The sequence below is a fragment of the Dipodomys ordii genome, unplaced genomic scaffold (assembly GCF_000151885.1).
Source record: "Dipodomys ordii isolate 6190 unplaced genomic scaffold, Dord_2.0 Scaffold49, whole genome shotgun sequence".
Classification (NCBI taxonomy): Eukaryota; Metazoa; Chordata; class Mammalia; order Rodentia; family Heteromyidae; genus Dipodomys; species Dipodomys ordii.
In genome coordinates, this window is record NW_012267265.1 from 5,753,894 (window position 1) to 5,825,982 (window position 72,089).

The window sequence follows — 72,089 nt, forward strand, 5'->3', positions numbered from 1 at the left end:
ACAAACTCTTATTCTTATTGAGATGATATTCAGATCTTTAAAAGTGCTTTGAAAGATGCAGTTAGATGGTCAAGACAGTCAAGGTAAAGACAGAACCTTCATGTGCCATCTTTGCCACGCTACTTCTGACTGTCTCAACAATAGGGTCATTCAAAGTAGGACCAGCTTCTGCTAACTCATGGATTGATCACTGGTCAACCATGTCTTAGGGATCATAATTTTCCCTTTAGAGAAAGAAAGTGTACTTTCTTCTCCTAGGGAATCTGCTCCTCTATCTTCATTTTGGGATCTGTCATGAGCTAGTCACAAAGAAAGCAGTGGCTTCTAATCTCTGGATGAAAACATTCATTTTTATATCTTGATAAAGAAGCAAAACTATCATCCAGGCTATAAAATTCTAGGAATATGACATAGTCATAGTTTATAAAACTATAACTCTCCCAAAGGCTTTCTGGGGTGCCTAAATCTACTCTAATACACATCTGGAGAAATGAAGAGCACCATCCTTTTCCAGGCACCCCTGGACTTGCATCAGACAATCCTGGGAAACTCAAAGATCTTTCTCTCTCTATTCTCATGAGTTCCTTGAAGTTTGAGTGCTCAAACACACTCTACAGGTGCTCCAAGAAACTCCTCCCCATGGAAGAAACTCCAGATACTCAGTTTGTGAACCATCAAGGTTAGCAAAAGTACACAGCAGAACTCCAGGGGAACTTCTGGCATTTGGTTTGTGCTATTAGGTCAATCCTTAGATACTTGCCCTTGTCCTTTATATGATATATAGACATTCACCATGGTGCCTTGAGTAAAAATTTTCCTGATGGTATCCCAATAAATTGCCATCATTATAGACTTTCACAACCAAGAAGTAGATTACTTATTTCTTATGCTATCAAATCCAATTCTTTAAAATGGTTCCTGGTAATCCTTTTTAATATCTGAGCATGTTTTGTGAGCATCATTCCCAAATGGGCAGATCATGTGACTGATGTCCCTGGGGGCATGGGACTCCAAGGTGGAGGTGGAGAGGAGGAAAGCATGTGGATTGGGAGCATCATCCATGCGGGGGGAGGGGGAGGGAAGCAGAGCCAGGCCCTGAGATGCTCTGTCTCCCTTTTTTCATGGGAAGCTTTATCTTTTCAATTGAGATTCTAAAATTTCAAGATGGTTATTTTTTTTAAGTGCCATGAGAGATGTGTGTATGTGTGTGTATATATAGTGTATGCACATATATCATATATGTATATATGTATACATATACACATACCACATACACACACATCCATCCATATATATATATCAATATATATATATATATGGATGGATGTGTGTGTATGTGGTATATGCTGGTACTGGGGCTTAACTAAAAGCCTGATGCTCATGTCTGGCATTTTATCACTAGAGCCATGCCTTCATCTCGAGTTTTTTGCTGGTTAATTGGAGACAGAGTCTTGAGGATTTGTCTGCTTCAGAGTACAATCCTTAGATCTCAGGCTCCTGAGCAGCTAGGTCTATAGGCATGAGCCAACAGTGCTTAACACATGTGATACATATTTGAAGACAGTTATTTAAAAATGTTTGGCAGGGGTTGGGAATGTGGCTTAGTGGTAGAATGCCACATTGATGAAGCCCTGGGTTCAATTCCTCAGTATTACATAAACAGAAAAAGCCAGAAGTGGTGCTATCGCTCAAGTGGTAGAGTGCTAGCCTTGAGCTTGGGGACAGTGCCCAGGCTCGGAGTTCAAGCCCCAGGACTGGTAAAACCAAAAACAAAATACCAAAAAATTGGCAGGCTTCACAACCCAGAGTTATACCTGTTTAATAAATGCCCCCAACCATTAGGAACCCAAGAAAAAAGAGAAAACAAGTTAATTTTATTTACAAATAATTATTTAATGGACATTCTGTGTGCTCACTTTCACATTGCATACAGCTAGGGACTCAGAAGTGGACTTTTATTTCAGCTCTGAAACTATATCAGTCATTTAAAACTTCTATTCCTAAGGTGCCTAGCTGCCCCATTTGCCTATAATTCCCCAGAATTATAGGCAAATATATATATATATATATATATATATATTTGAATGACTTCCTTAATATATAAATACAAATATATATGCACATATAAATATATAAATAATATATATCCTTGAATTTATGTGTGTGTGTGTGTGTGTGTGTGTGTGTGTGTGTGTGTGTAGTGCCAGTACTGGGGCCTGAGTTTAGGGTCTCGCTCTCTCGGTTGGCTTTTTCACTCAATGCTGGTACTTTACTACTCAAGTCACACCTCTACTTCTAGATTTTTTGCTGATGAATTAGAGATAAGTATCTCATAGGCTTTTCTACCTGTCTGGCTTCAAACCTCAATTCTTAGATCTCAGTTTCCTGTGTAGGTAGGATTACACAGGATGATGACCAATCTGCTCTGAGAAGTTGTGGGAATGACTTCAGTGGCAATTTCTCTATGGCTTGCACTGGGGAAACACCCTCGGCTCTAAGGCCTAGGGATTAGGAATGAAAGCCCAGGTCTCCAGCCTGGAGTCTAGGAGAGTGCCATGAATGGGAGGAACTACCTCTCCTAACTGCTGTTCCCTCCCAGTTCAGGAGGTCAGGTCTGGAGCATGGAATGCCTCCCAGGCTCTGCAATGAGTGGCATCTGGTTGGCTCAGGAGAACTAGTACCGTCACCCACCCACACCAGGGTTGGAGGCGAAATGGAATGACTAAGCCAGACATTCAGAAGGTCTGTGGGGGAGCTCAGCTCTGCCAAGCCTTTTAGGAGTCACAGACAGACAGAGCCTTGCGTCTCTGCCTCTGTGTGTGTGTGTGTGTGTGTGTGTGTGTGTGTGTGTGTGTGTGTGTGTAAACGTGTACTGAGGATTGAAGTCAAAGCTACATGTTCTTGCTTAGCTTTTTTATATCTTTTTCTTTTCTTTTTCTTTACTTTTCTTTCTGGGGTTTTTTTTTTTTTTTTGGTCATTCTTGGGGCTTGAACTCAGGTTCTGGATGCTGTCCCTGACCTCTTTTTGCTCAAGGTTAACACTACCACTTTGAGGCCAGCTCTACTTCTAGTTTTCTGTTGTTTAACTGAAGAGTTTCATAGGCTTTCCTGCCTGAGCTGGCTCTGAACCACGGTCCTAGATCTCAGCCACCTGAATAGCTAGGATTACAGGGATAAAGCCAGCTACTAGCACCAGGCTTGCTTAACTTTTTCACTCAAGGTTGGGTGTCTTCCACTTGAGCCGTAGCTCAACATCTAGTTTTTTGCTGGTTAATTGGAGATAAGAGTCTCACAGACTTTTTTGCCCAGGCTGGCTTTGAACCAGGATCCTCAGATCTCATCCTTCTAAGTAGCTAGGATTATAAGCATGAGCTACCAGTGCCCAGCTGGATCTTTGCTTTTGTCCAGCCCAAGTTTTTATATAGTAATATATATATATATATAAATATGTTTACTGTATATAAAAATATATATTTAAAAACCAAGCATGCATTGTCTGATATTGTGTATAAATATTTTATGAGATGTTAGATGCCTAGATGATGGATTGATTAGATGTTAGTTATTTTCCATACATGGACTTCCTTTTTACTCAGGGCATAAGTGTTAAAACAAATGAAAAGTGCTTTTAATCATAGTCTTCTTTCAAAATTCTCTAGTTAGGGCTGGGGATGTAGCTCAGTGGTAGAGTACATGCTTAGCACATGTGAAATCCTGGGTTCAATCACCAGCACTACAAAAGACAAACAGCAATAAGAACCTAGTAAAAGGTAATTTTTTTTTCTTTTTTTTGGTTGTGGGGCTTGAACTCTGGGCTTGGGTGCTATCCCTCAGCTCTTCAGCTCAAGACGAACACTCTACCTCTTGAGCCACAGCGCCACTTCAAAAAAATAATTTTTTATAGCATGTGATGGAACCAGGCCAAGTGAATAACATTTTTCATCCATAAAGACCACACCTCCTCATTTTCTCCCAATGTGTCCACAAAGCAAAGTTCAAGAATAAGGTGATACAAGCCAGGCACTGGTGGCTCACACCTGTAATCCTAGCTACTCAGGAGGCTGAGATCTGAGGATCACAGTTCAAACCAGCCCAAGCAGGTAAGACTCATGTCCAATTAACCACTAGAAAATCAGAAGTGGCAGTGTGGCTCAACTGGTAGAGTGTTTGCCTTGAGCTGAAGAGTTGAGGGAACACGCCCAGACCCAGAATTCAAGCCCCACCACCGACCAAAAAAGAATAAGGTGATACAGCTAACTTTGAAAAGCTAAATTCAACAGCAAAAGAGAGGCTAGATGTCAGTGGGTCACACCTGTCATCCCAGCTATGGGAAAGGCTAAGATCTGGAGGGGCCCAAGGGACAAAAGTTTGAGAGATTTTATCAGCAGATAAAAGTTGAGCATGAAGTTTTAGGCCTGTCATCCCAACTATGGCAGGAAGTGTAACTAGAAGAATTGCGGTCCAGTCCAGCCTGTGAAAAATGAAGATCCTATCTGAAAAATAAGAGAAACAAAACAAAACAAAACTTGGACCTATAGCTCAAGCTGTAGAGTGCCTGCCTAGCAAGCATAAGGGCTAAATTCAAACCCTAAATACTGCTTTTAAAAAAAGGAATGAGCTAGAAATGTGGAAATGAACCTATTTCTTCTAATCTAACCTAATCCACTTCCCCCTAGAGTTCGATCCCAGGGGATGAGCTCTCTGTGAATCAGATTGGGAAATGGGGTTTGTCACTGCTTCTGAAGACCCTAAAGCTTTTGCCAGCCCTAAAAGTGACCTCTCTTTTTGAAGTTGGGGGAGGAACATTTGTTCAGGGGCCTGTAAACTCTCCCCTGTGTAAGTACTGAAGGGGCTTTATAGAAGAGAGCATCCTCATCTTCCATCATATTTGAAAAGCAGTCCCCTTGGGCAGCCAGGCCATGAAGGGGTGCCAGAAGCTACTGTAACTGCTCCTACCTTTGGCTGGCACCCTTAAACAGGCAGCTGGCTCTATTTACAGAACAGGCTAAACAACCCCCAACAGAACTGGCCGTAGCCCTTTTCCTAAGTACCTCATAAATCCATGTCCAACTGACTCCCTGGTACCTCCTCTACAAGGAACAGACCTGTATCACAAAGCCCACCTCTAATGACTTTCTCGGAGTTGTACTGAGGGGTCTCCTGCCTGTGGTCTTTCTGTCAACCATTTCCTATGCCCCAGCCCTCTTCCCTTTCATGCCCACAGCTGAACTGCTGGCTGCAAATTGGTGATGAGCAAGGTGGCTGGGAGGTGTGTCTCCCCAGGGGAGTTGTGTTGTTTTTGTAAGCAGTGCCAGCTCTGAGTGGATGGTGAGTAAGCACCTCTTCCTCTTCCCTCTGGGCGGCTGGCCTCTCCACACTGATCTTGCTGCTGACCTCTTTCAGACATGGTTGTGAGCAAAGGTGGTTGCCTGGGTCTGATGCTGCCCAGGCTTGGGACTCAAAACTCAAGAAAGCGACAAAGTTTGTAAGTACTAAGGGGCCTGTAATCCTGCCTGAGGCTTGGTGGGGAGGAGTAGCTGGCCTTCATTCTCCTTCCTTCTCCACGAGGTGGATGGAAAGTGCTGGATGGCACACAAGAAGAAAATTGAGTGACTTTCTCATCACCTTTGGGCTGCTTCTGGGTTAGGTGGTCTTTTCTCTAGAGGAATTGTATTTCTAGAAGTTTCTCTTTTCAATTAAGTAACATCTGTTTGCTCCTTCTTATGTTTGAAAATTACAATATCAGAGTGATTATGAATATCTGTACTTGATTGGATTGATTTTACTATTTTTCATTCTGCATATAGAAAGAAGTGTTGTTTTGGGTTTTCTTGTGTTACATTGCTTATATTTTCTGTGAGCAAACAGATTATGATAAGCATACAGAAAAGGGATTTTCTTTTAGAGAGCCCCTCCTAGTTGTTACTCAAAGAATTCGTTTTGTATATACTGTAGGGCGAAAATTTTACAGATGTCTTTGGTTTTATACATGTGTGATTTTTCTTGTAGGTATAATCTGAAAAGATTTCTGCATTGTCAAACACGAAAATCGGTTTCTCATTTTGTAACGTGATTCTTCTCAAACTTGTAGTTTAATTGAATCCACTTTGAGTGACATTTTGAGGAACTTGTCCTGCATCAAAAGTGCTTCTCTAAAGCAGGTGTGCCATGTTGACCTGCCGGCAGTGTTTGATGAGTAGCCAGCCACTACCCGGTGTTCCTTATGAGCCAACTCCATTCTAAATCTGGGACCGTGTTCTTGAGAAGACTAGTCAGGCTTATTATTAAAACCTCCCACTTGAAGTTCTGTGCCAAAATCACAGAAGCAAGAAAAGCCAGACACTGTAAGGCTTGGCATTAAGGGACCATAAAATCTGATTTTCACCTTATAATATTGCTTCATTCCTGAGGACATTGCCTTTTCTAGCCAGGGGCTCACCAGCCTTTGCCGCATCTCTGTGCCAATTAGCATCATTGAAGGTATGAAGGGGAGCTGTCTGTGTGTGTGTGTGTGTGTGTGTGTGTGTGTGTGGTATACACGTGCGTGCATGCGTGTACACCAATATTGAGGCTTGAAACTCAGGGCACAGGTACTGTCCCTTCACTTTTTTTTTTTTTTGGTCCAGTTGTGGGGCCTGAACTCTGGGCCTGGGTGCTGTCCCTCAGCTCTTCAGCTCAAGACTAGTGCTCTACCACTTGAGCCACAGTACCACTTCCGGCTTTTTTCTTTTTGCTTATGTGGTGCTGAGGAATTGAACCCAGGGCCTCAGGCATGCAAGGCAAGCGCTCTACCACTGAGCCACCTTCCCAGCCCCTGTCCCTTCACTTTTGCACTTATGTCTGGCACTCTGCACATGTGAGTACCACCTCTTATTTCCAGATTTTGCTGGCTAATTGGAGATAAGACCTCACAGACTTTCTTGCCCAGGCTGGCTTTGGACCATGCTCCTTCCTCAGATCTCAGCATCTTACGTAGCTAGGCTTACAGGCATATGCCACTGGTACCCAGCTCGAGACTTTTCTTCTACAGATGGAGAGCAGGCAGTGTAGCTAGGCAGGCCCAATTTCCACAAAGCTAGTGATCCAGGTGGAACTGGAGTCAACTCCCTTGACTTTTCTCCAGTTCTATGTTGCTTAAGAAAACTCAGCATAGAAGAGGAAAGCTAGAAGCTTTACCCCTACCCACTGTTGCCTGAGAATTATGTTTTCAAATCATCCTTCAGAGGCCGAGAGAAATCAGTAGTTCAGAGCAGAAGGGCCACTCAAATTGAGTGGAGACAGGAAAGAAGGTTAAAGAAGAGGAAATTGGAGGTCTGTGTCTAGGAATGTTGGGAATATTCTGGAATATCTTTTAAATTCGGGCCATGATGTCTCTTTCAATTATGGGCTGGAAGATGCCAGAGAATATCTGATCTATAGAAAGTACAGTCTCCTCCAGTAGGGAAGGGGAATCAGAGAAAATCCAAAGCATAAAAGTAAATCATTGACTCAGGAAGTATTTATGAGTGTTTCCCATGAGCCAGGTCCCGTAATATTTATCTTGGTATCCCACTGCCTACCATATTGTAGACAAGACAGAATGGATGAAATGATTTTCAAATGAACATGCAGTACCTGTGGAATTTCTTTTGAAGCTCTCCCATCTTCTCCCTGCTCATCCTCCTTTGGAACATCTGTACAACCCAGAAGACACCTGTCTCTCCCCTCTCCCAACCACCCACTCACAGGAAGGAGCACTTCCTTAATGAAGGCAAGTGAACCACAGCCCGAGTGCCCATAGGGAGGAAGCCTTTATGTACTTTTACCCAGATTGAATCAGAGAAAACTATGTCAGGAAGAGGGACACACCCTAACCGACTCATGGGAGAGACATTTGCATGTCACAGGCAAGTCAACACACAGGTGTATAATCTCTGGGCTGGATAATGAGAGCAAATTTGCCTCCATAGGCTTGAGCATTCCAGTCTTCTTCATTTGCTATCTCTTAAGTTTCCCTCCTAGGATCCTGGCAGACATAAGCAGCCAGAATCTAAGAAAGGCACACCAAACACTATTATTTATTGAATGCCCTCAATGCATTGGCCTCACACCAAATGCAGAATTAGATTACTGTTCCTGACCAGTTGGTTCACATTTTAAACTAATAGGCAGATAGAAGTGAATTAAATAGAAGGGAAGGTGGAAATATACTCCAGGGAGAGGCCAGTGCTGAGGAAGGGAACCGGTCAGAGCTGGTCATGTTGAGACCTAAGTAGGACAGGATCTTAAAATATTCTAGACTTATTTGTATGTTTTGAAGCAGCCAGAGGAAAAGATGAAATGGGTAAGGAAAAGATGAGCTACAGACTTCATGCCTTTAATATTGATTTCTTCTTTTGTAATTGCTTCCATGTTGGGGCCCTCACATCTTTTAGATGTTTTGCCTCTAACAATGCACATAGCTCAGTAATTAACAATGCATGCACCAAAGTGTGAGAATCTGAGGGAAAGAATTTCAGGGTTCTGATTTATTTGGCTGGGTGCAGAGGTTTGTGTCCAGAGTTTTCTTGCTACATGAGCATTACAATGATCATCGGGAAACATTTCACTGAGTGTCTTATTACATGCCAGTCATCATCATTCTAGGCATTTTTTACAATTTAGTATCTACATTCATCATCCCAACATCCCTTTGAAGTACAATTATTAGTTCCATTTGACAGATAAATCAACTGAGGCATAGAGGGATTTAGTAAATTGCCTAAGATCAGACAGTTAGTAAGGTGTACAGCCAGGACTCAAACAGGATGTAAGTCTGAGCAGATCCAAGTGTTAACCACAAATACCTACTTCTACAGGTTTGTGGGAGGACTTATGGCATGATGAAAGAGATGTTCAAAACGTGATGTGTGTTATCATCATTTTGGAAGGAGATCAGAGAGGTGTTTCCCACATTAGCTTATCTATCATCATTATTAATTGCCCACTCTGATCTAAGATCAGTACCCAGCAACATTAAAATCTGGAAGAAATTAATATGTTAAGATCTAGGACAAAATTACATGTTTTTCCTTTGCCCTTTAAACATTATTCTTTTTATATCAAAAGGAAGAATTTCAGTATAAAAATTCAAACTTTACAAATGTAGAGAACCCTGGTCATCCTAGTGGCCCCTGAAGTCATTATTCATAGTTGGGTAGAAATTCTCTTTTCTCTTGTATAATCATTGCTGGTATATTATCATTGTTTAGGTTTACAATTGTCCTTTTTTTCCTACAAGTTTCTACACTGTTTTGAAGCATGTATTTTTATTTAACTTATACGACCTTCAGCATTGGGTGGGACACCCAGTTGTATTTCCTTTAAAAGTTGAATAGGAGGAGGGAAAAACGGGAAGAGAGCAAGGGAAGGGGTGTCATTGTCCAAAAAGAAATATACTCATTACCTATGTAATGAGTTACATTATGTAACTGTAATGGCTCTGTATATCACCTTTAATAATAATGATTTTTTTAAAAGATAATGGAAGGAAAGGTTTTCTAAAAAGTTGCATAGAATTCAATTTCTCTGTGACCACCACCTATCTGGATTTGTCTTCTTTTCCAATCAGCTGAGCAACTGAGCTGATGTGACCTAGATTCTTACCTCAATGTCACTCTTGTCCCTTTTGTGTCTTAGGACTCAAGGAGAAGCAAGCGCAAATGGAACTCAGTTTTCTGTTTCTGTGGGAATAATACAAGCTAGTATTGATCTGGTACTTACTATAAGTCAGCAGCTATTCCTGGCCCCATTTTAGAGGTGACAAAACTGAGGCCTAGAGAGATGAAGTAACTTCCTTGTTTCTTTCTAGAAGTCAGAAAGTCTGAACTTGTACCCTGGCTTGTTGACTTTAGAGCTTGTACATTTAACAGCACACTGTTGTTACTGCTTTTATGAGTCTTTTACTTGAACTGATTAAAATGCAGCGGTCTCCATAGCAACGTGTGGAGGTCAATTGGAGAGTAAAAGTTAATAAAGATGAGCTCTACTATTTCTCTGTATAGCACACTTCACACTAGCCTCTGAAAGAGGAGGGGGTTGTCTGAAGGAGCCCCTTTCCTTTCTATTGCTGCATTTTGCAGCCCCTTCTCTCAGGTCACAAGTTATCCTAGAGTTTGAACTGCTGCCCCTCAGTGTCCCCAGAAGTTGCCTCTAGGACTTGAAGACTTATTTAGTATCTGTGTTGCTGACAGAGGCAATGGACAGTGTTGCCTGGTTGTTATAATGTTCTCTGTATCCCAGCTGGGCCACATGATAGTTTCAGAAATGCCCTGTCTTTCCACCCAGCAAAACCCACACAGAACTTTCCATGGAGCCGATCTAAGTAGATGAGCTTAGATTAAACAGTCCTGTTTATGTTTTTGTTGTTGTTTTTGTATGTGAATTCAACTGATTTGCTATTCAATCTCTTCTATTGAATAACCTAGCTCTCTTTAGCTAAGCTAGAACAGCCTACACAGATGTATGAGATCAACCTCACCTATTCCATCCCTGAAACTACTACTATTTGGTTGTATCAAGCTTTGTTACATCAGATATTTGTCCTTAAACAGAAAATATCTTTTCTATATTCTCAGCTCTTCTGATACCAAGTGGTTAATTGTATAGTATATAACTAAGGAATAGCCAAATAGAAGAGATGCATAGGGCAAGATAATAACCAGGGCTCAGGGTAGGCAGAGCTCAATGGCTTTTTTAGGAAGACCAGCACTCTGTGTCTTCAACATTCCAGAAATCCAGCTCTCGATTCCATTATATTGGAGTTTTTGTTTGTTTGTTTTGTGGTATTATTGAGGCTTGAACTCAGGGCCTTTTGCTCTCTCACTTGGCTATTTTGCTCATGGCTGGCACTCTACCACTTGAGCTACATCTCTACATTTGGCTTTTTTCTGAGAAAAGGATTAAGTGGAGATAAGACTCCTACAGATTTGTCTGCCTGGACAGATCTCAGCTTCTTGAGTAGCTAGGAGTACAGATGTGAGCCACAGGTGCCCTAACTTCATGTAGAGTTTTATGGAGATTCCATCACACGGCCAGAATTGATTATTATTAGCCATTAGTGATTGAGTTCAAGCTGCTGATCGTCTCCTTTCCCCAGAGCTCTGTGTGGAGCCAAAAAAATGTCCAACTGTGTGTAAACACATGATTGATTGTTTTGATAACAAGTCCTAATTCTCCAAGAGTCATCCATCTTGTTAGCACTAAGCTGAATATGGTTGGAGGAGGCTTGCTTTTGAATAGCAAAAGATGCTTTTCTTACCCAGTCACTCAAGTCAGAAGTTTTAGAAACTCAAGGCTGTGAATCTGGGGATGAAGACCAAAAAACGATTGCTTATTTATATCATGGAAGCATACTCCCGAAGGAAGGCATTTTCGTAGAACTTCAGGGTTCTCTCATGGTCAGATCCATTGTACAACAGGTGGGCACACTGAGTTCAAAAGCAGAACACTGTATTTTCAGAAAATGTCAAATTTCAACCTTCTTCTTTATAGCAACCCTGTTATCTGCTGTCCTCCGATCTTCGTCTTTTTGTCTTTGAATCACAGAAAACATTTTCCACTTGATCATCTTCCAACCTGTGGGAGCAGTCATTTTTCTATGCCAACCTTTTTCTTTTTCAGGTTAAGACTACTCATCCCTTTAGCTGTTGTCACTACACATTGATTTATAGTCCTGGGCTTTTAAGATCCTTCCACCTGGATTGTGTTCTCAATTGTCTTGGGGCATTTGTCAAGGTACAGATAAAGACAATCTCCTTTGTTCTGGTGGCTTCTTTCCATTCATTAGGTATGCTCAACTTTGGATTTTACCCAGTGGAAAGCAAGGGTTTCATTTTCCTTCAGTCAGTACTACAGTTGTGGGGCCTGAACTCTGGGCCTGGGCGCTGTCCCGCAGCTCTTCAGCTCAAGGCTAGCGCTCGACCACTTGAGCCACAGCGCCACTTCCAGCTTTTTCTGCTTATGTGGTGCTAAGGAATTGAACCTAGGACCTCATGCATGCCAGGCAAGCACTCTACCACTGAGCCACCTTTCCAGCCCCATACTATCTTTCTTATATGCTTTCTTAAAAGGTTGTTGTTGTTGTTGTTTGCAGTAATGGAAATGAAATCAGGGTCTCCTATTTGCTAGGCAGGTTCTCTACAGCTCCATTCTATATTGGGTATTTTTGAGGTAGAGCCTTGCTCTTTATGCCAGGGCTGTCCTGTCTGTACCTCTCTGTGCGGACACAGTTGGGATAACAGGCTTGCACCACTGTGCCTAACCACTGGTTGAGATGGAGTTTTGCAAAGTTCTTTTAGCCCAAGTTGGCCTTGAACCACAATGTCCCAATCTCTACATCTAAAGGAAGTAGGATTATGGGCCACCAAACCCAGCCAAGACTGGGGTAGACTTGGATACCCACTCCAGATCCAGATTAGTTTTGTCACACTGGAAGATATGAAAGTAAAGTGACAAGCTTACCACATAGAGCTTTTGTTTGATTACAAACTGTGACCATATACATGTCCGATGGGATGATACCCTTAGAAATGACTTTTTCTGGAGAAATTACTGGTAGATGTACACAGAAGCATGTGTTGGCAGGATGCATAAAGGTGGCAAACACACAAAGGCTTTGTATCATTTTCCAAGACTTAGATGATCAGGGAGGAGGGCCTATGTAGGGGAGTGTTACAGGAAAGTATAACACATAAAGAAATGCCTGTTCAAATTCACAGTGCCATTCAGCCATTGGCTAAATAAAACAAGGACGACAAACTCTTTAAGACAGATGAATCTGAAATAAAACCAACTAATTATAGCAGGGAATGTGTTGGATGAGAGTCAGGATTTGTAATTACAGAGTAATTATGATGAAAATGTAATCACATGCCACTAGCTATCTACTTCAGCATTTTGCTAGGGTATAAATCCACCCCCAGCCCTCCCAGCAACCATTCCTTTTCATCTCAAGATATGTGATATGATTTCTTCTTCTTAGAAGAGGTGACCTGTCCTGGCCAATTAAAAGGTGTTGCTTTGAGGATATTGGAACCCATGCTCAAAGGGATAAAAGGAAATTGAAACTTCTATTCAAAGGAGCTAATGATGCCCAGAGCAGCTGGGATTAAAAAAGAACAAAGTCAGTTTTTAAAAGACTTCCCAAATCAAAGAGCTACTTCTCTTATCCAATACCAGGAAAAAGCAAAATAACTTTTAATGAAAAAAAATAGGGCAATGGAATTCGCCTTTTCCTACACCTTGAGACTTCAGTCAAAATTCACAACGAATTTTGAGCAAAATCCTTTGAACTTTCTTGGGAGAAATATGTTACACAAATTTAATCTAGTATCCTAAGAGATAAACTACTTTTTCTTCCCAATTATATCAAACATTCCAAAACAAATTTCAAGAGTAACAATGTTTTAAATATACGCTTAGGACGTGGTGTGTGTGTGTGTGTGTGTGTCTGTGTGTGTGTGTGTCTGTGTGTGTGTCAGTGTGTGTGATTCTACACCAATGCAAAATAATTTCTGCATTAAAGTCTAGCATGGATGACCTGTAAGGAGGTTGTTTTGGGACTACTGTGACTGTAGTTAATATAACGTTGGTAATTTGTTCATTCCTCATTATTATAACCATCTGCATAGTCTACCGGAGTAGCCATACAAAATATCACAGACCGTATGGCTTAAATACCAGAAATTTATTTTCCCATAATGCTAGAGGCAATAAGAGCCAAGTTCAAGGTACTTGAAGGATTTAGTTTCTGGTGGGGACTCTCATTTGTGTAAATGGGTGCTTCTTGTTGTATCTTTACAAAGCTTAATCTAGGTGGATGAAGTTGGATAGAGACAGATAATGAGTTCTCTAGTGTTTTTGTTTTTGTCTTTTTGTGGTACTTGTGACCTTATATATATCTCATATATGCTAGGCAAGTCTTCTACTACTAAGCTACATCTCCATCTCTAGTCTCTCTTATAAAGACACTGATTCTTCTGATCAGGAGCCCACCCTTATGACCTCATATAATCTCAAGAATTTCTTAAACATCCCATCTCCAAATTTAGCCACAGTTTGAATTAAGACTTCAACAGATATGTTTCGGGGACATATAACATTTATTTCCTAATACCACCCAACAATAAAGAATAGTGTATGGTCTGCCCTCCTCTCTCCTCTTGGTGAAGTCTCCATCCAGTACCCGTGTCACCTAGGTAACTGGCACACTTGCAGGCAGTCACCTCTCCCCCTCCCTGAGGTCATTTCCGCATCCACTGTAGCCACATCTTCTTCCTCCCCTGGCCTTCATAATTCCAGGCCCAGCTATGGTTCGACCCTTTTTCCCCACTGTATGGGATTCCAACTTGACCAGAGGCAGCCTGCAGCTCAAAAGTAAACCTTTCCCCTTCCTGAATACCACATGCTGCTCTCTCTTTCCTCAGCTGCCGATTTACTTTACCTAACATATAGATCAAGAAATAAGATCTTAGCTTGACAGGGGTAAATCTTCCTGCCACACTCCTGTATCAGTGGGGAATGTTTTTGCCACTTAAAGGATAATTAAGATGGGTGGCTGACAGGTAGCCAGGAATCTAAAAGCCAGTTTGTGCTATATTTATTTAAATCATAAGTGAATTAATTGTCCTAGCCAAAGAGCATAATCAGCAGAAGCCTCTTCATTACAAATTTGCTTGAATTCCCTGAAGATACATTTAACAGCAACATGGCCAATGGGATTCCCCATTATAGCCCATTGCTTTTGAACACTGGTTAATTACCCAGCAAGTCAGACATTGGGAAAGCAAGTTTCACCACGTCCAACTTTACAACTGAACTTCTATCTGGTTGTGGGGTTAGTGGCGGCTAATCCTATTATTTTAGAGTTGTAAAAGTTTTCTCACTTAATGGGGTCATTCCTGTTTATACTAGGACTCTAAGCTACCTTATAGATTCCAGGATGCCTTATCTCAACTTGGAAATAGGATAAATTACGTGTCCTAGGACAAGTTAAAGTGTTAAATTCAATTTCTACCAGAAAAAGAGAAAAGAAAAGAAAAAGATACACAGTCACGTTTGTGTCTGTGTGGATTAAGCAAAGTTCATCAGTGTTGGCAGTCAGTTTTGGCAGTTCAATAATTTGAGCTAAATAAACAAAAAAGGGGGAGTTCTGAGATGAGAAAGATGACTCTTTCAAAAGTTAAAGACATCTGGACTGATAAGAAGGCCCCTGAGTGAGGAGGTAAAGATAACCAGGACACTGATCATAAATTTGCCTCAGGGTTCAGACAGGAGGTCATGCAGCTGAGTTATAGGCAAGGGTCACTGTGGTGGTGGTAGAGCTTTTGTCCTGATTTTGACACCTCTAGACAAAAATCCTTCATCATGCACTCCGTTTCCAAACCTCATCAGGTAAAAGAGGCATAGATGAAAAGAATGGCTTACGGTAAATACGTTATGGGTCATGCATAGTTGCAAGTATGAGATTCTCAAGAAGTGATTTAGACAGGAAATGGTAACAAAAGGGTTTTTTTTCTTCATTGCTGTTTTAGTTTTCTTTTCGCCTTGTTTGTTCATTGATCTGTCTTTGAGAGGATAATGAGGGGCATAGAAGTAGAGGGACAAGGGGTGAGCAAATGCAGCAGTGATAGTAGACACTATGTTAAAAATGAAGTTTGCAACTTAAGGGTGGGAATGGGAGGGAAAAACTGGGAGAGAACGAGGGAAGGGGTGACATTGTGCACAAAGAAATTGTACTCATTACCTGACTTATGTAACTGTAACCCCTCTGTACATCACCTTTATAATAACAATAATTTTTTTAAAGCAGTGATTCAGGCTCATGCCACTGCTGCTGCCTTACTTATATCTGATAGCCAATTAAACTTTCCCAACAGCTTAACAGTTTTCATCTTGGCATTTCCCTATAATTCTAGGAAAGCCATAATACATGTTATGAAATATATCTTCCTCTGTATATTTTAAATGACTCAAAATATCAGTTGGTAAGCTAATTCTTTAGCCAGACATTCTGGCTGACTCTGCAGGGGTGCACACTGGTTCTGTTTTATTTGTAGTCTGACTTTCAAATTAAGACTGAACATCCTTAGTGACTCCTAAAGTACAAACTTTCACCACAGCACACAGGTTGTCCTATACCTCCCCATGCTTTTAACATTCCCAAGTAATAATCACCACACTCTAGGCTTTTTCCTCCCCTGCCTCTTCGGCTTCAATGAGGTCTCTGTAACCCTCAATTATGCCTCTGCTTCAGTGTTCTTACTTCCTCCATTTCCTGAGTCTTTTAAGACTCAGCTCAAACTAGACAATTCCAGAAAGCATTCTTCATAGACTCCAGCATCTACCCCAAGTGGGGTCAAAAGCTCTCTGCCCTGGACCAGACTCCTGTGTGCTTTTACTTCAATGTACTAAGCACATTGGTAACTTACTTCTTTACCAGACTTAATAAACACTTCTTATTCATTTTTGTGTCCCCCTCATGGCAAATAGCAAAGGTTCAATAAAACAAAGACATAGCCAGTTGCTGGTACCTCATGCCTGTAATCCTAGCTATTCAAAAGACTGAGATCTGGGGACCACAGTTCAAAGCCATCCTGAGCAGGAAAGTCCATAGGACTCTTATCTCCAATTAGTGTTTAACAAAAAAAAAAAAAAGACTGGACGTAGAGGTTTAACTCAAATGCCCCAGCCTTAAGTATAAAAACTAAAGGAAAGTGCCCTGTCCCTGAGTTCAAGCCCCAGAACTGGAACTTAAAAAAAAAAAAAAGACATAGACAAGAATGTTACTGTCTGACTCGGACTTTCTGCATATCCAACACCCCATCTCAAGAATATCACGTGTATAGAGCGGTGCTTTACCGTCAGATGCAATGTTGCTCTCCCAGGGGACATTCTGCAAATGTCTGACAACAAACACTGGGTGTCCAATTGGAGCAAGTTGATGCTTTTAACATCTGCTGGGGAAAAGGCAAAGATGTGCCTGAGCATCCTACAATGCCCAGGAGAACCCCTCTGCAATGAATAAATAGATTAAAAAAATAAACAAACAGACCAAAATGTTAATGGTAGCAACAACAACAACAAAAAAGAGCAAGCTAGCCGGGCGCTGGTGGCTCACGCCTGTAATCCTAGCTACTCAGGAGGCTGAGATCTGAGGATCGAGGTTCAAAGCCAGCCCGGGCAGGAAAGACCATGAGACTCCTATCTCCAATAAACCACCAGAAAACCGGAAGTGGCGTTGTAGCTCAAGTGGTAGAGCGCTCGCCTTGAGCTGAAGAGCTGAGGGACAGCGCCCAGGCCCAGAGTTCAAGCCCCATGACCGACAAAAAAAAAAAAAAAAAGAGCAAGCTCTAGAAGAGGATTCTGAACTCTGGCAACTAATTGGTACTAGAAGTAAAGTCACTATCAGATATAAGTCACAGAATTGTATGATATACTGTTTGTTTATTGAGCAAGTCTGCATATTAGCTTAGTTTGTAGAATTGGTAAATTACCAATGTGTTTAGTACATTGAAGTAAAAGTACACAGGAGTCTGGTCCAGGGCAGAGAGCTTTTGACCCCACTTGGGGTAGATGCTGGAGTCTATGAAGAATGCTTTCTGGAATTGTCTATTTGAGCTGAGGCTTAAAAGACTCAGGAAATGGAGGAAGTAAGAACACTGAAGCAGAAGCATAATTGAGGGTTACAGAGACCTCATTGAAGCAGAAGAGCCAGGGGAGGAGAGTGTGTTGAGTATTGCTTGGGGAATGTTAAAAGCATGGGGAGGTATAGGACGGCCTGTGTGCTGTGTTGAAAGTTTGTACTTCAGGAGTCGGGAGCCACTGAAAGGTCTCAAGTGAGAGAGTGACATGTTTTTGTCCAAACTGATGGCTTGGATTGGAATGCAGGGAGTGGGTGTCGGGGTTGCAAGAGGGAAAGCCGGGAGACCAGTAGGCTAAAAGGTAATGAAGGCCTGAACAAGGACAAGGCGGGTAGGAAAGAGGTTCAAGAAAGTTTGGAGTGAAAACAGCATGGGTTTAGTGACTGTTTCTTTGTTTGCTTGGGTGGTACTGGGGTATGAACACAGCGCTTCTTGCTTGTGAGGCAGCCCTTTTACTAGTGGAGCCACACTTATTCTCTGGTTAGTTTTTTGTTGTTGTTGTTGTTGTTTTGGTTGGTCATGGAGCTTGAACTCTGGGCCTGAGTACTACCCCTGAGCTCTTCAGCCAAGGCTAGCTCTTTACCACTTGTGCCATAGCACCACTTCCAGTTTTCTGGTGGTTTATTGGAGATAAGAGTCTCACGGACTTTCCTGCCCGGGCTGGCTTTGAACTCTGATCCTCAGATCTCAGCCTCCAGAGTAGCTAGGATTACAGGTGTGAGCCACCAATACCCGGCTCTGGTTAGCTTTTGAGACAGGGTTGTGCTCTTTTTTTCCTACCTTTTTTTCTACCTTTGATTGTCCTATTTATGCTTCCCACTGTAGCAAGGATAGCAGGTGTATGCCATCATATCCATCAACGTCTTCTGTTGAGATGGGGAAGGTCTCACAATTTTTTTTTTATTTTTTGCCTGGGCTGACCTTAAATGACAATCCTCCCAATCTCCACTTCCCAAGCAGTTAGAAGTGCAAGAATGAGCCACCATACCTGACCGGCTTAGAGACTGTTGATGAAGGAAATGAAGAGTGAAGGTGAAGCAATGACTGGGTTGTCATCAGGGAGCATTCTCATTGTCTAGCCTGTGAAAAATGCCCAGTGAGCAGCCACTGCAGTATGCGATCATATTAATTTCACATCCCTTTCCAGTGAGAAAATTGAAGCTCAGAGGACAAGGTGGATACCCAAATTAGCAAATAGCAGTGAGTAGAGAAGCCAGGGTTTGAGAACTTCCAGCCTATCGTTCATACATACACACACACACACACACACACACACACATACATACACATACATACATGCATACATACACACATACATACACACATACATACACACATACATACATGGCTTTCACTATATGAAGATTCAGCTAGTAAAAATGAGTTTATTCAGGAAGTAGATCCGATTACTGAGCACCTGCTTGCAGATGTTTGCAGGTGCGCAGTGGCTCCTAAGGGGAGGAATGATTTCAATGAAAATCTTTGACATATTTACATATCGTTTCCATGCATTCTACATGAGAAGGAAAATAGCTTGCCAAATGTTACCTGCAAATTATCACCTCCCCCACTTAGGCGCTGCATATACATGTAAAGTCAGCAGGCCCCATAGGGCATTGTGCTGCTTTGAATATTTACTATGTCTCTTTAGATATAATGGCAAGGAAATAGAGCAAACAGTAAGATCTCAGCCTCTTCAGTAGCTAGGTTTACAGGCATGAGCCACCAGCGCCCAGCTTACTATATTCTTTTATAAGCCCCAATGTTATATTCTGGGACAATAAGAAGATGTATTTTCATTTCTGTCCAGAAATATTAAATGGGGGCTGGGAAGGTGGCTCATTGGTAGAGCGCTTGCCTTGCATGCAGAAATATTAAATGTAACCGAGACTAAAACTGACTATTAGGCAAGAGAATGGGTAAGAAAATCACTGGAGCAAGGGTAGAAACTGATATGATGTTGGTAAGATAAACACAAAGACATTCCTGTGTTAGTTCATCTATGGTTGCTCCCTTAATCTTTCCTTCCTTAAATCTAAACTTCAAAGCTCCTAGTAAAACCCAGATACAGCAGTTTAGGATTAGATACCTAATTTACTCATACTTCAACCGAGTGTCCCAGGTATCCAGTTAAGCTTGCCTGACAGCAGTGACAGGTCTCTTCGTCAGAAAATTCAAGAATGATTATAGTCTGTGACCTATGACAGCTCTAAAAGCCTGGAAAAATTGCCAGGGAATGTCACTGGTATTTATGTCTCGGGTTCATCTTCCCTGCTACTGCCAGGGAGAGAAAGTTCTCAACCTGAATGGAAAAAGACTCAAAGCAGTCTGGTGGCTTAGAGCTGCTTCTTTCTCCTATCTGTGTATTGTGAGGATGTTGAATTAAAACTGAAAACATACATAGACACAGGTCTGTATTTGAAATTACACTGGCTTAGGCCATTCTGCTGTGGCCTGCTTTCCCCGCAAAAGCAGATATTCCTTGATCTGAGTCAGGACCTTAGGCAGGTAAGTGTAGCAGGAGAACCAACAGAAGTTCTTCATTCCTCATTCCTCATTCCCCTGCGCCTGGCTTCCAATGACAAAGGAACCATGAGGCCATTCTCCTACATCTGGCCCCGCTGTTCCTAAGGAGGGGCTTGACGCTCCAGCTCAAGCACAAAAGCTCAGGGGTAGTACCCAAGCCCTGAGTTCAAGCTCCAGAATGCTCTCTCTTTCTCTCTCTCTCTCTCTCTCTCTCTCTCTCTCTCTCTCTCTCTCACACACACACACACACACACACACACAGACAATTGAAGCCAGATATCAGTGGCTCATGCCTGTAATCCTAGCTATTCAGGTGGTTGAGATCTGAGTATCACAGTTCAAGACCAACCTGAGCAGACAAATCTTATTTCTAATTAGCCAGCACAAAGCCAGAAGTGCAGGTGCAGAATACCAACAGGACAACACCTTGGCCCTGAGTGCAAGTCTTAGTACCAACACATGCATACATACACACACACACACATAAGAAAAAGAAAGAGAAAGAAGAAAGGAAGGAAGAAGGAAAGAAAGAAAGAAAAGCAAGGAAGGAAGGAAGGAAAGGAAGGAGGGAGGGAGGGAGGGAGGGAGAGAAGAAGGAACTATTGAGCAGTAGGTAGCTGAATAATATTGTTCATACTCAGTCCAGTTTAGAAAAAAAACAAACAGGGGCTGGGCAGGTGACTCAGTGGTAGAGTGCTTGCCTCACATGCATGAGGCCCTGGGTTCAATTCCTCAGCACTACATAAACAGAAAAAAAACAAAGTAGCACTGCTGCTCAAGTGGTAGAACGCTATCCTTGAGCTGAAGAGTTGAGGGACAGCGCCCAGAACCAGAGTTCAGGCCCCATGACAGACAAAATTAAATAAAAATAAATAAAACAAAACAAAACAAAAAAAACAGATTATTCCTTTAAAAAAAAAAAGACCTCATCCAGGCACCTGTGGCTCACGCCTCTAATCCTCTCTACTCAAGAGGCTGAGTGAGAGCTGAGGATTGTGGTGCAAAGCCAGCCTGAGCAGGAAAGTCTGGGAGACATTAATCTCCAACAATCTACTCAGAAAAAGCCAGAAGTGGCACTGTGGCTCAAGTGGTAGAGTGCTAGCCTTGAGCCGAAAGACAGGGACAGGCCCCCCCCCTACAAAAAAAAGAAAAAAAATCTCATGACAAGTACCTCTAATAGTCCCCTACTTACTGCCTACGCACTAGATAGCACTCCAGACTATACACACCCTTGACCTATATTTCCCTTTGCCGCCATATTTTATCCTCTGTGCACATCTCAATTTCTAGCTTGCTTCCTCTTCTCCCCTTCTGACCTTTCCCTTGGTTGCATGGCAAGCACCTGGCAAGTTTCCATCTATTGTAACTGTCAGTGAAAGACCTTAGGATTCATTTGGGGACAGAGAGGGCCTGTTTTCACTGCAGTATGTCCAGTGAGGACCCACAGTGGGCAGTAAAGGAACAATTGGACTGCCTTGGAGTACATATTAAATACATGGGCCAACAGGGGGAGATTGACAATTTGTAGCCAATGTCACTTGTTCTAAATGTCCCCATATGACAGAGTAGAAGCAGCAACACTTAAAGTTGTGAAAAATCTAACACAGTCAGGCCCTGGTGGCTCACATCTGTAATCCTAGCTACCCAGGAAGCTGAGATTTGAAGATCCTGATTTAAAGCTAGCCCAGGCAGGAAAGACCATGAGACTCTTATCTCCAATTAATGAGCAAAAATCTAGAAGTAGAGCTGTGGCACAAGTGTTAGAGCACTGGCCTTGAGTGGAAAAAGCCAAGCAAGAGCTTTAGGCCCTAAGTTCACATCCCAGTTCTCTGCTCTCCCTCTCTCCCTCTCTCTTTCTCTCTCTCTTTCTCACACACACATATTAGTCTACCACAGTTATTAGCACATTATAGGTGCTTAGTAAATTCATTTGTTGTTTTGATCATTATACCAGGTTGAGAAGTAGCTCTTTTCAAAACATTTAATGTGAGGTTATTGATATAGGAAGAGGTCTTTTCTGTGTACATGTGCATGCACACACATGCATACACATGTGCATGGTTTTTAAAATAAAAATTTGAACTTTATTTAACCATAAGAGACAGTCATTCTGAGGGGGGAAACACCTGGTATTTGAAGCTAACAAACTTATTTGGATTTATTATGTGACATAAAACTGTTCGTTGAGTTTGAAGCTATTTGCCTTAACTTGTTTGTGATCATACCTGCTTAGTGCTAGCTCTAACAATTAAAAATAGGATATCAAGTCTTATCTCATTTAAATTTAATTATATTATGTTCAGAGTGTGCTTTCCTTTCTTTTTTATTTTATTTTGGGTCCAGTCGTGGGGCCTGAACTCTGGGCTTGGGCGCTGTCCCTCAGCTCTTCAGCTCAAGGCCAGCGCTCTACCACTTGAGCCATAGCACCACTTCCAGCTTTTTTTCTTTTTGCTTATGTGGTGCTGGGGAATCTAACCGAGGGCCTCAGGCATGCAAGGCAAGCACTCTACCACTGAGCCAACTTCCCAGCCCCATGCTTTCCTTTCTTTAAGTGACATAGGATGTATGTAGCTGCACAATGTTCCCCTGGGGTTTAGATTCTGTTTCAGTGGTACAAGAGTGACATCCATTGGCCTGATGAGCTAATGATAGAACAAACTGCTTCTTAGCCTTGTGACTGTTGACTTTCCTATTTTAGAGGCCCAAGGAGGACACATTGGCCCCGGAGTCAACAAGTGAAGCTAGTGATCAACATAGTGTCTGGTCCCCTAGAGTTTGGGCTGGCTTCAGGAACCTTCCCAATGATGTATCTTCCAGAATCAGTGGCACACGGGCCTTCCTGTGGTCATGTGGGGGCAGTCCTGGAATGTATCCTCCCTGCAGAGTTCTGTATCTTCAGTGGGCTGTGGAAGTCGTTGGTTTGAGACTCAGATATGCTAATGAATGTTGATCCAAATGTACCATTGAACCAGGCAAATCTCTTCATGTGTAGACCTTGTCCATGCTGATAAAGTGATCTCAATAGCAGTAGTTCTCTGTAGTTAGCAAGGAATTTTCCACACATTTTATGTTGTGAAAATGGTGAAAGTACAGATCAGCCTGTAGAGCTTCACCACTCTGCAGTTGGGGCTGGGCATAGACATTATAGAAACTCCCAGATTTCAGGAAGAGCCCCAAGAAGATCTGAAGATGGAAGATGAAAGTTTCCATAGCTGGATACGAGACTGCAGGAGCAAGTATCTTCAAGTAGATGGATGGCAGGTTTCCACCTTCACTGTGAACAGAGCAGAACTGAACTGGCTGAGACCTTTATGTTCACTTACTATGTGTCAGGCATTCGAGGAAGCATAAGAATGAAGAGAGAGGGAGGAGAGCTCAGTGGCAAAGTGCTTGCAGGGCATCTAGCATGCTCAGGCCCTGGGTTCCATGCCCAGTACTGTGCCCCCCCCCCAAAAAAAAGAATAAAAAAGACAAACTGTTTCATGTCCTTTAAGATCTCTTTGTCAAGTGAGGGATACAGAGCCAGAGAGTGGCTTTTTGGTTTTTTTTTTTTTTTTGGTTGATTGTTTGGCTTGAACTCTGGGCCTGGACACTGTCCCTCAGCTCTTCAGCTCAAGGCTAGTGTTCTCCCACTTGAGCCACAATACCACTTTTGGCTTTTTCTGCTTATGTGGTGCTGGGGAATTGAACCCAGGGCCTCATGCATGCAAGGCAAGCACTCTACCACTGAGCCACCTTCCCAGCCTAAGAGTGACTTTTAATACTCATTCCCACAGAGTGTTATAGAACACCCTTACAACACTCTCTCCCCAGTGTGTGCATGTGCACATGTGGGTATGTTGTGTGTGTGCATGATTTTTCTCAGTGTCAAAGCAAGCAGATGGCAATGGTGACATCAGACTTCTGGAAACAAAACCCAAGCTTTCAACTTTACTCTGTGTCATCCCATAGTAACAATTGAGGAAACAATTGAGAATTTGTCACTAGTTTGTGGTTTATGTAGCCAAACTCAGTGCCGACTCACTGGTAAAGCTTTTTTTCTTGGATCATTCTTACTATTAAGCAAACCAAAAACAAGGCCTCCCCTAAAAAGGAATCTCATTCAGATCAGTATTTCTTCTCCATTGGCCATTCAACATGCTTCTTCCTGTTAAGTGGTCTCATTTAGATCATTCTCTCTCTGTCTTTGTCTCTGTCTCTGTCTCTCTCTCCCTCCCTCCATGTGAACTGACCCCTTGGTGGACAAGGTATGGGGTGTCATTCCCCAGGCTCAGGTAGAACTTTCTCAGGACTTGGCAGGATACAAGTGCCATGACTGTGAACATGCTCTCTGCTGTCCCATGCAGACATTTGGGCTCCTTTGGCAAAAGTCAAGCGTGCATTTTAAAATAGCACATCTCCTGCTAGAGGCAGCTTTAGACTCCCCTGATAAACTGAGATTTGTAACCTACAGTTTTAGAATCCTTTTTTTTTTTTTTTAACATAAGCACCAAGCTACAAATCCAAGGAATCCTGTGAAGTACTGTCGATTTTGAAGAGCCTTTTTATAAAGTAAGGAAAAATAATTTGGGGCCTAGAATTGTAGCTCAATGGCTGAGTGTGTGTTTTAAATGTCTGAGGTGTTCACAATCTCTCCAGAGAGAGAGAGAAGGAGAGATGGTAGGAGGAGGGGGGGTGGAGGAAACAGGCTTATTTTAATTGAAGCAACCACCCCAAATGTAAGTATTTCTCAGTGTGTCATTACTAAAGAAACCAAGACAGAAGCCACTCAGGAGAATTCCTCTGGACTTTCATTGCTCAGGATGTGGGCTATCTCATGAACTTGGCTGCTAATTGTCCTTCAATGACCAGATCTGAATGTGTGGAGCTCATCCTTCACACAGATGGACAGACACTGTCACCTGTCCCCGTACCCCAGATCCCCTCCTGAGCCCTTCCTCAACTTGCATCTGTCAGCATTTTGGACTTTGGTATAAGATGAATCCATAGCGTACTCTCCAGGGCTATCTGACTGAGTGAGCACTCTGAGGTCCTCTGGGGAGGCCTCCTAGTTCTAGAAGGGAATCCGTATACCTTCAACTGTTACTAGTCCATCACAGGCCATTAGGTGAGATAATTATTGGAACCTCTGTAAATAAGATTCTTTAGAAAGAAAATATACAAGTTGAGGATCCCTAATTCAAAAAAATTAGGAAGTTTTGGATTGAAGCAGTTCAGATTTCAAATTTTTGACAGGGATTCTCAACTTGTACATTTTCCTTCTAAAGAACCTTACCTACAGTGGTGTCTATAACTATCCCTTAGCTTTTGTGTTCACAACTTTTTTTTTTTCTTGTGGGTGGTAGGGCTTGAACTTGGGCCTGGGCGCTGTCCCTGAGTTTTTAAGCTCAAAGCAAATGCTCTGCCACTTGAGCCACAGCACTGCTCCTGGTTTTCAGGTGGTTAATTGGAGATAAGAGTCTCATGGACTTTCCTGCCTGGGCTGGCTTTGAACCCAGATCCTCAGATCTCAGCCTCCTGAGTAGCTAGGATAACAGGCGTGAGCCACCAGCACCTGGCTCAATACTTTTTTTTTTTTTAAATCTCTACCTTTTTATAATTTTTCACTCAAACACATCCAAGTATTTCACCAATGTTAAGTGTGACAGAGGTTGTCAACATGACCAAATTACCTGGCAATATTAGAACATCTACACATATGTTTAAGGGATTTAACCTTAATTTTGGGGGGTTATTTCTTAACTGATTGCACAATGAAAAAAAAGCCCAATATTTTAACTTGAAGCTAGAATAATGGAATTTAAAGCTAAGAAGTTTTAACTATAGTCCAAGGTGAAGATCCGACAACTAATTTTCAGTTAGCTAAAGTCAGAGATGGCTTAGAGTGGCATCCCTGGATTTCTGGTGAGAACACTGCTTACTGTTCCCCGAAGCCTCCTTGAATTAGAGGGCATGGATGGTTCTGAAAGGAAGTGGGATCGAATCTCTGGTAATCTAGTCCCTATTCTGTGCTTGATTATGTGCATGAAATCTCATAGATGGAGGCACCCTGCATTTCCCCCAGTAGAGAATAAAACAATTGAATCTGACCTTCAAGACACTCATCATAAATCCCATTGGGCTTGGGCTTGTTGTTGTTGTTGGTGGTGGTGGTGGTGTATGAGTGTGTGTGTGTGTGTGTGTGTGTGTGTGTGTGTGTGTGCTTTTGCCAGTCCTAGGGCTTGAACTTAGGGACTTAGTTGTCCCTGAGCTTTTTTGCTCATGGCTAGTGGTCCACTACTTGAGCCATAGCCTACTTCTGGCTTTTTATTGTTTTTAGTGTTGGTTAATTGAAGATAAGAGTCTTACAGACTTTCCTGCCAAGGCTGGCTTTGAACCTCCATCTTCAGATCTCAACCTCCTTAGTAGCTAGGATTACAGGAGTGAGCCACTGGTGCCCAGCAAGTCCTCTTGTTTTTTGAAAATAAATTCCAGAGAAATTGGTTGTGAAGTCACACACCGTTTCAGGTTCTGCCTGCATTGCAGGTTCTAGTTTGTGGCTGCTCCATAGATATTATAACCAGAAGCAAACCAGTCTCTCTTGTAGCTGGGCTTTGTTTGACTCACAGTTTCTTTGGGGTGTTTGGCTTTTGTTAGTTTAGTTGGCTAGTTTGGGATTGTAGAGTTTTTGTTTTTATTGAGACAGAATCTCACTATATTGCCAAAAGCTAATCTTGAACTCCTGGGCTCAAGCAATCTTCCTGCCTTAGCCTCCAAAGTAGCTGGAACTACAGGTATTCTTGGCTCAAAAATACACACACATGCGCACATGTGTGCACGCACATGCACACACGCGTGAGTTTCAAACTCAGGGCCTTGTGAATGGCAAGCAAGCACTTTATTATTGACCTGTATTCCCACCCAGATGGTTATTTAATCGAATCAATTTACAGTACTTAAAAATTGGCCATTTGTCCAGCTGTTTTCCGAGAAGTTGGGAACCCTCACTTCCCATAAGACACCAGAATGGTTGGATGGCCTCTTTTCACAGGGCAAAGGTATTTCACAGCTCCAGAGTCCCATCCAATCTACCTTCCAACTTACCTTCTCTGCTTCTGTAGGGATTTGAGTCATGACACCTGCCTTACTCCAAGCTGCAGCTTTGAGACACCTTGTCTTAACTGTTCAAACACTTTCTTATCTGGCCTCTATATATCAAGTATGCTTGGTTCTCACTTCTTGGCAGTTGAAGATAACAAACCAGATTTTGAAAGTGGGAGAGCTACTTCCTGGCATTAAGTTTGGCTTTGTTCTCTCTAGGCTATCATCAGTTACCACATGGGATCCTTGTGGCTTTTTGCATTCATATGACTTCAGAAAGTATCCTGTCTCTTATTCATCAGAAAATTCTGACTTTAGGTCCAGAAAACATTTGATATTTGTGAAATCAAAAGAGTTTATTTTTAGAAGCTACTTTTTCACTGAAGGAGCTGATTAAACTGGATTTCTTTGAGGGAAACTCAGTCTAGCCTCAGGAAATACATGCAGTGTTTGTTATTGGTAATTCTTGTAAGTTTATATAGCCAGATTCCATAGTTGATGGATAATTGTGATTCTCAAAGGACATGACTCTATACAGATAAACAAGGTGGAAACTTGCAAAAACAGTGGTGCCTTCTGGGTGCCAATGGTTCACATCTAGCTACTCAGGAGACTGAGATCTGAGGATTGAGGTTCAAAGCCAGCCCAGGCAGGAAAGTCCGTGAGACTCTTATGTCCAATCAACCACAGAAAAAGCCTGAAGCGGTGCTGTGGCTTAAGTAGTAGAGTGCTAGCCTTGAGCAAAAGGAGCCCAGGCCCAGAGTTCAAACCCCCAAACCAGCAAATTAAAAAAAAAAAAATAGTGCTTCCCATAATGCTATTAAAAACACTCATGAATCTGGACAGGAGCGGCTCACACTTATAATCCTAGCTATTCAGAAGGCTAAGATCTGAATGAAGACCATGGTTCAAAGCCAACCTGGATAAGAAAATCCATGTGACACATCTCTATTAACCTAACTAACAAAAAACTGGAAATGGAGCTGTAGCTTAAGTTGCAGACCAGCTTTCAGTGAGAAAGCTAAGGGACAGCATCCAGGCCTGAGTTCAAGCACCAGTTCTAGCATACATAAATACACACAACAGAACAACAGATCGTGATGAACTAGTGGTGTAGCTCAAGTAATAGAGCAAGTATGACGCCCTGAGTTCAAACCCCAGTACTGCTAATAAAATGAAAATGGTGATGATGCCTAGAAATTATAATTCTGTGCCTCTGGTATTTTAACTTTTTTATTTTGTTTTATTGTGGTAAACAACGAGCTGACATATAACATTAAATTTATTGTAACTGTGTAGTTCAGTAATGTTAAATATATGCATGTTGTTATGTATTATGCATGCATCTCCAGAACTTTCTCATGTTGGAAAACAGAAATTCTACACATATTAAAAAGCAACTCTGTTTCCTCAGGCACAGGCCCCAGCTGGATCTTGATTTTGTGTGTGTGTTTGTGTGTGTGTGTGTGTGTTAGACTTGAACTCGGAGCCTGGTGCTATCCCTTAGTTTTACACTCAAGGCTAACAGCTTGAACCACAGCTCTACTTTCAGCTTTTTGGTAGTCAAGGAGAGATAAGAATCTCACAAACTTTTTCTTTGAAGTGTGATCCTCAGATCTCAGCCTCCTGAGTAGCTAATTACAGGCGTGAGCCACCAGCAGTTGGACCTTGATTTTTAAGGCTTCCATGTGATTCAGATGAGTCCCAAACAGAACCACTGGAAATATTCCCTACCCCAAAGGGGTTCTAGGCCTTTACAGTAATTATCTAGAGTTATATGGCTGCCAACACCATACAGAAGTAAGAGGGGTTGATTGCTGCAACCTAGTCTCAGGACCTCCCGTGTCTTTGAGGGTTAATTCTCTTCTGCCTCCCGCCTAAAGCAGTGGGATCATTTCAGCTCGGCTGTAACACAGCTCAGCCTGGGTGGCCTGGCTGAGGTCCAGGGGGTTTTGCTCTCCTATCTCCCTACCTCTGATAGCCTGTGTTTAGTTTCTTGACCCACCCTCCATACCAGCAGTGGGTAGGGCATCTGGGAGGGTGCACCAGGAAGCGGTGGCATTCCTGGGTCACCCTGGGCCTAATGTGTGGACTTGTCAGGAGAACCAGCCATCTGGCAGAGAGAAGGTTCTAGAAGGCCCAGGTCTACATGGCTTTCTTGAGCTGACAGTGGTAAGACTTGTAATCTTGTCTGAAGTGCTGGGTTGGTCCATGGATTTGGTGGTGGGTTTTTTTTTTTGCCGTTGTTTTGTTTTGTTTTGCTGCAACTCCTGCTGCAATTATGCTAGTGTTTTCTGATGTTTATGGCTACTGAAGCTTGCTGACTTTATTTCTTTAATTCCTGGCATCACTCTTCTGAGCCTGAGAGAACAGAAACATTGCCCTGTTCTGGCATTTTCCATGAATTGCCTGCTTTGTCCATTTGTGGGGGAGAGCAGCAATTTTTTTTAAAGAAACAAATACAAGTTGATGATGCTTAAATTGTGTGTTCTTCCTTTGTAATACAAAATTCAAAACCTTTCCCACTCTTTGCTAGTGTATGTCTAATCATTCTCTCTGCCATCGGTGTGACATCCTGACCCCATAGGTCATACCTTCTTTCCCTGATAAGCATTGCCCTGAAATTCCACTGTATCAGGCTGCCCTGCCTGACCGAGCCTGCTTCAGAAAACTTAAAGTGCATTACAAAGATCCAGCCAGACACTTTTATCACCAAACCAAACAGAAAACAGGTCACTTTCTTGACCTTATAGATTATGGGGAAAAAAGAATTTTATGAGGAAAATTGCAGGCTGAAGTATTTATTGATTTCAAGTGATATGTCCAAAAACACAAAAGGTACAATTGTATACACTGTGGGCCTAGAGTTGAAAGCAAGTCCAGTGGTGCCCATCTCTTAAGGCTGGAAAATCAACACTACTGTGAACATTCATTTGAAAATCAATGAGCAGGGTTATTCACAACAGACAAAAGAATAACACAGTTATTCACAACCTGGATGTCAATCAACTGGTAAGTAAGGAAAACGCTGTACATCTGTGTGATCTAAAGGGATATACTATTGATACCTGCTACAACCTGGAGGAGTCTCAAATCCTGCTTAGTGAAGGGAGTCTGACTATTTGAAATACCTAAAAAAAAGGCAAATGTATGGAGACAAGAAGCAGATCAGTGGTGGGCGGGGGGGGGGAGCATATAGTCAACAAAGCAAGCAGGGATCCCCGATCCGGGGAGCTTGCATTCAGGGGGTCCCTGCCACCTTCAAGCTGTATTCTTGTGGCTGTTTCTGTCCCTGCTTCTTGCCTTACTCTTCCCATCAACAAGCTGCTGCAAGCAAGGCAATGCTTATACATGCCAACTTGACTACCTGCTTAGTTTCTAGTGGTTTCTAGTTGCCTTTGGGATAAGCTATAGATATCTAATCAGGACCAGGCTAGATCAACATGTCCAGGACCTACTGGACCTTTGTTTCCATGCCTCTGTCTGCCCCTCTAACCACTTGCAAAAGGACCAAAAATATTCTCCTCCCCCCATACTAATTTTCTTCCCTTTTCCTGGAACTCACAGCTCTCTTCCTTCAGTTTTCTTTACCAGCCTCACTACCATTCAGTCTCTAGAGCTCAACATAGATCTTTTCAGAACTTCTCAGGCCAGGCACCAGTGGCTCACACCTGTAATCCTAGCTACTCCAGAGGCTAAGGTCTGAGGATTACAGATTAAGACCAGAGTAGGCAGAAAAATGAATTCAAGCCTTTGTACCAGGAGAGAAAAAAAAGAGCTTCTCAAGTTATAGAGACTTGCTGTAGTTTCCAACCTACTAGACAGAGTCTCTCCTTAGTAGGTGCTCAATGAAACATATCTGTTAGACGATAGGACAACCAGAAAGAAATTCCTGGAGAGAGACAGGCTTAGCTGGCACTGACTTTGTTACTCGTGTAATACCATGGAGTTTGTTTGTTTGTTTGTTTGTGTCAGTGGTAAGGCTCGAAATTAGGGCCTGTATCCTGTCCCTTAGTGTTTTTACTTAAGGCTGGTACTCTACCAATGAGCCATAGCTCCACTTCTATCTTTTTGCTGTTTAATTAGAGATAAGAGTCTCATAGATTTTTTCTGAGATCCTCAGCTCTCAGCTTCCTGAGTAGTTAGGATTACAAGAATGAGCCACTGACACTTAGCAGATCCATATGCTAGGGAGAGGATGTCCATTAGCTGTTTGTTTGATCAAAATCACCAATCCAAAAGAACAACAACACCAACCAAGGCTAAGATTTTTTTTAAATATCCTTTCCTCAAATTCAGTCAATAGATACAGTTTGACCTCTTCATTGGAAGAAAAGTGGGATGGAGTGGGGTGCAAGGTAAGAAGAGAAGGGAGAAAAATTAGGACAGAGATGGAGTTGAGTTTCCCAAGTTCTTGGGTTTTGCTTGTTGGTTTATCTGCCCTCAGCGATTAGGTGCCTGGTACTATGGAATTCCAGAAGACTTTCCCATTGGAATCACAGAGCAGGGACTTAATATAGTCTACTATTTGGCTCTTCAAATAATATATAATTTTAAAAATAGCCTTATTGGCGAGTGATTGAGTAAAAAGACATTCTTCCAAAGAAGTTGACCCACAATCCTTCCTCTGTTTCTGAAACCTCAGGTCTCCCCTACTCCTTTATCCACATAAAGAGCAGGATATTTAAGCGGAACCACTAGTCCATCCCCAGAAGAAAAGAACTGGGGTTGTGGGGGATGTTAGGGGCTCCAGTTTAAATAGCACTGGGAGAATAGTACTGAATTTTTCTTTCCAAAATGGATTTGGCTATTTTCTTTTGGGGGTGGGGGAGGAAAGGCTTTTATACTGCTGGTATTATTGTTATTATAAAGGCGGTATACAGGGGGTTTCTTAAGTCAGGTAATGAGTACATTTCTTTTTGGACAATGTCTCTCCTTCCTTTGCTTTCTCCCATCCCCATCTACAAGTTGTATAGTTCATTTTCAACATAGTGTCTACTGAGGACCACTGCTGCCATTGTTTATCTTTGGTCCCTCCATTTCCGTGGTCCCCTGAAAAAGACAGATAAATGGACACACAAGACAAAAAAAAAAACCCACCTATTTCTACATCCTGAAACTCATTTTGATAAATATTATTTTATATAATGAGAATCACAGAGGCATTGCATCTTTGTGGTCCTCTCCTAAGAGTCCCTTCCTTTGGTCTCACTCTGTGTGACTGTCTAGAGCCCGGTATAATTTAGCATGTCCTGGAGTGTTTTAGATCTAGTTTCCACATATGAGACAAAACATGCAATGTTTGTCTCTCTTAGCTTGGCTTATCTACTTAACATGACTTTTTCTAGGTCCATACATTTCCTTGCAAATGACATAATATTATTCTTTCTAATGGCTATGTAAAAATTCCATTGCATATAAGTACCACACTGTTTGGATCCACTCATCTATCATAGGGCATCTAGGCTGTTTCCACAACTTGGCTATTGTGAATAGTGCAACAATAAACACGCATATGCAAGTGTCTTTATGATATCCTGGCTTGTGATATTCTGGGTAGATGCCCGGGAGTGGTATGGCTGGGTCATAGAAAAGATCTATGTTTAGTTTTTTGGGCAACATACTACTGTCCTGAGTGGTTGTACTAGTTTACATTCCTACTAACAGTGTAATAAGGTTCTTTTTCCCTTATATCCCCACCAGCATTTGTTGTTCGAATTCACGATATTGGTCAGTCTGACTGCGGTGAGATGGAATCTCAAAGTTGCTTGATTTGCATTTTCTTTATGGCCAGGGATGTTGAGCATTAGTGTCTCCTTTACCCTTTTAGTAATTGTTTAGCTTTGGGAGGGATTAATTTCTTAAGCTCCTTGTATATATTGGATATTAGGCCTTTGTTGGAAGTATTGCTGGTCAAGATCTTCTCCCAGTCTGTTGGCTATTTTTCTAATTTAGTAACTATGTCCTTTTGCTATGCAGAAACTTTATTTTTATATGGATTTAGCTAATTTCTTTCTTATTCTTTACTTTTAAAACTTGACAATGTTTTAATTGTTGCAAACACCACCTCAAATTTATCCTTTTTTAATGGTACAGTTCAGTAGCATTAAGTACATGCACATTGTAGAGCCAATCTGGAATGTTTCTGTGTTGAGAAGTGAAATTCTATACGTATTGCTCAGTTTCTACTTTTCTGATTTATTGCTGTTTTAAAATTAAAGCTAAAAAGGTGAACTTTCTGATTCTGTATAATGTCTTCAACACCTCATTTCAGGAAGTCAAAGTTTTAAAGTGTGTATTTGTGTGTGTGTGTGTGTGTGTGTGTGTGTGTGTGTGTGTGTTTAATTGAGGTTAACAGTATATCAGACTTTCCTTCCCTGGGCTGATTTCGAACCATGATCCTTAGATCACAACTTCCTGAGTAGCTAGAATTATAGGTGTGACCCACTGGCAATTGCTTTTTTATTTTTTAATGTACAGTAAGAGATAAGATATCTGTTTTCCACAAATAGTAATTACTTACCTGTGATTCTCTAGGGTACTTGTATTTTCTTGTGTTCTACACAATTTAAGATACCTAACGGGAGAAGTAATTCATCCTTTAGCTCTTAGTGTCCCCTCCAGCTGTCCCTGTAACCAGGCATGGAAGAAGCATTGCTCTGTGGTTGCACAGAAGCAGATGTGTCCTACTAGCCTGAGTGCAAATGCGATTCTAGAAGCCATCTCCTCCCTCTTCTCCAGCACTCCTCTGTCTATCCCCCTACTCTATGACAATGGGGACACACTCGTCCCTGGTCTCATGGCTCACACCAGCTGCAAGGGGCCCCACTTGGGTTGGCTCCAGTTTTCTGAAATCTGGCAGTTAATAGGAAAACTAGGTATGTAAATCATTGGGAAGATCTTAAGTCCTGTCAGGTTTTTTCAGTCCTATACTTGAGAAAGAGAACCAGTGATCCTTTCAGCTAGAAAAATAATTATCAACCAAGGTGGAGGTCTTCTGACAAAAATACAAATACAGACAAGGTGATATAGGGAGTGGAAGGAAGTGCAAAACCAGGATGTTTAATGCAAGCTGAGACATACCCCTTTTATCAAGCGTAGAGGTCCATGCCAGGTGCGGGGTACAGGGCACATGCATGTGTTGTCCTGGGGCTTGAACTCAGGGGCTGGCATGCTGTCCCCTAGCTTTGCTCAAGGCTGGAAAACTGTCACTTGAGCCACAGCTCAAGTGGTGGTTAATTGGAGATAAGAGTCTCACAGACTCTGCACCCTGACTGGCTTTGAGGCACAATCCTCAGATCTCAGGCTCCTGAGTAGCTAGGATTACAGGCATGAGTCACTGATAACTTCCTGCTGGATTTGTTTTAGAAAAGCAAAATTCTCAATCTGCCTGCTCCCATACTGACCAAGAAGGGTTCTCACTCAAGGGTCATTGATATGGAAATACCATTAAAAATAGATTTTAGATCATTATTAGTTTTGTGAACTTGGAAGTTTTGAAACTCCAGTGGACTGTTTATTGGGGTTATGTTCTTAATCATACACAGTACCCATAAGAGGAGGAACGGTTTGGCCAGAAATCTTACTGTCCAGTTGTCAAGACCCTGGAGTATCTCATGAAAGAACGTGCTAAGATACCAGTGAAGGACAAGATCAGAGGAATTTAAGGTTCTCTAGGAGATTTAAAAGAAAGGTAAATAAAGCATTCAGCAGAATGTCTGAGACACTGCCCAAAATATGAAAACAACTTTTTTTTTTGTCAGTTGTGGGGCCTGAACTCTGGGCCTGGGCACTGTCCCTCAGCAATTCAGCTCAAGGCTACTGCTCTACCACTTGAGCCACAGTGCCACTTCCAACCTTTTCTGCTTATGTGGTGCTAAGGAATCGAACCCAGGGCCCCATGTATGCAAGGCAAGCACTCTACCACTGAGCCACCTTCCTAGCCCCATCAATACTACTCTTAAAAACAACAGTAGTAATAGCATCTTACAGATAGATTAGTCTAAGGAATATCAAATTGGAACTACAAAACATATACAGCTGGGCACCAGTGGCTTACTCCTGTAATCTTAGCTACTCAGGAGACTGAGATCTGAGAACCTCAGTTCAAAACCACCCTGAACAGACAGATCAGAGACTTTTATATTTAATTAATCTACAAAAAGCCAGACATGGAGGTATGGCTCAAGTAGTAGAGCACCAGCCTTGAGTGAAAAAGCCAAGTGATAGTGCAAGGTCTTGAGTTTAAGCTCATGCTGGAAAGCGTGCGTGTGCACACACCCACACACATCCCTATATATAGTTTACAGAAGTCTGTGATAAGGCCCCCAAATGTAGTGTACAATAGTTAGAATAGTTGAGGAAAATTTTTGAAAGAATGAAATTCACATCAACAAAGGAAGTCCAGGACAACCTGGACTCATAAAAATAAGAAGATGGAAAGCTGGGGATATAGCTCAGTGGAAAAGCACTTACCTAGTTTGCACAAATGGTTTAATCACCTGCACTGCAAAAATCGAGTAAACAAACAAACAACAAAAAAAAAAGATGATAGGTCTGTGTTGATAGCAGAGAATTTTTTTTTTTTAGATGAGATCTTCCTATGTAGCCCCAGATTGGCCTTGAATAACCCGTTAGAGATCATTTTGTTTGATTTTCAATTGCTTAGGATCAAATCCAGGGCCTTGGGCATGTTAGTTTAAATGCTCTACCACCACCCAGCCCAAGAGAGAACCTTATTTTAACCCTATCTGTGATTGGCACAATCAGCATCCAAGATGAATGAGTCAGAATCCTACTCTGAGGACACAGTCAGACTAGGAGGAGAAGTTTTTATTTTAATAACACCAAAAGCATCTTTAAGGGAAAATGAGGTGAAAGCAATAGGAACTGATTGGATGAGGCAATTTTGAACATTCAGAGGAGGTCCAGAGTCCCTTTGGGGTAAGGATCAGAGGAGAGCCTCTGAGAAAGAATTACATGTTGCAGATTCTAGAAGGAAGAGCAGCATTTCCACCCAGGGGATTGGGGTTAAGGAAGAAATAGAAACTCAGATAAAGGAAAAGGTGAACCAGGTACCTAGGAGGGAAACCGGATCTTATTTGCAATATGCAAATAAGCTCCTTAGGAACACTCTGTCCTTATAGCCTCCCCAATCAGGATGGAATCCTGAACAGCCATACTGTTCAAGGGGGAAAATCTACTAAGTTTTTATTTGTTGATGGAAAAGATCATTCTGGAGAGATCTAGGGCTTCCCTTATCCTCCATTAAATTTATGACTGAAAGATTTGTAAGTTGCTTTCTTTTGATGACTGAATTGCAGCAAAGTCTTTACTTTCCTGCCTTCATGCTCTTAGAGACAAGCAAAGCTTTGTTTAACCTACAGCCTATCTTGGTCATCCCGGATGGTATAGAAAAAGGCCTATTTTGGTCAGGCAGATATCTAATTCCTCCTGTCTTTATGGGTGACCTAAAGTAATCTTGGCAAGCTGCCTCAGAGATGGGTTTTGTTTTTTCTTCTATAAAACAGGTGTGACAAGAAATGCCTTGAGCTAGGATTGTAGGAGTTAAAAATAAAGCACATAAAGCTCAAGACATGGTGTAGATCCAAACCTGACATAAAGCTAATAGTGGCTGCTACTGTTCCTGGGCTCTGGGTGAGTCAGCTTTATAATGATTCTAACATGGTGGTTCTTTCTGCTGCTTAGGATTCTGTTATCTTCTTGCCTTTGGCCAATGCAAGCACACTTTGGATACCTCCCAAATGTGCTGATTACAAGACCTTTAAAAATAAAATTTCTCCCCCATCTTATCTTCTCGTTCCTAGGCAAGAACTCTAAAGTATGCGGAATAAGGCTGACATCCGGCTTGGAGTAGAACAGTTTCCTGAACGCCTACTGGGAGGGACTTGTGCTTAAAAAATAAATAAGCTAAGAGAGAAAAGAACAGGTTTTCCTCTTGCTGAAATCTTCATGTGGATGTTTGGGGCAGGTGAAAGAGATCCTAGAGATTTAACTGCTCTGAAAAAGTTATCCTGATGGCTGGTGGCTAGAATCCCTTTTTGAAGTATGTTCTTTGTGGGTCTTTGAAGAATAAGGAGGGGTGGAGGAGATTGGCTTCTTTAAGTCAGTCTTAAATCCCAGACTGCCAAAAAAGTCAACAGGGACTGCATTCAGTTCCTGTTTTTCTTTTGAGAACCAAAGAAGCTAGTCCTTCAAGACCCACAAAGCTGCCAACTTACTGATGGAATTTTTTTAAATTTTCAAATATAAATACTAAGGTTTACAAGTGAAGATAATAAGGCATGTCTTTTAAAACTGGAGCACCAAAAGAAGTTTTATGTCCTTTTGAAAAATATGTATACATTCTGTACGCTATTGTCTGAATCTCTGTAGCAGTAAATCATCAATCACCTGCATGTTTAAAAATCCCATGTAGTTTTTTGTTTTTGTTTTTTTGTTTTGCCAGTCCCAGGGCTTGAACTCAGGGCCTGGGTGCTGTCTCTGAGTTTCTTTTCCTCAAGGCTAGCACTCTATCACTTGAGCTACAACGCCACTTCCAGCTTTTTCTATGTATGTGGTCTGAGGAATTGTGCATGCTAGGCAAGCACTCTACCACTAAGCCACATTCTCAGCCCCCACATAATTTTATCTCAGGTATTTTCCTTGTTTTATCTCCTCTTTTTATAAGTCTAAGTTCACTTAAAAATTATCCTCAAATAGTTGTACAAAGGGGTTTCAGTTTGACAAAATGTACTGTTAAATTATTTTTTATCTTTTTTTTGTCTGTCATGGAGCTTGAACTCTAGGCCTGAGCACTGTCCCTCGGCTCTTTAGCTCAAGGCTAGCACTCTACCATTTGAGCCACAGGGCCACTTCTGGTTTTCTGGTAATTTATTGGAAATAAGAATCTCATGGACTTTTCTGCCCAGGCTGGCTTTGAACCGTGATCCTCAGATCTCAGCCTCCTGAGTAGCTAGATTAGAGGCATGAGCCACTGGCACCCAGCCTTTTTTTTTTTTCTTTATTTTTGGTCCAGTCGTGGGGCCTGAACTCTGGGCCTGGGCGCTGTTCCTCAGCTCTTCAGCTCAAGGCTAGCGCTCTATCACTTGAGCCACAGCGCTACTTCTGGCTTTTTTCTCTTTGCTTATGTGGTGCTGAGGAATCAAACCCAGGGCCTCAAGCATGCAAAGCAAGCGCTCTACCACTGAGCTACCTTCCCAGCCCCAGCCCCAGCCATTTTTTATCTTTTGAAGTTACTTTTCCAGGCACCTCTGGCTTTTCTTTTGTGTGCCCATGAGCACCACTACTAGGGCTTGAACTCAAGGCTTAGATGCTGTCCCTTTGTGTTTTTACTCAAGACTTGCATTCTCCCACCTGAGCCACAGCTCCACTTCCAGTATTTCAATGGTTAATTAGAGATACAAATGTCATGGACTTGCCTGACAGGGCTGGCTTCCATCTGCGATCCTCAGAACTCAGTCTTCTAAGCAGCTAGGATTACAGGTGTGAGCCACTGGTGCCCAGCTTTCCTTGGCTGTTCTTAAAGAAATGACCATAACAGTACTATTGAAGACATTTCAATACTTAAAACACTTATATTAAGTCAAGGCTTCATAATACATAGTCTTAGTCTTAAGAAAAAATAGAACAGGTATCTTGATGCTATAAATAAAAGTAGCAAAAGATCCCTCTTGAAAGACTCAGTCATCTGACACAATACAAAGATATGAAGTACAAAAGCAATGTGTAAGTTCTTGTATTTTTTTAAGTATCATTGGTTTAGTGAGTGTTGATGGTCTATACTATTATGAAGAAATCATTGTTAGTGTCTTTGGTGATGAGTCACAGGAGCAGTAAGTCACATGTCTGTAAGCAGTGATAGCAATAGTTATTAAAATGGATTTCTATACATCATTTTACTAATTTTTCATGCCAGTTTATAAGAGTGTCACCTGTCTCCATTTCTAATTCTCTCTCCCTATTTATCACATGTGATTAGCTTTAACCTGGCTCTAAACCCTCATGCCCTCGACTGACCTTCAGGCAAGCTGCTGTTTTCTATTCCCATTCACCTCTTGGCCCAAGCATTTTTTTCCTTCTTGCATTGTCTGTCTGGCTCTAGCCAGACAAATGCTGGAATCAAGAAGCCCAACACTCAGCCTCTGTATTGCTGAATCAACTAACCATAGATCAAAAATGGAGTGAGACCTATGAGATTGTGACTGTGGTAGTCCTGTGCGGACTGTTCCTTTGTCAACATCCTCTGAACAATACAGTGTAACAACTATTTCTATAACATTTCCATTATGCTAGGTCTTGTAAATCACCTAGAGATAATTTGAAGTCTACAGGAAGATGTTGGATGGCTAAATACAAAGACAAAGCTGTTCTATGTAAGAGGCTTGAGCGTCTATGGATTTCAATATCTATCTGAGTGATGGGAAGGAGTCTGGAAGCAGGGATTCCAGAATCAATCTCTCTTAGACACCACGGGACAACTGTATTTATTAAAATCCAAATCACGGGGCTGGACACTTTTGGCTCTCACCTGTAATCCTAGCTATTTAGGAGGCTGAGATCTTGAGGATAGCAGTTTGAAGCCAGCCTGGACAGGATAGTCTGTGTGACTCTTTATCTCCAATTAACCACCAGAAAACTAGAAGTGCTACTGTAGGTCAAAGAAATCCCATGACCAAAAAAAAATCCAGCCGGCCTCTGGTGGCTGACATCTGTAATCCTAGCTACTCAGGAGGCTGAGATCTGAGGATCACAACTCAAAGCCAGCCTGGGCAGGAAAGTGCATGATAATCTTATCTCCAATTAACCACCAGAAAACCAGAAGTTGCCCTGTGGCTCAAGTGGTAGAGTGCTAGCCTTGAGGAGCTGAGGGACAGTGCCCAGGCTTAGAGTTCAAGCCCATGACCAATTAAAAAAAAAAAAAAAGAATCCAAATCACAAACCCAGGGCAGTAATTATACTAATTCTGGCTCTAAATAAGTGATATTTCTTTTCCCCCATGCTTCCCTCAAATCTATCTTTATATCTTAAGAAACATGAATTTTTTTTTTCTGAAAAAGAAAAAAGAGGGTGTGTGATATAGCTTCTATCAGAGCATATGGGGCTAAGTTCCAGAAAAGATTTCAGTCGCTTCTTCAAGGAAAATCCTCATTGGCTGGACAGACGATAGCATCCAGATTCTGCACAGCTGCAGCTGGAGTCACGAATCCTGTCTGGCCTGGTCCTGTCCACTGCTGTGCACTCTGCTGCCCCACTCCCCTGTGCACATTTGTCTGTGACAAGGACATACCAGGATGTGAGTGCACTCCAGTTGAACTCTGGCTGTGAAGGACCTGTCACTAGTGAGGTTTTACCTTTCAGGCTCCTGGGCTGGCAGCACTCATTGTCACCTGAATCACATGCCTTGTTCAAAGTCAGTGCCCTCCGCATACCAAGCTCATTTCACCTTCATCCGGAGAGTTGCTGCTTCTGATGGGAGGCAGCAGCTGTTAGTGACTTGTGGCAGCTCTGTGCAGAGCTTTAAGCTTGAAAAGTTAAAACATTTTCTCCTGCCCAAACTGCCAAAATCAGTATTAGGCTGGTTATCTGAATCTAGCTTCATTTTTACCTTTAGGGAGTACATTTGCAAATTTACTTTCTTCTCTAAAATTTTCCTCAGTGGTCAAAATGGAAATAAATATAAGTGGGAGACTTTATTATAATTTTCCAACATAATCACTATACTTCCTTATACAGAGAATTTTAAATACCACCTGATTAATAGGACGTAAAATCCAACAGATGCCTTATACCAGGCAGAAAGAATTTTTTTGTGTGTGCTGGTCCTGGGCCTTAAACTCAGGGCATAGACACTGTGGTCTCTCTTGATCCAGAGCTCCACTTCTAACTTTTGACTGGTTATTTGGAGATAAGTGTCTCACAGACATTTCTGCCTGGGCTGGCTTTGAACCCTGATCAGATCTCAGCCTCTTGAGTATCTAGGATTATAGGCGTGAGCCACCAGTACCTAACATACTTCTAAGTGCTTCATATGAACTACTGTGGCTTAGATTCAGTGTCTGGATCCCATTTCACAGATGAACAAGATGTTTCTGGAGATAAGTGACTAGCCTAAGGTCACCCAACAAATGTCATAGCCAGCCCTCCATCTACCTCTGCTGAGTCCAGAGACTGCACTATGCCTCAATGCTGGCCCCCTAGAAAGCCATTTCACCTTGGTGATGAAGAAAAACAGTCCAAGTCAAAGCTCAGCACTTCCTGTTCAGCCTGGGTCCACACCTGACATTGTGACTTCTTCACAGATTGGATCATGGCACCGCTGAAAAGTTTTAGTGATATCTCTTTGGCTATAAGATAAGATCTGAACCCTATGGGCATCCTGAAAAGTTGTCATCTTATATCATCTGTTTCTGCACGTACATTGATGGCCACCTGCTGTTAAAATTACGATATCCCAATTGGCCAATGCATTACTGAGTGCATGCCCAGATAAAATGTCAAGCTTGTCCTTCGAATGTCTCCTGGGTACCAGTCTCTTAAGTGATAGAATATGAAAGAAATGTAACTGTTTCTTCTTTAGAAAATGGACCATAATTTCTTTTTTATTATTTTTTTTTTGGGGGGGGGGTCCGGTCATGGGGCCTGAACTCTGGGCCTGGGCGCCGTCCCTCAGCTCTTCAGCTCAAGGCTAGCGCTCTACCACCTGAGCCACAGCGCCACTTCCGGCTTTTTTCTTTTTGCTTATGTGGTGCTGAGGAATCGAACCCAGGGCCTCAGGCATGCAAGGCAAGCGCTCTACCACTGAGCCACCTTCCCAGCCCCTGGACCATAATTTCTATGTTGAGACTTCATTCTGCTAGGGGAGACAGAAACTTCCATCCCGCTAATTTGGGGTTTCCTCTAGCTCCTTTGGGATGCAGCTGCATGGTAAGAGGCCAGATAATGCAGAGGTGTGGATGGGCAGGGTGGAGGGGTGTGTGAGGTTTTACCTTCTGGTTCTGGGTTGCCATCTCCCCATGATGGTATCTAGTGGGCTCCTCACCCCTGTAAACCACACACACACACACACACACACACACACACACACACACTTATCTGGGTTAGGGACCACCTATTTTCTGTGTCAAATCCCAAGGCCTCCCTGAAGTCTCTATACATGTCTGAGAGTTGTTCTAGGCTTCTAATAGTCTTTTGTTCCCCCAAACACTCTGTGCCCCGTGCTTTAGTCCTAGAAAGCTGGAATGTCTTCTGGAGAGAAAAACTGGCTCTGACTGAATATTCTTCTAAATCTTAAGCCTTGTGCTTGAACGGCTTTGTTTTTTGAGATCTGATGAGTCAACTCCTCTTGGCCAGTGAATAGCACCAGCTGGGAGAAATAGACAAGGGGCTACCAGGAATTCAATAGAAGGGATAAGAATAACCAATAGCTCCCTATTATCCTTCTCCCAAACATACACACTCAGCGATTATCCAATATAATCTTCATTATAGCCTGCTGCAGGAGGTAAAGGTATAATTATTCTTATATTACAGAGAAAAATTAAGGCTTTAGTGAGATCAATTTACCTTTCCCTAAGCCGGCAAGCTGTTGAATCTAGTTAATGTTATTAACCTTTCCACTTAATCTTTATCACATGGGACTGAAATAATTTAAAACATTTTTTTATTATCTTTAAATAGGTGTACAAAGGGATTTCAATTCAACATGTCAATTTATGTGTAAAATGCAGCGTTGTTTTGTTTTTTTTGAGACAGGATCTCACTATATAGCCTACTCTGGTCTTTAACTTACCATCCTCCTGCCTCAGCTTCCCAAATGCTACTTTTCTTTTTTTTGAAGAGGCCTTAGTTTCTATCTTTCTCAACTGTAAGCTTTTGAAGCTTGGGGTTAGGATTTCCATCTTGTTACCCCAAGATCTGTCACATAGCTGGTACTTCGTGGTAATTGAACTGAAGTGGGACAGTAAGAAAGAAAAAAAAAAAGGATGGATGGGAAATGTTCTGTATCTCAAGCTTTGATAACATTTTTTTTTTCTTTTCTGAGTATGGAGTCCAGGGCCTCACAATGTGCTATACACATTGAGCTTCACCTCCAGCCCCTGAAACTATTTTTTTTTAATCTTCCAGTAGTTGTACAAAGGGGCTTCAATTCAACATGTCACTTTATGAGTATAATACATCTTGATCATCATTTCATCATTTTCACACATCTTTCATCATTTTTCTCATCTCTCTCAACCCCATGATTCTATTCAAATTACCTACTTCCATTTTCACATACGTACATTGAATAATTATGACTGTTGTTGTTGTTGGAGGACGTGGGGCTTGAACTCGGGGCCTGGGCCCTGTCCCTGAGCATTTTCCTTTCAAGACTTGTAGTGCTCTACCACCTTGAGCCATCTCATTACTTCCCGTTTTTGAGTGGTTAATTGGAGATGAGTGTCTCGTGGGGACTTTCTACCTGGGCTGGCTTCAAACCATGATCCTCAGATCCAGCCTCCTTGAGTAGGTAGGACTAGTGCCCAGCTTATAACTGTTTTCACCCACTCTTCCTGTCTCTCAGAGCTCCTGAAACTTTTTGAATGCTATTCTGTCAGCTATAATGTCTAACTGAAAGTTACATGATAGTATTTAAACCATGCCCAGAACTGGACTCTTCATACATTATACTGTCAGCTTATTTTAGACATAGAAGTTAATTCTTGGTATCCAGAAGAATGTTGAATGTGCTTGCTGATATAGCAATGACATAGATAAGCAGGACCAGGATTGTTGGTAGCTGCTATCAGCAGATATAGTCCAGCTTGATTTTTATTAAATACTGTCATCCAGGAGGCTGGTAGAGGGTTAATCTAAAAGCTTATGAATTCCACAACTTTCTATTAAATTTTGTCTGAAGATTTTTGTTTTCCCAGTTTGTTCCCCTCCTTCCCTCTCTCCTTTCCTTTCCTTCCTTCCTTCCTTCCTTCTTTCTTTTTTTCTTATGTACTGGGGCTTGAATTAAGGCCTTAAACTCTTGCTTAGTCACTTAACCTCTCTTGCTCAAGCTTAGCTCAAGGTGTGGCTATCTACCAACTGAACCACAGCTTCACTCCTGGCATTTTGCTGATTAGTTAGAGATAAGAGTCACAAGGACTTTCCTTCCCAGGCTGGCTTCAGACCTCGAGCCTTAGATCTCAGCTTCCTGAATAGCTAGCATTACAGGTACAAGCTCCTGGCACTTAGCCACATAAACACTTCTGATAAAGAATACCATATTTATTTGACTATGCACATAGGTCTCAGGCTATAATGCCTGAGCTACAGTAAGGGTAGTTTTGCCTATTATTTTTTTTCTTCTCTAAGATCATCTATTCATATGTTTTATTTATGAACATTTCTTTACTTGATGTGGTAACAAATACGACTACAACACTATAAGTGATAAAGGCAATCACTTAGCCACCCCCATTCATAGCTTGGTGTGTGTTCTTCCTGGTTCATTTAATACATAGGTTCTAACACATTCTAACACATTCACAATCCTTCTTATATATTCTTTCTCCTTCATTGTCATTCACCCTCTGGCTAACATCCTTTCTTTCCCCTTTCCTCTTCTCCATTCAGCTCCATCTCATTTTTTCTCTGCCTTCCTCGTTTCTTCTTTTCCATTTTCCACCTTTTCCCTCTTTCTTTCATTGCAGATTTTGTGGAATACCCATTTTAGGGAAATTAACCTACTTTAAAGTATGACTGTTTCATCTGTGTTTATGAGTGTGAGCTTTATTCTGAAGCTGTCTTATACCTTGGCATAACAGAATTAGAAGGAAAAGATGGGCAGAAAATAAAATATCCAGCTAATTAAAATTACTTTACTTGACTGAAATAGTTTGGAATCTAGGGTACTTTAAAATTTCTTAAGCCAGGAGCTGGTGGCTCATATCTGTAATTCTATCTCCTCAAGAGGCTGAGATCTGCCAGGCGCTGGTGGCTCACGCCTGTAATCCTAGCTACTCAGGAGGCTGAGATCTGAGGATCGCGGTTCAAAGCCAGCCCGGGCAGGAGAGACCGTGAGACTCCTATCTCCAATAAACCACCAGAAAACCGGAAGTGGCGCTGTAGCTCAAGTGGTAGAGCGCTCGCTTTGAGCTGAAGAGCTGAGGGACAGCGCCCAGGCCCAGAGTTCAAGCCCCACGACCGACAAAAAAAAAAAAAGAGGCTGAGATCTGAGGATCACAGTTCAAAGCCAGCTCAGGCAGGAAAGTCTGTGGGACTTTTATCTTCAGATAAGCACTCATGCATGCAAGCAGGAAGAGGAGCTGTGGCTTAAGTAATAGAGCATTAGCTGGAGGGTGGGGGGGACGGGAGGGGGAAGCCCAGGCCCTGAGTTCAAGACCCAGGACCAGCACACACACAAATTACTAAATTCCATATTGTATATATTCATCTCATAAGTTGATTGTATTTTTTGTTGTTGTTTTGTCTTTGTTTTTGTTTTGTCAGTTGTAGACTTGAACTTAGGGCCTGGGTATTGTCCCTGAGCTTTTTCTGCTCAAGGCTAGCACTCTATTACTTTGACCCTCAGTACCACTTCTTGTTTTCTGGAGGTTAAATGGAGAGAAGAGCCTCACAGACTTTCCTGCCCTGGCTGAATTTACACCTCAATCCTGAGATCTCAGCCTCCTGAGTAACTAGGATTATAGGTGTGAGCCACTGGTGGCTAGCTCTTGTTATTTTTTAAAACCTTCAAACTCTATAGAGGTGTTTGAAGCAAAAAGGCAGTCACAGATTCCTGTGACTCCACTTTTCTAGACATAGATTTGTATTTTTCTCACAAATGTTTTTCTGGGCATTTATAGTACATATGATAAGTATTTTTTGTAATGTTCAAATAGGTAGTAATTAGGAAACTTTCCCATTGCCAATGAGGACATCTCTCCATGTCAATTCTTGTAGGTCCAACTCTATTTTTTTAAATACCACATAATGTAGTTCATAACTAATTCAACCTTTTTCTACATGTATATTCAGATTGCTTTCTATATTAATTTAGTCATTTCCACATGAAATCCAGGGTGCCTTTAGTTTCTAAGATGCATTTCTCAACTTTCAACCAAGATTTCCCTAAAAGAATACTGCTAATTCTTATCTCTTTAATGGGCTTTACTGCTGATCAGGGTAACTTATTAGATGGCCCCCATAAAGATGACAGTGTTTCCCACATTTCCATGAGGACAAGAACTATCACCCTTTACTGTGCTAGTTTCCTTGTCTTGTTCCCCAAAGCTTGTTGCTTCTGTTTGATGTGGTGCAGGTTTGACATAGAATTCCGGATCTGCTGCGTACATGACAGTAGAGGCTATACTGATGTATTTGCAGCTGCACATCTGACAAGAGAACTTCCTCTTGCCTAGTCCTCTCCTTCACTTTCTGTGGGTTCAAACCTCTGCAGACTGCATAGGTTGGGCTGTAGCAGGACTCATAAAGACCCTAGTTCCAGGTCTCCAAAGAGCAGAAAACTTGGAGGTGTTTTGTAAGTTTGAATTAGCACCTGCAGTGGAAGATGCTTTAACTGAGGGGAAAAGGTGAGAAAAGCATCAAGTTAGAGAAGTTGGAAACTGTGGGGTATATAAGGGAAAGGTCTATGCTAGAAGTAGCACACATTGGCTGAAAAGAAAGTAATTCTGAAAGGCGGATAGAAAGTATATCGCATTCCCTTCAAGTATACCACTTCATAAAATAAGACATTTCTAAGATTTGGAGCAGACATAAATTCATTTCTTTGTTTCCATCTTACCACTTTTATTTACTTGCTTTTCACATTTTTTTGAGGGGCTCAAAAAAAATGAAAATATTGCCAGGCACTGGTATGCCTATAATCCTAGCACATCGGGAGACTGATATAGGAGGATTGTGGTTTGAAGCCAGCTTAGACAGAAAAGTCCATGAAACTTGTATCTCCACTTAATTACTGAAAAAAAAAAAATAGTGGAACTGTGGCTCAAGTGATAGAGTGCAAAAAAAAAACTTAGGGCCAGCCTCCTCAGTTCAAGCCCCAGGAATGGCTAAAATAAAATAAAATAAATAAATTATTAAAGTAAATATTACATGAGAAGTTATGTAATGTCCCTTTGAAATCCAAACACTCATTTGAGAAAGCAGCACACTATATTCTTAATATTTAATTTATTTATTTATTATTGTGAAAATACCGTATAGAGGGGTTAAAATTACATGGGCAAGATAATGAGTACATTTCTTATCAAACATTGTTGCCTCCTCCTTTGTTTCCCTTCCCATCCCTTCCCATCTCCTCCCCCCCCAACCCCCCACCCCCGCCAAAGTTGTTAATATTGTCTTTATAAAGCAAAGCATCTGGGGCTGAGAAGGTGGCTCAGTGGTAGAGCACTTGCCTTGCATGTATGAGGCACCACATAAGCAGGGGGAAAAAAAGCCAGAAGTGGCGCTGTGGCTCAAGTGGTAGAGTGCTAGCCTTGAGCTGAAGAGCTGAGGGACAGCGCCCAGGCCCAGAGTTCAGGCCCCACAACCAGACCCCCCCTCCAAAAAAAGCAAAGCATCTGTATTTTAGATATGTATTTCTTGACATTAGCCATTCCATTGTCCCAAGAGCTGATTTTCAATATTCAACAGATACTGATTTTTTTTTTTGTTTTGTTTTTGTTTTTTGTCGGTTGTGAGGTTTGAACTCTGGTCCTGGGTGCTGTCCCTCAGCTCTTCAGATCAAGGCAAGCATTCTACTACTTGAGCCACAGTGCCACTTCAGTTTTTCTGGTGGTTTATTGGAGATAAGAGTCTCACAGCCTTTCCTGCTCTGGCTGCCTTTGAACCGTGATCCTCAGATCTCAGCCTCCAAAGTAGCCAGGATTACAGGTGTGAGCAACCAGCACCTAGCTGATATTGTATTTTTGAAGTATTAACATTTAAAAGAGGAGTACAGATGAACCCATAATATTATTGTATATTATGGCAAGAGAAAAATGCTATTATTATGATTTTGCAAAGATGCATGTTTCAAATAATTATATTTTTGGCATCATATGTTTATTTGCTTGGGAAAATAGAATGACAAATCACATTGGTAAGAACTAATGGTGATTTATCTTTGAGTAAAATTTACTTAACATTTTAAACTCTAGAAGTAGTGGTAGACTATTTCTACATGCAATTTAGTTTAATATATTTTTATTAATTTATTGGTGTTTTGATACTATAATTTGAACTCAAGACATTGTTCATAGCAGACAAGGGTCTACCACTTGAGCTACACTAACAGTCCATTAGTTTTTTTAAAGTATACCAGTGTTATAAAGCTATAGTATTATAACATACAAAACAATCTAAATATATATAGTCTCTTTAAATATAGTTAATTAGATATATTATGCTAAAGTAGAACAATACAAATAATATTTGAGTATAGACTTTAGAGTCACATGTCAGTAATTCTAAATTTCGAGAACTTTGTGTTTGAAAAAGATACTTATTCTCGTATCAGCACCTGTGGGTCCTTGTGCCCCTACCCTGGCACCATGGTGTGTCTCTCTGATGGTGATTTTGCACCCAGTGAAAAGAAGATTTGGGAAGATCGCAGTTCCAGGCCTGTCTGAGAGAAAAGCTTACAACAGCCTAATCGCAACCAATAAAAAGCTGAGTGTAGGGCTGGGAAGGTGGCTCAGTGGTAGAGCGCTTGCCTTGAATGCCAGAGGCCCTGGGTTCGATTCCTCAGCACCACATAAGCAAAAAAAAGAAAAAAGCCGGAAGTGGCGCTGTGGCTCAAGTGGTAGAGCACTAGCCTTGAGCTGAAGAGCTGAAGGACAGTGCCCAGGCCGAGTTCAGGCCCTACGACTGGACCCAAAAACAAACAAAAATCTGAGTGTAGTGTAGTGCATAGCTCTATGAGAAATGTAGAGAGAAGGATCGTAGTCTCTGCCAGGATGGATAAAAAGCAAGACCTTTTTGAAAAAGCCACTTTTGATGAAGCTGAAGCACAGAACCTGGCTCAAGTGGTAAATAAATAAATAATAGGCTTGGGATTCTAATGTATCACTTCTAGACCCAGTACAGAAGCTAGACATCAGTGTGACTGTACAGGGACCATCTTTAATAGCTGGCTTGTTTCCACATATGCACACTGGATATGTTTTGCTCTGGGGTGTCTAGTTTTGCTGTCAGAGGCAGGGGTATAGAATTGTACAGGAGGACTGAGGCACCCAATGAGGGAGTGGCTCTCAGCTCACAGAGAGAGACCTTGTCATCGTTTGTCTCGCTGCTGAAATTCCTTCATGTTTCACCTTTGATTCCATGAAACAGGCTGCCTTCCTTCCTCCTAAAAATTATCTGCTGATGCCTCTAAATTACCAAGAGAAGAAAAAAAACATTTCTTGACCAACTTAGTTACTAATCTCAGCACTCAGAAGGCTGTGACACACAGATGGTGAGTTTGATGTGAGGCTTGGATATATTGTAGTAAAACAGACACACAAGGAGTGTTTTACCAGAACCGTGATAGGTCCAGGAACCTCTGATCATAAGGATGCATTTCACCAGTACAATACCGGCTATGTGGAGAAAATTGGGACCCACATTTCCAGCCCCAAAATGTATTTTTAATCACCATTTAGTGATGTTTTAGTCAGGCACCTGAGGCTCATATATAATTCTAGTTACTGGAGAGGTTGAAATTCAGAGGATCAAAGTTTCTGTGAGACTCCATCTCGGTGGAAGGAAGCTGGACATGGTGGCACACACCTATTATTCCAATTGCTACAGGAAGCTAGGCAGATTGCACACAGTCCAAGTGTTCCCTTGGGTAGGAAGAAAAACTCTATCTCAAAAATACGCAAGTGTAGCCAGGTGCCAGTGACCCTTAACCTGTAAGCCTAGCTACGTAGGAGAGTAGGAGACTGAGATCTGAGGATCAATGTTGAAAGCCAGGCCATGCAGCAAAGTCCATGAGACTCTTCTTGCCAATTAACCAGCAAAAAACCTGGAAGTAGAACTGTGATTCAAGTGGTAGAGTCCTAGCCTTGAGCAAAAAAGCTCAGGGACAGCACTCAGAAGTAGAGTGCCAAATACAAAGCCCTGAATTCAAACCTCATTACCCTCCCCCACCACCCCTGCAATTTTACACAGGTACAGAGGGATCTGTTTCAGCCTTAGGGATTTACCTGACCCTGAGCACTTAGAGTACAAAATAAAGCAGCCACAGGAGAGGGGCTTTACTTGTTCTGTCCTCGAACACCCTGCATGTTCTATTCCTCCAGCAGGGTGGTTTAAAAGCAACATGTCTATAAACTGGAAGATTGTTTTTTCAAGCGTTAGTTCTGGTCATCCTCTCTGCCTCTTCCCAGCTTTGGAATCTCACAGAACATTAGGACACGGAACATGTAATACTAACCTTGCTGCCACCAATGCCTAGCAACAGTGCCTTAAGACTGTGTGCTGTCTGCATAGGTGCTTAAAGCAAAATTCACCTTTAACAGGAATAATACCTTGGGTGGCTGACCAGGAAGGCTTCAATAAAGGTCTTTGGCTGCTGGTACTCCTGCAGCCCCACCCCAACATAACAAAGAACAAAGCAAAGGCATGTGGTGCTGTCTGGGGTGACCAGTTCCTGTGAAGTATTTCAGTGTGCCTATTTATTGCTTTAGATACAGAACCTGGAAATGTAACAACAGGGATTCTGCTCAATGAAAATAAAGCCAATTTAAATTATTTTGGTCTCTGGAGACCACATGTGAAAGCCATTGAAAGCACTGTCAGAGGAATGAAGAATCTCACCTGCTTTGGGAGAGGGCGGAAGAACACTTGAAGATCAAATGGAAAATAACACCCACCATAAGAACATTAGCAAAAGCCTACACCCCATATGCACTACAAATGGAAATGTATATATTGTCTAACCCCACTCCCTTCAATTGGAAATTAAAATGAACAATCTCCAAAAGATCGGTCATAACCACTGAACTAATCTTGACATGGTGCTGATGGAAAATCAAAGGAGGCAGGAAGGGAGTCAACAGCTTTCCCCATTCACCCTCCATACTAATCTCTGGTTGATTTACTAAAAAGAGGACCCACTGAGGAGAAAGGATGGGTGTTTTCCTTGTAATGTGAGCTTTTTTTTTTTAAGCTGTGAACTCTTTACCTTGCATCATTCATGCTTCATTTGGTCAATTACTAATTGTATCGCCCCTGAAAAGCTAGACCTGGTTCTTAAGTCTGATATTCTGGGGGGTTTTGTTTGTTTTTTTGCATTCCCTATTCGTTTCAAAGTGCTGTTTGCGTAGGAGTACATGAAGACACCTCTAAGTGTGAATTCACCAGAGAGGCGGTGGGGCTGGCTGTCGCCCCCACACCATCGGAAGCCCAGGACCGCGGACGCGGCCACAAGGAGCGCAATTCTGCGACCACTGGGTCGCAGAGTCGGTTTTCAAACCTTAACCAGCCTTCTTTGTGATTGAAATGCAAATCGCGTCCTGAGCGTGCAGCCAATCCAGAGGCTTCCTGTAGGATTACCTGGTGGCGAGCGCTGCGCGGGCGCGCCCCGGGGCCGTGCGCACCCGCGGGCGGGAGGCGTGGCGGTGCCGCGCCGCACCCTCGGCGGCCCCCCGCGCGGGATCTGCGCTCGCGCCGCGCGCCCGGGGCCTGCCGCAGCTGCTGCCGGAACCCGAGCTGGGGCCGGAGCCGGAGCGGAGCCGCGCGCGCGGTGGCGCAGGGCGCGGCCTGGACGCCCATTGTTGAAGGCGGCGGAGCCGGGCAGGCGATGCCCCGCGCCCCCTGCCTGCTCGCTGGGGCGACGAGGTTTGAACTTGGCGTCGGCGTTCGAGTGGAGCCCGGCGCCCCTAGGCCGAGATGGTGAGTGCGGGGCGGGGCGGGGGAGCCCGCGGGGCGTCGGGCGGGCCGAGCGGGCGGCTCCGTGCCGTGTGTCCGTTTTCAGTCCGCCTCGCGCCGGACGCGGGCAGGTGGCTTGTTCCCGCGGGGCGGGGTGGGGTGCTCCTGACAACCCCCCTTCCCCCCAGGCCTGGGCTGTTGTACCCGGGGACGGAGGCTGCCACGCCAAAAGGCAGAGTCGTGGATTATTGACAGCACGAACACTTTTCAGAAGAAACGATCTGTGAAATATTTTAATTTTGATCGATGGCTTCCCACAAGGGTTCCTACGGCGTCTGGAACGCCCTGGCTTTCTTCGTCTTACTGGATTGGGTTTCGATGGAAAAGCCCTCCAAAGTGCTTTGAGGGGCGCGCGGCGCCCCCTCCCCCGCCCCTCCGGACCCTATGGCAATTCTTCTTCTTTTTCTTTTCTCTTTTAAGTGCGTTCCCGCGTCAGGTAGCATGCAAATGCAGCGATAGCAGACCTTTGCTTTTCTTCTTGGGTTATCCAGAGCTGCTTTGCTTGGCGGGGGCGGGGGTGGGCGCTGTTATAAAATTTCAACGTATTAGGGCATCCTTTGAGGGCAGGATGGGTCCTTTCTCTCTGATGTCTGTTGGCACCCCCTCCCCCCAATCCTCGTGTTGCTGGCGGAGTACTTGTGTGCGGGACACACACACACTCTCTCTTTCTCTCTCTCTCCCTCCCTCCCTCTCTCCCCCTCCCTCCCTCCTCCCCTCCTCTCTCCCTCCATCCCTCTCTCTCTCCATCCCTCTCCCCCCCCTCCTTTTCTGCTTTTGGGTTGAGAGCAAATGGACTCCCACATGCATAGAATTAATACAGTCCCCACCACAGCTGCGATACCGGCATGCCACAGGAAGCCCTAGACTACAGATACTTCTGTGCACTTTCTACTTGAGATTACTTTCAAAGGCTAGCTTAAACGACCTGATTTATATTCTAATTCAAACCACGTTGGCCAGATTTATGGCCAGTCTGATAGCTTCCTCTGAAGTTGGTTTAGATTTTAATTTTGATGGTTATGTTCTGTCGTCTTTTAAGTTTTTCTCCCTCTCCCCCACCCCATTCCAACAGTAATCCATGACTGTTGGCAGAAAAGATGGAATATACAGAACAGAGAAGTAACTAAACATAACAATAACATGCCTATTTGCTAAGATTAAAGTTTCCCTAGAAACTTTATTATTCAAAAACTTTACAGGTATCAACTTTTTTTTTCCATTGCTCACATACCTGGTTTAGGGACTACAAGTAAGTTTGCAAGAAAATAAACTCACTTAAAATGTTATAAGTAGCAATAACTTATTCACATTGTTCTTGGGTTGGAATAGAGTTTATTGTGGCAATTTCTCTTGAGTCAACTTTCCACATCTGCCCTGGCAAATGGTTCCTGTTTGTACAGCCTGTTTTGTAAATATACCCCTCCATCACTCAGGCAAAGTGCCCAGCACACACCCCTCCCTTCCCCAGTGCTTATAGCTTGGCCTATAAAGTTAATATTTTTATTGGTTTCTACATCAGAACTTCCTCACCCAGCCCTTGATAAAACCCTGGAGAAGGTTACCAAGGGATGTTGTAGAGAATCTACTTCCCTGGAGATCTTAAGAATAGAATAAACATCCATCTGCCTTGGATGGCTTCCTCACAGTACTGTCTGAATAAAGCAAGATCCGTCACCTCTCAGAAATTCACAGTTTAGGAAGTCTAAACAAATTCCCATCCTTGAGGGCCTGAGACCAGAGAAGTAACAATTGTCCAACATACCTCAACCAGCATGCAGAGGAACACTGTTTTGATTTATATGAGACAAAGGTTTTAGATTGTTAATAGGACTTACCAACAACTTAATTGCTCTCTAGGGAGTTGCAAGTTGAATACAGAATAAATTCTATGATTTAAAATGAAGGAATTGATTCATGGTAATTAAATTTTGACTCAAAGGTGGGAAGGATGTGTGTAATAAACCTCTGAATTAAGAATGGTGATCCTGAGTGCATTCACACATTTATTCTCTCTTCTTCCCCTTCCTCCTCCTCTCTCCTCCTTCCCCTTTCTCATCTTCCCCATTTTCCTTCCCCTTCCTCTCTCTCTCCACTTTGTTTCCTCCTTCTCTCTAACCTCTTTGGAGATAGGGTGTCCCTATGCTACTCAGTCTTGAAGTCCTGAGCTCAAGCTATCTTCCTGCCTCAGCCTCTATGTAACTGAGACAATAGGTACACACCACTACAGCTTACCTTCTCCATTTTTAACTTAATGCTATTTTTTTGATAACTTATCTTGCAAGTTAAATCTGGTTACATTAAAACATTTCTTGGGGCTTGAACTCTGGGCCTGGACCCGTCCCTGAGCTTTTCAGCTCCAGGCTAGCACTCTACCACTTGAGCCACAGCACCACTTCCAGTTTTCTGATGGTTATTGGAGATAAGAGTTTCACAGCCTTTCCTGCCCGGGCTGGCTTTGAACCGAGATCCTCAGATCTCAGCCTCCTGAGTAGCTAGGATTACAGGTGTGAGCCACCAGTGCCCGGCTAAACCAATTTTTAAATGACATAAAATTGCACATATTTATGGGATACCATGTGATGTTTTGATACTTGTATACAGTGCATAGTGTTTCAGAGTAAGCATTTATCATTTCTTTATAGTTACATTAAAAAAAAGTACATTTCACTTTCTCCTCAAAATTTCTTTTTCTGATCATATGGAAGTCCTATAGCACTTGGCCAAAGCCAAGCATTCCTGACAAGCACTTTTTGTTGTTGTTGTTGGTCATGGGGCTTGAACTCAGGGCATGGGCACTGTCCCTGAGCGTTTGCTCTCAAGACTAGTGCTTTACCACTTTGAGCCACAGCTCCATTTCCAGTTTTCTGGTGTTTAATTGGAGATAAGAGTGTCATGGACTTTCCTGCATGGCCTGGCTTTGAACTGTGATCCTCAGATCTCAGCCTCCTGAGTAGCTAGGGTTATAGGCATGAGCCACCAGTGCCTGGCCCTGACAAACATTTCTGTTAGAGGGTATTCCCCTGGATGCCAGCAGGGCTTGGAATTTGCTGGTAACTTGGAGAAGGGCAGGACATCATAGGTTGCTGCTTCCTCTGCCTCCTCTTTTACAGAGCAACTGTAATTCTAATCCCTATGCATTGCTTAACTGCAGTGACACCTTCCTCCCTTCCCATAATATCACATGAACAGGAGTTAACACTGTGTCTTCCTGTAAGATCACTTTCTGGCAAAAGGGCGTATCCAAAGAAAAAGTGGGAAGTGTGAGTCTCCTGAGTGGGCAGTCTAACACCACCCCGTCAATGCCCAGCATGCTCACCGCTCACGCTGCAGCTTGTTCTCCATGCAAGCAACATGCTCGTTTTTTTGGACTATAGGAACACCCCCCAAAAGAACTAAAAAGCTTGAACAATGGTCATGTATTCTGCAAACATTTTCTATGTGGGAAGCGTTCCAGGACCTGGGAATGGGTTCCCACCCTCAAGGGAAACTAAAACATGTTAATAAGCTAGTACCATTCTCAGGAAGTATAGTACAAGGGTTAAGAACATCAGTTTACTGTAAAGTTAAACATATACCAACCTATGACACAGCATTTCCACGCCTAGTTATTTATCTAAGATACTTGCAAACAAGTGCCCATGAAAGAAACTTGTATATACTTGTTAACAGCAACCTTATTCACAGTTGCCCATAACTAGAAATGGCCAGGTATCTATCAACAAGAAAATGGGTAGATAAACTGTGGTATATCGATACAATGGAATACTACACAGGAGTAGTCAACACTCAAAGAAATCTAGATGAATCCCGTAAATGTGTTAACTCAAGCTTGACACAAAAGAGTACACAGCAGTTCTGTGTATGAAGCCCTAAAATAGGACAAAATAATCCATGGTAGTAGGTTGACAGTGGTTGCTGGGGGAAAGGGTCAGCTGGAAAGAGGTAAGGGACTTTCTAGAGTGATAAAAATGTTCAGTGATAATGACAAATGCAGTTAACAAACCCCACTGAATAGCACAGAAGACCTGTGCATCAGTTAGATGGGCGGTAGAGAGTTGTGCAAGCACGCTCTTCCTCTCTCTGCCTCCAGGCAGAGATTACCTTGGGCAAGTCAGGAAAAGCCTCTGAGTGGTGGAGTGGAGCACTGGATGATATTAGCAAGTTTTCCTGGGTGGTGGTGAAGACTGAGCTAGATAATGATTAAAAGTTCTTAGCACCTGGTGCAAGTGGCTCACACCTGTAATCCTAGCTACTCAGGAAGCTGAGATCTAAGGGCTGCGGTTCAAAGCCAGCCCAGGGAAGAAAAGTCCCCAATTAACCACTCTAAAACAGGAAGTGGCATGAGGCTCAAGTGGTAGAGCACTAGACTTGAGCAAAAAGAGCTCAGGGATAGTGCCCTGACCTGAGTTCAATCTCCACACTGACCCACCCCCTTCTTCCGCCTCCCCCCCAAAAAAAAAGTACTTAGCTTGGTAAAAGCTCAATAGATAGCATCTCTTATTTCTATGCGATGTGATAAATTTTAGCACTGGTGTTAAGAGCACTTTTATGTCATTATGTAAACCAACAGACTTATTCAAGGTTATCAGGGTTGCCATAATAACTAAATGATAGCTTTAGCATTCCATATATCTCCATTTTTGTAGGTCTTTTGAACTTGTGGGGAATTGAAATGGAAAGTTTATGCCTACCTAATGAAAATATCAATAGAGCTTCTCTTTGAAAGTAAACCCCCAAAAGAGAGGCAGGCAAACCCTTCTGACTGCTGGAGTCGTGCTAACATTTGAAGCTGAACCCCCATACTGAGGCTCCCAGCATCTTTTTTTCGGAGGGGGGGTCGGTTGTGGGCCTGAACTCTGGGCCTGGGCGCTGTCCCTCAGCTTTCAGCTCAAGGCTAGTTACCACTTGAACCACAGCGCCTCTTCAGCTTTTTTCTGCTTATGTGGTGCTGAGGAATTGAACCCAGGGCCTCATGCATGGGAGGCAAACACTGTACCACTGAGCCACCTTCCCAGCCCCCAAGCTCCCAGCATCTTGTGGGAATTCAGGAAACATTTATGTGTTACATCCTCTTTCCGAAGAGAATAGGTAGGAGGAGGAAATCTCTTGACCTTGATGTCAAATTAATAATGTGGGTTTTTAAGGGAGTAATTATATCATTTAAGTTTTCAGTAACGTGACAGATTTACTTACCAAGTTTCAGTTCTCTTATTTAAGTTCAACAAAGTTGTTATATATTTTGCCTACTCCTGTCCTTGGATTGGTTTAATTCACTCAGTTAACACTTAGCAAACATTTCTTGAGAAATATTAGCATCTGGAAATTCAGTGATGAACAGTGAAGACATTGTACTCCAATGTTTGTGGATATTCTGACTTTGAGTATGAATGTTTCTTTTGGGATGTTTTACATAGCAGAGCAACCTGTCTTTAGTTAGTCTTTTTTGTTTTGTTTGTTTGTTTTGGTGTGTGTAATGTGTATTTTGTTTCCAAAGCCTGTGGCTTAAAGTAGAGATTGAAAATCTTGGTTGATTTTCACTGATACTGTTTTCTTAAACATTGGAGTTTCTTACTAAGTTTCCTCTTGTTATTCTTTACTAAAAATAACAATAAAATGGACCTCTATAAAGGCTGTTGAGTTTAGCAAAGAGGTCACAAACAGTGGAAACATTGTGACCTAGGTTTGAATGTGAGTACTGTTGCCTAGACTGGTGATGTGTGGAATGTCCATTAAGCCCTCTGTATCCAAAAAATAAGGTAATATGTGCCAGATTAAGGCTGTTTTAAGCATTCAATGATACAGTGCCCATCAAACTCACTGGCCAGGCATCTGATGGTATTAATTGTTAATATTAAATATTTACTAAGAGTCAAACTGTCTGTAATTGCCCTTGTATTGTCTGATTGCATTTTCTTACACTACTGAAAGAGGGACACTTATTTCCTTTTTTTTTGCCAGTCCTGGGGCTGGTACTCAAGGCCTAGGTACTGTCCTCGAGCCTTTATCTCATGACTAGCACTCTACCATTTGAGCCACAGCTCTACTTCTAGCTTTGGGGATAGAGATGAGAGTCTCATAGACTTTCCTGCCCGGGCTGACTTCAAACTGGGATCTTCAGATCTCAGTCTCCTGAGTAGCTGGGATTAGACATGAGCCACTAGCGCTTGCTTATTTTCTCTTAATGCTTGTATATAGGTGGCAGGGTTAGAATCCTGTGTTCTTTCTCCCCCCCCCCCCCACTGTTCCCTTCCCTTCCCCTTCCTCTGTCCCTCTGTTCCCCTCTCCTGAACTTATTTTTGAGATTTCATTATTGTGGGATGAGAGTAGCACTAACAAGTGGCCCTGAGAAAGTTCTCTTCTTTTCCAGACAGAATCTTTCTGGGTAGCGCAGGTTGGTTCAGAACCCTAATCTTCCTGACTCAGCCTCCTGAGTACTGGGATTTTGTGCCCAGTAGATAGTGGAAGTTTTCCCCTGTTGCTGGTGGAGGTAGTGGTATAGGAAAGGCACTATGAACATAGCAGGGTCTCTTCCCCTACCCCTCAGATGTCTACCTGTCAAAGACCCTTCTGCCATTGAGTTCCACTTTACCCCATCAGCTTCCTATAGAAGTTCAATTAGAAGTTCAAGTTGTGAAGGAAGGGAAGAGGGACTAAGGGGAAGGGAAGATCCAGACTCTCACCTTTAGGCTTGTGGAGGCTGGGTAGGTATTGACATAGGTTCTTTTTATTTCCAGAGAAGTTGGGGGTTGGGGTGCAGGTGCAGAGAAGTACTTTAATAGAAATCAGCTATTGACATTTTATATTCTACTGACATTTGCTTAGCTCTCAGTTTCTGGAGAAATTTGAACCAGAACTTTAAATGAGAATGAATTGCAAGGTGAAGTTTGGAAACCTTATGCCATTTGCAGGAAAGCAGGAAGAACTGGAGATCATCCTGTCAAGCACAATGAACCAGTCCTGAAGACCAAATATTGCTTTTTTATTATATGTGAAATATAGAATAAAAAGGGGCATGACTGTAAAAGGGGAACTATTCAGGGGGACCAGTGGGAGAAGAGAGTTGAAAAAGAAAGTGTAATGGGAAGGAGAGATCCAGTTACATCTAATTCATTATGAAAATATCACAATAAAATCCAATAAAGTTGTTTAAGGGCCATGTAATACAGAAGGGGTGAATATTATATGCATCTAATAAAAATATCACAATGAAAACCATTACTTTGCACAATTAATATAGGCTGATAAAGGCTATAAAAGTTCTGTTGGCCAATTTACTAAAACTATAGATGCCAAGGGGGAAGACAGTTAAATACAATACTATATGGACACTATTATTGTTTTATATTTATTTGTTATGTTTTCTCTGTTTTGTGGTACTAGAGATGGAATCCATGGCCAACCAATGTATGCCACATGCCCAAAACCTTTATTGTGTTTAGAGATGAGGCTTTACCTCTCCCTGCTAAAGTCTTTATTGTTGGGCTAGATACTCTGGATTATTAATCTCTACATCTAAGACTTTCCTTCTTAAGACAGGGTTCACTTGACATCTAGAACCCCAGGGCCACTTTCTTAACCACCCAAAGAGTCTGTTTGCAGAGGCCAAGAGCATACTGAGTGTGTAGCTCTGGAGATAGGGCTGAAGCCAGGTGGTACAGAGAGGATGGACCCTTAAATGTGTTGTCTGTGGCCCTGTGTTTGCAGGAATGCCATTGGACCAGCCCTGTGCATCCTTATGAGCTGCGTTATCTCAGGGCACGATTACTGGACAATCAAACTTTGGATAGAAGAGGGGGGAAAAGAAATCTGGAAGAAGACTCTATAAGGATCTCAGATCTCTGGTTGCCCCTGCCATCCTTGAGGCTGTGTCCGGCTGTGCACAAGCTCTACTTTAGTCATCGTGACTCACAATAGAGGCATGGCTAGCTAGGAGAATGCAGGACTGTCAGTGAAGTCTCCCTCAGCTTCTTCTCTATCCCCTCCAGCCTTTCCCTCTCACATTAGCCCTTTGTGTCCGTTTCCATGGTTACCTCTTCACTTACCAGCAGCTGGAATGTGTAGTGAGAGGAGGCTGCCTCCCCTACTGAGCTAGGCCTTGCTGGGGCGGAGGCCATGGAGGCCATTGATCTGCAGCTGGATTCATGAAATGGGGTCACAGCCCAATACCGCTTCTTTGTCCTAGGTTCTGTACCTTTCCCAAGCTTGACATATCGGGGTTGCAGAGGTGGGGGTAACCTGGGGGCTGATGGACAACCATGCTTGGGGAATTTCCTGCCCAAGGCTGGCCTGGCTGTCCCATGACCTGCCAGACTTCTGCCTAAGGCCTTGTGTCAGTGGCCTGCAAAGGGGGAGGGGCCGGGGATGGGTTTCTAGTCCACTCACCGGAGCTGATCACTCACTGCCCCACCCGCTTTCCCTTGGACTTTGTTCCCTGAGCCATCTGTTTAAGAGTTGAGTTGACATTTGAGAGGCGGGGGCCCAGGGCTGGAGGAAGTGGTCTGAGCAGCAGGTTTTCAGCCTGGCAGACCAGGCAGGCACTAGGAAAAGGGGAAAGTGTGTGGCCGTAAGGTTTCAGCAAGTATAAACTAGCCAAGACTGTATCTTGGAGCTCACTCCTGCTGCTCTTTGGGGGCTCCTCATTTGGAGTCCACTTTGGCCTCAGAGTAGACAGGACTGGTAACTGGGGGGGAAATAGCACAAGCCTGCTAGGTGAAGGGATGTTGTCATGAGTAGAAACCACCTAGAATCATCACTCTTGAGGAATGCAGACCTGGAGGAATGTTATGTTCTTCTGGGCTTAGGAAACTTCTAGATGTCTCAGGCCCCACAGATAGCTTAATATTGGCCATCCAGATAGAGTGGATGGGGAGTTAATGGAGATCCTTGGAGCCTTGTGTGGTTGAGCCCTAGATCTGCTAGTTTGTGATCTTGATCAAGTTACTCAAACTGTGTGCCTCAGTTTTCTGTAACATGTCATAGGATTATTATAAAGATGAAATGTGTTAGATAAAAGTACATCATGTCATATTTTTACATGATGTTTTTGACAGTTCTGTGCTAATTCAGGCATAGGTTTCAACTGACCTACTTTTGTGTTGTACAGGCCAAATGTGTCTTATCTGAAATCCTTAGGATTAGAGGTGCTTCAGGAATATGGAATCTTTGAATATTCAGGTGATTTTACTAATAGAGCACCCCTAATCAAGAAATCTGAAATGCTCTAGAATTCCAAACTTTGGGAGCATCATGTCAGTGATCAACACTTTTGGCTTCTGCGACATTTCAGATTTGAGATTTTTCAGACGAAGATGTTCAACCTAGATATGGCTATGGGCCCAGAAATTCCAGTGATTGATTGGGGGAGGGGTGCAGTATAAGTAGGGATGTAAAAGGTGAGCAAAAAGAGAACCCACCCCATACCTCAATGCCCCATAGTAACCATAAATGACAGGGGAAGCAGAACTCAGCTTAAGAATGCATACTTAGAAATTTAAAGCAGCAGACAACCAATTCTCCACATCTTGGCTGCAATCTTGGTTTTACTTTCCATGTAAATTGTTATTACACAGAATTAAAGCAACTTAATTTGGGAAACAGAGCATCTGGTTTACATGACAACATAGGTTAAAAATCTTTGCATTTGAGATTTGGAGACTTTAAATAACATGGAATGCCTATTATCCTAAAGAGCAGATGGCATCTTAGATATTGTGGACACGAATGCAGTTGGCACACGCATTAACAAGGTGCAGGTGAGATCCGTTCTAAGACCCAGTAATCCTCTTGGGCAAAGTAAGGATTAGGCTCCTGACAAACAAGGCAGTGGGTTCATTTCTGCTAAGATTTCTCAGCCAACGCCAAATTTAGCAAGGGCCTCATTTCCTCCCTGTGAATGACAGTCTTCATTTACGCGGTGCGTGCGTGCGTGTGTGTGTGTGTGTGGGTGGGTGGGTGGGTGTGGGTGTGGGTGTGGGTGTGTGGGTGTGTGTGGGTCCTGGGGCTTAAATTCAGAGTCTGTGTGCTGTCCCTAAGATTCTTTTGCTTAAGGCTAGCACTCTACCACGTGAGCCACTGTGCCACTCCTGGCTTTTTCTGAGTAGTTGATTGGATATAAGAGTCTTACAGACTTTTTGTCTGGGCTGGCTTTGAACTGTGATCCTCAGATGTCAGTCCCCTGGCGTGTGCCACCATCCCCTGGCTCCCTTTGCATTTTTAGCATCCACAGCTCTCCTCTTCTCTCAGCTGGAGCAATTTATTTGCATCTAAATGGAGGAAAGAAGTGTGGCTCCTGTGGATTTCATTTGCCCCCCCCCCCCCCCGGGATTTTCCAGAGCCCAAGTCCACCTTGCCTACCTGCATGAGGAGAGAGTCTCACCCAGAGCCTGCCCATGGGGCAGAACTTGGGCTGCCAAAACCTGGATCCCAACCTAGGATGTTTTCAAAATGGCCATGAAGGAACATCTACTAACATGCCATTTCTGCCTGGGGCCTGAGACTCCCTGTGATTGTTGAGTTAGTTCTCTATCCTTGACCTTAAAGGAGTATTTCTTTTTAAAGTTTTTATTTTTAAGTGGTTGTACCAAGGGGTTTTAATGTGTCTTTAATCAGTCATCCTTTCTATCATTCTCCTTCATCTCTCTCCATGTATCCCCTCAAGTTACCTGGTTACACACACACACACACACACACACAGTGAATATCATGACTGTCTTTGACCACCCTTCCTCTCTTCATTTATTTATCCCCCTTTCCCAACAAAACATGCTGCAGGGTTTGTTTTTTGTTTTGTTTTGTTCTGCTGGTCCTGGGGCTTGAACTCAGGGTCTAGGCTCTGTCTCTGAGCCTTTTTGTGCTCAAGGCTAGAGCTCTACCAGTTGAGCCACAGTGCCACTTCTGGCTTTTTCTGAGTAGTTTATTGGAGATAAAAGTCTTAGGACTTTTCTGCTCAGGCTGGCTTTGAACTGTGATCCTCAGATCTCAGCCTTCTGAGTAGCGAGGATTACAGGCATGAGCTGTTGGTGCCTGGCTACTTGTTGCAGTCTTTGAGGAAGCATTCCCTTCTCCACACTGTGTCCACGCTGCTAGTCTGTTAAGGGCCTGTTACCCCATCACCCAGCATCTCGCCACAGTGCAGTGGTGACATCCACATTGAGCTCTTTCCTGTGAGTTACAGTGATGGAATTCCAGGAGCTCCCATCTTACAATGGTTATGGTTATTACACGTCACAGGTCACCTATATTACCAACAAGGTTCTGGGGCTCAGAGCACAGTGAGAAGACACTAGCAGTGCCCAGATTTGAACTTCAGTCATGTGCTTCCAAATCCTGTGTGTGTGTGTGTGTGTGTGTGTGTGTGTGTGTGTGTGTGTGTGTCTAACAGGACTAGAGGTCAAGCTATCCTTTATTCCACAGAGATTGCAACATGGAGCCTGAGTATAGGAAGTGCTTATCACAAGTGTGTAGATCTTCACTAATTATGTTTTCTCAGGGTTTGTGGTGTGTGCCTCTTTCTACTTTTGCTCATAACAGTCAAAGTCGTCTAGAACAACACCCTTACTTCACACATGAGGAAAAAGTCCATGGCGCAAGTAACCCGCCATAGTGACACAGGGCCTAGTGCTAGGGCGCCTGCTTCACCACCCACACTCCTGTTTCCTAATGTTTTGTGGAAATAAGGGAAGAGATAACCGGATCTTCCTTCTGATTCTACTGTGTTGCTGCCTGCCTTTCTGCCTGTTTGTCTTGTCTGTCTGTCTGTCTGTCTCTTTCTCTCTGTCTCTTTCTCTCTCTCTCTCTCCCTCCCCCCCCTCTCTCTCTCACACACACACACACACACACACACACACGTAGATCTTTTCAGTAGTGCTTTCCTAGAGCTCATTAGCTTTAGCACACCAATATAGTCTAGGGAAGTAGGTCAAAGGACTTTGGACTGGGATGTGTCCTAGGCAGGCATACTGCCATTTGAGCCACACACCCCTTCCTCCACCCCCTAGTCCAAGATTGGGACATGTTCTATTTGCTTCCTACTTTAGAGTAGATTGTTCACCTTTGGTGGTCTCCACATGGTAAGTTATATTCTCCTTACCTCTCCCCTCCCACCCAGTGCACTGATAGCAATTGGCAGAATAACAACAGACTAAACTCTGGAACACAGTGCTTCCTATCCAGAAGGATTAGGAGAGACTGCTTAATGTACTCTTAGGATCTTTTATTTATTTAGTTATCATTATTTTTTTTGCCTGTCCTGGTGCTTGAACTCAGGTCCTGGACACTCTCCCTGAGCTTTTGTGCATAAGGCTAGCATACTACCATTTGAGTCACATCTCCACTTCTGTTTTTTTGGTGGGTAATTGGAGGTAAGAGATAAGCCAGCCAAGGTTGACTTCAAACCATGATCCTCAGATCCCAGTTCTTGAGTAGCTAGGATTACAAGTATGATCCACCAGCTCCTGGCAAGATCTTTTGTTTTTTAAATAGTGTTGGGGATTGAACTCAGGGCCTTGAGCATGTTGCAAAAGCACTCTCTTATGGAGCCTTAGTCCCAGTCCTTGGTCTGGTCTGATTTAATCTCTTCTCTCTGTCTCTCTGTCTCTGTCTCTCTTTCTCTTGCTCCTCCTCCTTATTCTTATTCTTGATATCATTATTTGAGAAAAGATCTCATGATGGTAGCTCAGTCTAGCCTTCAACTTGCTATGTAGCCTAGGCTGACCTCAGCTCCCCTGGCCCCCAAACAGCAGTGCTGAAGTCACAGGCATACACACCTGGCTAGTTACTCAGACTCTTATTAGACAGATATATATTGAGTATCATCTTTGAGAAAAGAATCCCAAATAAGGTTAAGACTATGGACTAATGGTCAAGAGCTTAGGCTGGGCGATTAGGTAGATCTGACTTCAAATTCTTTTTGTATCTGAGCTTAAACAACTTCCTTTGTTTCCATTTCATCATCTTTAAGGAGGTAATAGCACAAAGGCACCTGACTTGGAGATTGGTCATCAGGACTATAAGAAGCTAAGGGCGTTACAGTTTCATACTCAGCTTGGCACAAAACACTGTATTGACTTGATCGGAATTCTGTCAACTGCTGCTTTGATTCCTGCTCTCTAGGTATCACGAAGCATGTGGCTGGGGAAAGCAAGAGTGTAGACAGACAGTGTGAGAGAGTGAATGAGAAGTGACACACTGAGGTGACTTCTTTCTCATGGTCTTGAGTACTTTCCTACCCCTACCCTATTGTGGTTTATGAGTATATATTGTAGTTTTTTTGCCTGTCTTACCTTTAATCTATAAAGACACAGAGGGAGGGGCTGTGTCTGTTTTATCTTTGATGTAAGTCTAGTGCCTTATCTGTGAGTGTTCCATGGTTGGTTCTTAGGGACTGCTGGCTGAGTGAATGATTGAGCTGGGTATAGAAGTGGCCTAGCTTTGAGTCTCAGTGCGACCAGTATTAGGCTGTTCTTCCAAGGGCAGGAGTGCAGCCTCAGCAGGAACCTTTCAAAATATTATTTCTAGGGACCTAGGAAACATTTAAACTTGGGAGAAAAGGCTTGTCTGAATTTCAATAACTTTCCACCTTCTTATGAAGCTTTCCCTTTAAGGAAGTGTGGGTATTCAATATTTGCTACTTTTTTCAAAGGAGTTCTAGGATTGTGGAGTGCAAAGCCATTATGAGATAAGAGAAAAGGCACAGCTGTTGGAGCTCGAGACTCCACTGCGGCAGCTGTGTAGCTTATAAGACATGACGTCTGGGAAGTAACTGTCCTTCAATGAGGCTGTCTCTGCATCTGTTGGGTAGGGATGAGTGGTTCCTGTTCTGAGTAGCCTTTAGGGTTGTTGGGAGCCAAGTGGAATAATGTATGGGAAAGGACTTTGCAAGCTACAGTGTCTAATATTAACAAATTATAGTTGGCACTGAATGGTCCTTTGGACATGCTTCTTGCCATCAGTGGGCTGAGAGGCCTGCATTGAATCTTATCAGGAGACACTTAACTTTCTCCACTGACTCTGGTTTCCCAGAAACTTTGCTTCCTTCTCCAGTGAGTCTTGCTTTTGTGTGCCAGTACTAGGGCTTAAACTTAGGGTCTGGGCACTGACCCTGATCTCTTTTTGCTCAAGGCTAGTACTCTACCACTTGCCATTTGAGCCATAGATCCACTTCTAGCTTTCTGTGATTAATTGGTTTTAAGAATTTCTTGGTTTCACAGAATTTCCTGCCCAGGCAAGCTTTGAACCATGATCCTTAGCTCTCAGCCACCTGACTAGCTGGGATTACATGTGTGAGCTACCAGTGCCTGGCTTTTAAAGTAAAGCCCCCTACCAGCATAAAGTTTTCACTGTCTGGAGTTGTGTGGCTCATGCCTCTAATCCTAGCTACTGAGGAGGCTGAGATCCAAGGATCTTGGTTTAAAGCTAGCCAGGGCAGGAAAGTCTGTAAGACTCTTATCACCAATTAGCCATCAGAAAACCAGAAGTAGGGCTGTAGCTAAAAGTGATAGAGACACTAATCTTGAGCAAAAAAGTTCAAGGACAGTGCTGAGATCTTGAGTTCAAGCCCCATGACTGAACAACAACAACAACAAAAAATTAGTGTGGTAGCTGGGCACCAGTGGCTCATGCCTGTAATCCAAAGTACTCAAGAGACTGAGATTTCAGAACTGCAATTCAAAGCCAGCCTGGCTGGAAAATCCAAGAGACTCTTACCTACAATTAACCAGTAAAGAGCTGGAAGTAGAGCTGTAGCTGTAGCTGTAGTGTAGAACACTAGCCTTGATTGAAAAAGCTAAGGGACAGTGCCCTGGCCCTAACTTCAAGCTCCAGTACTGACACACACACTCACAAGAAAAATAATCATGTGTTGCGAAAGAGACAAAAAATGTGGCAAAACCTTTGACTCAAGCTAGTGAGAAAAATAACAAAATTAATCTTACATTCTTTACTCATTAAAATAATAGAAGATTATTGTAAACAAGTTGCAAGATGTTGGAAGTGAGAAGCATAGCATATTCCTTTTTTATTTTTATTTTTTTATTGAGAAATAGGTTCAGAGGGGTTATAGTAACATGAGTGAGGTAATGAGTACATTTCCTATGGAGCTTTGTTACCTCCTCCTTTGTTTTTCCCCTACCATCCCTTCCCTCTCCACATCCTCAGCTACTCCCCCCCCCCCCCGCAACTCTTCCCTCCCCACCAAGTTGTAAAGTTTGTTTTCAACATAGTGTCTTGTATATCTCATTGTTACAATGGGTCAGCCTGTATCCTTATTTCAGCATTTTGTTATTTCCCTTCCCCTCCCCAAATTAGAAAAATGTATATACAAGATGAAGGGCACCAACATCAAATACAGTGAAAACGGGTTATGCCATGGGGGAGGAACATACAAAAGAAACAAAAAAAAATCATATAGTGCATTTTAAATACATTAAAAACAATGGCAAGAAAGAAAAAAACAGTTGTGTCCCTATCTTGGGGTTCATTTCACTTATCTTATATGGTCATACGTACATAGCTATTGACCTTTTCTGCTTGTCCTAGACTTATACTAGTTATCACTTAGCATATTCTTCTTGGCATATTTGTTGTTCTTGATGTTCCCTGAGCAAGAAGGGTGATGTGGAACAACTTAGCAGCATATGTGGCACATAGCTGAGGCCTGAGAAAAAGTGCTCAATGCACAGTGGTCCTAATAGGAATTTCATGAGATATGTGGCTAAGAAAACATGGCCCTCAATCAGATGTCTCTCTACTTATTTCTTACTCTTGATTTTTTTCATCTGTAAAATAAGGATCATCATAAGCTCCGTGCCAGCATGAACTGAACTACTGTCTTTAGATCTTGTTGTCTAGTCCAGTCCATGTGCTGAAGCCTGGATCTGGAGTGTCCCCCATTGGAACCACGTGTTAAAAGGTTTAGTCTCCAGCTTGGTCTATTGGAAGTTGGTGGAAACTTATTTTAGAGGTAGGGCCTAGTAGGCAGTCCTTAGTTCATTGAAGGTATGGCTTTGAACGGGATCGTGGGACCCATATTTTGTCTTCTTTCTTTCTGCTTGACTTTTTCACTCCCAGCTAGCACTCTGTACCATGAGCCACACTGCCATTTTTGGATTTTTGGTTATTAATTAGACAGAAGACTCTTGTGGATTTGTCAGCTTTGACTGGCTCCAGATGTGATTCTCAGATCTCAGCCTCCTGAGTAGTTAGGATTACCGGCACTGCGCTTTCTTCTTTTTGCCCTTCCCTTCTCTTCCCATTCATGAAGTCGGCACTGTTGCTCTGCCACACACACCACCATAGGTCAAAACCTATGGGGCCAACTAGCCATGGACTCAAATGTCTAAACATGTGAGCCAAAATAAGCTTTTTACTTTTTTTTTTTTCAACCAGCGCAGAGTAATGATTTTATTGTCAAATAAGAGAATAAAATTTATTTTTATTATCTTTAAATAGTTGTACAAAAGGGTTACAATTCACCATGTCAGTTTATGAGTACAATGCATCTTGATCAGTATAACCCTTTCGTCATTCTCCCACATCCCTTCCCAATCCCATTCATAAATGAGAGAATTTTTTTTAACTTTATAAGTTGATTGTCCAAGGTATTTGTTACAGTGACAGAAAGCTAATAGACTACAATCCCAGTACATGTGAGTTTCAGTTCCATTGGTAGACATTTTTTTGCTTTATTGGTCTAAGTACTTTACACATATCCATCCATTCACACTGAACTGTTGACACCAGTGCTGTAGATGTACTTGTTTCTAAGAGAGGAAGCAGAGGCACAAAGTTAAGTGACCTGGCCAACTACACTGACTTTAGACTTTAGGTGAGAACCGGCATAGGAATGCCAGAGGCTGGCTCCAGAATCCACGTCAGCTGCATACTTACCAGAGTTGTTTCAAGCTGTAGGCGCTGTTTGTTTGTAGTATGGGGCTATAAACCCTAATGATGGCACTATCAACCCTTGAGTGGGGGCCCTTGGTTTTTCTGTGCACTGGGCTTTCCATGTCAAAGGACTTTGTGGCTGAGGGTTTGAAGTCAAAGGTCAACCCCAGGTAGATTACTATTTGTTGAGATCTGCCTGGTCCTTTGGCTTCTTCTCTAACTACCTCTCTCATCCTTCATACAAGGTAGACATGGAGGTCAGTGGCTAAGATAAAAAGACAATTAAGAATGAGAAGTGTGCTGAGTGCCAATGGTATACATCATTGTGTGCATAAACTCATTTGAGAAATTTTAGGGGAAATTTCAGGCAAGCACGGGTGAATGTGGACGCAGTTCTGGGATGGACACAGCTCATCTCAGAGGCTGAAAGGTTGTGTATGGGTCTCCCAGAACACACCACGCTATAGGGCCAGGTGGATGAGCAGAAAGACAGAAGTCTAGAAGTACACATTAATGGTCAGGCCTAGGATGAAAAGCAATCGAGCCAGGTGCTGGCACAAGCCTGGAACCCAGAGGCTGGGATCTGAGCATCACAATTTGAAGCTGGCCCCGGCAGGAAAGTCCGGGAGACTCTTATCTCCAATTAACCATCAAAAGGCCAGAAGTGGTGTTGTGGCTCAAGTGGTAGGACACCAGCCTTGAGCATAAAGCTTAGGGAAGTGCCCAGACTCTGACTTCAAGTCCTTAGGATATGGGCCTGTAGGATACGGGCCTGAGACGAGCAGAGGGGGACACACACGCACGCACGCACGCACCCGCGCGCACGGGCGTACTCACTCTCTTAATAGGATAACAGGCCTGAGGCGAGCAGAGGGAGTGTCCAGATTGTACAGGAAAGCAAGGAAAGCACAGAAGATCAGTGAGAGGAAGCAGAACCTGGAAGGTTAAGTTTAAGATCTCTAAGTAGCAAGAATAAAGGAACTTTCAAGTAAGGGCAACTCTTCGAAGAGCTCTGTAAACTTTCTCCTATATGGCCAGGCACAAGGAAATGCAGAATGGCCATGTTTGGCTGAGAACATGCATCTGTACCCGAGAAGCCCAGAATGTAGACCTTGGAGCCTCCTGAAGACGGGGTGACAGTGCTGGGACCCTGTGATAATGCCTTTAGAGGAGCGGTGGGTGAGAGGATGGAGAGGCAGCCCTGCAATGGCTTTGGACGTGGAGGACACAGAGCAGAATCAAAAAAATAAAAAAAGACCCTTAGCAAACCAGGACAGCGGAGCAGATCTTGAAGAACACCCCTAAGGGGTCCTCAGGACAAAGCTGGCTCTGAGTAAATACATACTGCCTACTTAATCATGAAAAACATTTGATTTGCTTCCAAACAAGGCAACAAAACCTCCCTGAGCCAGGCTAGCTGTTTGTCCTCTGTCCCAAGAAAGCCCACACCAAAATAAATGGCTGGATTTCTTGCTTTTTTTTTTTTTTCCACTACTGGGATTTTGAACTTGGGGCCTGGCAAGTACAAGGTGCTCTGCTCACTAGAGTCATGCCCTAGACCTTTTACTTTTAGTTATTTCTCTAGTAGAGCCTCATACTTCTTTGAGCCAACCTCCATTTCCTGGTAGCTGAAATTACAGGTGTATATCACCATGCCCTGCTGTTTTTTGGTGCCCTTGTCAGGGCCTGAAGGCAGGGCCTTGTGTGCTTGCCCAGCTTGTTTGCTCAAAGGTGGTGCTTTGCTGGGTGCCCGTGGCTCGCGCCTGTAATCCTAATTACTCAGGGGGCTGAGATCTGAGCATCTCCATTCAAAGCCAGCCCTTACAGGAAACTCCTTGAGACTCTTATCTGTGATAAACCACTCAGAAAAAGCCAAAAATGGTGCTGTGGCTCTAGTGGTCTAGCCTTGAGCACAAAGAGACTCAAGGACAGTGTCCAGGCCCTGAGTTTAAGCCCCAGGACTGACAAAAACAAGTAAATAAATTTCTGGTGCTTTGCCACTTGAGCCACACCTCCAGTCCAGAGTTTTTGCTGGTTAATTGGAGGAATGTCACAGACTTTTCTCCCCTTACTGTCTTCAAACTGCTCAGATAGCCTCTGAGTAACTGGGATTATAGGTGTGAGTCAACAGTACCTAGCTTCTCTTTATTCTTTTTTTTCCTTCTGGTCCTGGGGCTTGAATTCACAGCCTGGGCGCTGTCTCTGGGCCTCCTTGTGCTCAAGGCTAGCATTCTACTACTGGCGCCACAGTGCCACTTCCAGCTTTTTCTGAGTAGCTTATTGGAGAGAAGAGTCTCACAGACTTTTCTGCTTGGGCTTCAAACCATGATCCTCAGATCTTAGCCTCCTGAGTAACTAGAAGCTACTGATACACAGCCCTGTTTGTTCTTTAGGATATGATTTGCCTTTTTTTTTTTTTTTTTTTTTTAGTTAGTCATGGGTCTTGACCTTGGTCTGTGTGCTGTCCCTGAGCTCTTCAGCTCAAGGTTAGCACTCTACCACTTGAGCCACAGTGCCACTTCTGGTTTTCTCATGTTTAATTGGAGATAGGAGTCTCATGGACTTTCCTGCCCAGGCTGGCTTTGAACCCTGATCCTCAGATCTCAGCATCCTGAGTAGCTGGGATTACAGGCGTGAGCCACTGGTGGTTTTGCTAACTTTAGCCTCAGCCAGCTGGGCACAAACTGTGATCCTCCTATCTCCACCTTCCATGTAGCTGAGATTAGCATTTTACTCACCCCCAGATTCTGTTTTCAAAAGAAATTGATTCATGGCCTCATCTAGAAAGTGATTTATAGAGACTCTCAGGTGACTATAAAGATGTGATGTGAACAATTTAATTCCTTTTATGAGGGCATAGCGGCTCATTTTGGAAGCATTACACAACATTATACAACACCCTATAATTAGCAAATACTATAAACCATTCACTACTCCCTGTGGGTAGCAAAAGTTAGCAAGATACTATCTCAAAGAACAAGAAGGGTCCCTGGTAGCACATGCCTGTAATCCCATCTATGCTGACCT